We start from the raw sequence: 72,089 nt of genomic DNA on the forward strand, positions 1-72,089 counted from the left end.
ATCTTCTTCCCTTAGAGCCTAGAACACCATCCTTGAAGTTTTGAAGGCATCTTTGGAGGTGGGTGCAACCTGTAAGATCATCTCTTCTCCTTCTTCTTCCTTTCTTTTCCTGGCATGCATTGAAGCATGTAGGACCCACCAATCCATGGTGGAGGTCCTACATAGCTCATAGGATAAAGGCCAAGGGCTTAGATCCTACACAATCCATTCCATGGTGGGCCATTCTCCATGGACCCACCATGATGCTTTCCTTTCATTTCTTGCATCTCATTGGCATCTAGGCCTTTGCATGTACGTAGGGAATGTGTCCCTACCATTTAGTAAGTTTTCTTGATATATCATAGCATGCATGTATCATACGACATAGTAGAAAGTGTGGATTGTGGTGTGGAAGGTCCATTAGTGGCGGGACATTCCACCAATGGCCGATCTCTCTCCTTCTCTCTCTCCCTTTCTCTTTATTTTCTTATGTGTATTTCTGATGATGTGTGGCCCACCGAGGAGGTCAACAACATCTCAAAACCATAACAAGATGGGACGTCCAAGCCCACCATGCATGCATGGGTTGGGTGGCCTCCAAAATGGTTTTTGCATGGAGGATATGGTGAACTCATGGGTCTAGAATTTTGTTAACCTATTAAGGTGGACCTCACACGATGGATCAGGGCAATAAACCCTTTGATTTAATTATATGAGCCAAAATATAGACAACACGTGTTGCTGTCCAGATTCAAGCTCAGTTGGAACATGACTTTTGAGCTGATGTTTAGATCTGCTTGCATATCCTTTTGTTCCAAATTTCTTTGGGGATTTTGTATTGTATAGACTCCACTTTGATGTAGAATGGGGCCCACACTATTTTCCCCCATGCTTGAGGCCCATGAGATGGTCTAAAGAGGGCTAACTGTCCAGAAATTTCTGGACAGTTCAGCAATACTGTATGATAGAAATGAGTATGTTTACCTTATTTTTTGGAGTAAGTGAACTACTCCAGTGGACCCCACTTGCTATCCACATGTGGGACTACCCTTCGCACAAATTTTTCAGGGGTTTGGATGAGCTTAGGCCCACCCCATGCGATGCCAAACATGGGGTCAGAAGGATTTCTACACTAACCAGATTTTTGGATATGTATTGTTGTCCTAATTCTTAAAAATATTTATCATATCTGTAAATTTGTGAAATTAATTCCTAGGGTGGCCCACCCTTACTGGGACCCACCTAACTAGATTTTGTGCCAATTGGGCCACTGGATTTCAGTGTGTAGGGGTTGGACTAGCCCACCTGGCTGGTCGTCCATGGTGGTGACATCCAACAAGGTTGGCCGTCCACCTTGATTGTGGCCCACCATGATGTTGTATTTTATCCACATGTCCATCCACTTTATGACCCACTTGGACGTGGCCCACCTTGGTGTGGAACGTCTAAGGTGGGGCCCACTATGTGATTGGTATAGGGCTGGGCGTCCAGTCCATTGGACCACCCAAGCCCAACTATGGGACGCCCATGGTGGGTTGCTGCTGGACTTTGGTCCAGTAGTGTGGCCCACCTACTTCTTTGTATTGTTGGGTTCACTCCTATGTGGTGGGACCCTCTGACCTTATTGCTGGACCACCTGGACTCGTGTCCTGATCAAATGAACATTTTCTAAGCTCCAACAGGCCCATAAAGCTGGTGGAATAAAAATACAGCAAGATGTTATAAATGTATATGGCTTTTGGGCTGAAGTTTTAAGGAGTAGAGCCCACCATATTGTGAGGACTTTTGAGGGATAAATTCATGCCTTTAATCCCCAAAATTTAGTCTTAATTAATGCACTCTTGAGGCCCACCATAGTTGAGTTATTTGGGTTCATGTATGTAATAAGATTTTTGGACTCTTTAGGCCCAAATGAGCTAGAACTTTCTAGATAGGCCCAGTAGACTCTTGGCTTATATTTCCCATGATATTATGTTGGGCTAGTGGGCTGAATTATATGAGTGGTTAGGCCCTTGGTTGCCCACCAAATCAACTATATCCTTGGGCTAGAATGTAGGCCCAACCTGCTTGGCTAGAACATGATTATTGCCCATGTGGTTGGGGTAATGGGTTGCCCACTAGGCCCACCATAATATATGGATTTGGTAACCCTTATGCCGGGCCCTAACCTCCCTTATAGGCCCCTAATATTGCATGTGGGTTGGGCTATGTATGTCGCCCTTTGGACCTATGTATTGAATAGGCCTTGGCCCATTTATTTGATGCCCAATATGAATGTATGTGGAATGTTATGGTTGTCCATTTCTTATTTATGGTGATGTTTGGGCCTTGATCCGTGATCAATTAGTAATGGGCTACCATCTTGGGACAATAGCGGTTGAATGTCCACATTGGTGGCCCCAAGGTAGGCCCACTTGCTTCTAGCTAGGCCCGTTTCATTTACTTAGGCCCATGTCATTGTCCTTCCTCGGCCTTGTGGGCTACCCCAGACTATCAGGCCCCCACTAGAGGTTGATTCCTTTTGAAAATTTGTCTAAGTATACAAACCTAGTCCCTTTATAGATAGGCGGAGAGTACGACATTGTACATTGCCGCATATGGTTGTGCACTTAGGTAATGGCTTCCCATAGGGATGGAGTTCCCCTTTTGAGCACATAGGATACTTAGAGTTGATGCATGACTGGTATGCGTGATTCATGCATATGGCATTTCATTACATGGTTTATATTCGCCCTTGCTTCATCAGGGTCGTAGCCTCCACAGGAGTATTGTGGATGGCCGTATTGGACACCGGAAATATTTCTTAAGCGTATGGGACATTTAGGATGTCCTTGGGTGAACGCCCCTAAACCTTCATGGTACCAAGAAGACGCCTTAACGCCGAGACGAAGTGAAAAACATGAGCGCCCGAGTGCCTTATACCGTTAGACCACATCTCCCACTGTCGCGAGGTCAGTTAAGATGAGATGTAGCGTTATCCGCCCGAGTGAGTGGGTATGGTTAGGCTGAGTCTGACTAGCTCGTGAGTGGGTCCGCTACCGTCGAGCCTCTTAGTGATTGGTTGTCCACAGGCGGGTAGTGAGGTCTCTTACTATAACACCCTGAAAATTGAGGGTCGTGCATGCGCTCGACTCTCAAGTTCTGGGGTATCACTTATATCCGATTTTACTAATTTATGTTTAATCAGGGTAATGCGCAATATGAAATTACTTGAAACACAAATCGTAATTCACAACTAGTTTACTGAAGTGGGAATGACTAAAGATATACAAGTCCAAAAATATAACCAAGGGTCACATAAGGCGTTGCCCAACAAAATTACAAAAGTAATATGTCCAAAAAGAATGATGTGCTGAGTCCCCTACTCAGCGATTCAAATTAGTCTACTAGGCCGATGGAGAACCGCCCATTAGCTGGAAGTAGGATAGCTTGTCCTCTTCATCAAGACTCATACCGCCAGGCTCCTTGTACTCTGCGTCACCTGCAACTACTAGAGAGTCTGGTTGGTGTTTTAAAACACCGTCTTAGAGTAGGAGTGAGTGATCAACTAAGTGGGTGCTATTAGTCTTAAGTTGTAACAAACATCAATTGTATTATGAATTTAATGAAAGGCAAACATTCATAAACACCTAACTAATCTTGTTAATGCAGGTGCATAATAAATAATATGATGCATGCCCTCGCAACAACACTCCCTCGAACGACTCCATCTAACGATCGCGTATGACCAACCACCCTCATTACGACCTCAACCGCCGAGTCACCAACCTAACTAGTACGACGCGGTCATGATCGTGTTAACTGAATTTTTAATTAAGTCCATTTAAACAGCAGATTGAGGAAACTAGTACACCCCGCGATGTTAATACCCTAAACTGGTTACGAGGCCAAAACCCCTCAACGTATGAGGCCAAAACCCCATGATTCTTGATCTTGTCGGGTTTCCCATCCCTGACTTCAAGCACATGAGGAGTGCTGAGCAGAGGGATCGTTCGCGGTCACTATGGGGAGGCTCGTCACCCCAGCGTAGGCCGACAGCTCGGACACAATGTCTCATTTCACCATGCCTAGCTCTCAAGTTAGTGAATCGGTCTCAATTGATTATCAATGAGCTTCAATGGTTGAAGGGTGTTCTAGGTTCCATACATACGTGAGCAAACAGAGTTAATAAATATAGTTGGTCAGTGAGTAGACTAAACCGCACGAGTTCAGGCGAGTACGTGACAGACGACATCGGGTACAAGCGACCCATGTAGTCCAACTACTGTTGCCCATACGCACCCGTCCAAATCCACAGGTTTAGCCTCAGGATAGTCCTACCAACAGGACCACTGTCTCTCACCTCAGATTCCTGACCAACTCAGGGTTTTGATGGTATTCAATAATTCTTCAACAATTAGGGTTTATCTACTAACAAGGGCGATTTCATGTGTTCATATTTCCAAACATAAATTCAGATTTTTCCACAATGCAAATGCTAACAATATTATGAAATAAAAGTGCATGTGTGTTGTGTGGGTTAGTGATCAAGCCAAGCATTTCATATATCTCATAGTATAAAAATACACAAGGGTTAGTGCATCGAACATGTTATGAGGAAAACATCATACAAGAATTGAACAAGGAATGTACAAGCAATCATCAAACCCATACCCAATCATGTTGAGAAGCATCAAACATTCCATATTGATTTAGGGAGGATCTAAAGTATAAGGTCTTGTCTAGGTTTCTCTAAATTACCCAAATACATCACCCAACAAACAAAATCATTAGATTCATATTAAATTTGGTGCTAGGCCAGCTAAGAATAATAGTCTGCACCTTTTGACGTTTCGCCCAACTCATGACGCTCCTTGGGTTAGAAAATTGAGAAAAATAATTCCTATACTAATTTAGAAGCAATTAGGTAAGATCCATGCAATTTATTTTAGAAAAAACTAGATCGGGAAGTAGGTTTTGTTTCTTACCTTCTAATCGCGAATGAGGCGGAATCGGCGGAGGAAAATGATCGACGTTAGGGCTTGATTGGAGGAGACTAATGAAGGGGAGCACTAAAACCTCCCCCACCCTACTCTCTCTTTTTCTCTTCCTCTCTCGCTTCCTCTTTCTCTCCTTTTCCCTTTCTTTCTTCTAGGGCAAATTCGTATGGGGAGATGGGATAACCAAATGAGGCCCTTTTATAATGTCAGGTTTGGTGTAAATGGCTCCAAGGGCTAGGTTTTTACTATATTAGCCCTCGAAGAGGGTCTTTTTAAGCTCTAGGTGTCACGCCCCAAACCCGGGGATGGACAGCTTCCATGATGCTCCGAATTCGGCACTCGACTTCCATACACCAAGTCCCGAGTTCGGCGCACCACTAGGAAGATTTTTGACTGAATTTTTTTTTAAAATTTATATACATAGTAATACCTGAGCATGAAGATTCATGATCAAACTACCAAGCAACACTCTCCATCATAAGTCCTGCTGGTTATAAGTATAATGCTTTACAAAAGATGCGTAACGTCAACATTGCCAAATCGAAGAATAGATGCAATGCTTCGAGAAAGCTAAGTCTTCTAAGCTACTCCAACCCTGAAAAAAATGGGAAATAGGAGGCTTAGGCAAAAAGCCTAGTGAGTACACACGTGTGTGCAGTGTGTCCTGCAAGCAGGCAAGATAAATATACTACAAGAAAATCATACCACAGCCATAACCATATTACATGCATCCGTAATCACGTTATCATCATCATATTGTCATGCCATAATTATACAATATCGGAAATACCGACAAGTCCATGAGTTATACAATATCAGAGTACGCAATATAAATCAGCATGTAAATGAGGAGTTATAAAGAGCCAAATATCAGATTCAAAGATACAATGCAATATGTGGTGCGAATGAAATGACTATACTGGAGTGAAGACGGGATGGTAGTACGTAGTATCGCAGACTATGGGGTCTATCACAAGGGACTTCTATCCAAAATAGTCCCATACCTAATTTGGATAGTCAGACTCAATGTGGTAAACTCCTGATCTTAGGTTAGTCGCGCGCCCCAACCGAAATCCTGGCCATTGCGAAGGTACACACAATAAATAGCTGCGCACCACCAGCCCGAGTGAATAGTGAGTGAATGAATGAATGAGTATGCAACTCCTGCTCAATAAGTCCACATATCAGTACAGTTCAACCTGGGATCATCACCGGGGTTTAGTACACTCCAAATGACACTGTCTCTCTCCTAGCAGCACAGTCCAAGTGAGCGTAAGAAACCTCACTATCCGCCTGGCCAATAGTCTGCCAATACCTATTCGGCACGTCGATAGCGGACCCATTCACGAGCTGGTCAAACTCAGCCTAGTAATGCCCCCTAACCTCGGGCGGGTAAGGCCACACCCCCTCCCAACCGACCACGACACAGTGGGAGACGCGGCCTCCCGGTATTCGGCACTTGGGCGCTCATGTATCCACTCGGTCTCGACATTGGGGCGTCTCCTGGCCTCGGAGGTTTAGGGATTTTCACCCAGGGACGTCTATGGCCCCCGTATGCTAGAACCAAATATTTTCGATGTCCCATCTGGTCATCCACGATATGCCCGTGGAGGCTACGGCCCTGATGTCGCTAGGGCACACAATGCAAGATGCATGAGTCATACAATACAGTCATGCATCAATCCTGTGCATACCGTGCACTCATGTGAGATAACCTCCGCCTATCAAGGAGTCTCATAACAATCTGTCCAACGACATATGTAATGGTCAACCACATCTCATAACAAACATGTAGATGATGCGTATGGGCATGTATGATAATGCTGTGCTGTCACATACTCATAATCAGTATCAATAACCGGCCTCAACAATCGGCTTCGACAATGTAGACATTTAACCAACATTGTCCCCAAGGAATGACCCACATAAATATCAATACATACATCATGGTGAAATCACACCACATCGGTCCTTAGATACATCGCTTCGGGTCTCACACAAGGGCCGCACATTCATTGCATTGGGCCTCACTCATGGGCCGCATATACACCACATTGGGCCGTATCATATGTGCACTACACATCGCAATGGGCCTTGGCTCATGGGCCATGAATACACCACATCAGGCTTCATGACCCATGAGCTTCAAATACACAATAGGTGGGCCCTACACATGGGCCTCAAATACATCACAATGAGCCTCATCATATGGGCCAGAAATATATCTCAATGGGCCTTGCCCATAGGCCACAAATGCATGGCTACACCAATTATGATAAGTCTCATATTACAACCACTTCACACGTCACGTAGTTAATGACTCATATTTGGTGCTGCATAGTTAAGGGCCAAGAGCCACGTTTCATCGTACCATTTACGGTTTAGCGATCACAGCGTATAAAATTCAGGACCTTAATAGCATTAGCTTGGGCAATATAACTCTACATCACATTCGGTTAGTGTACAACTTAGTTATGTGTGATTCAAGTGGCGGTATCTATATCGATAAGCACAAACCTACGTCATTGAATGGCCATCAATGCCACTTGATTTCATACGGTTAGGTGGCTTTGTACGTATTTCACATTCATACAATTAGATGACTACGTATACTACATGTACTCCACCATTGCCTATGATTAGATGGCTATACATACATCAAATATCCACATGATCAATGGGCCAAACAGGTAATATCACACCCTCACACCACTAGAGTTTATATATTTGTTATAATTAAACATGTTTTTAAGAGTTTAAAACACAAGTATCATGATCCTATTACTTGGGGCCGCACTCTAACCAAAGTGCCAAGTGATTAAGGGATGTCCATAATCAGCCCATTTAAAGGATTAATCATCATTACTTCAAAAATTACAATACCAGTTCATCATACATTCCACACATGGAATTTACAAACTCTTATCGAAGAGGCCCAATGCTTGGCCCAAATAAGGCTATCACTGATGGACCCACATGGCGTTCACTCAAAATGGGCCTTAACATTCTTGGGCTCATATATCAATGGAATTCATAATGGGTCCTATGCAGTAGAGTCTATGGAGATTTCCCATGAGGTTGAGTTGTATGTGACCCACCTACGACTTAGGTCTGCTTTGATTATTTTAGTCCAAGTCCGAAAATGATATGAGGAAGTGGATGGTCTGCATGGATTAAATAGATACACCATGGTGGCCTTAGGTTGGATTTAATAGTTAAGTCCTTATTCTCGCAGCCTTGTATTGTGTGGTCCAATTCAGGTTGGATTGACTGATCTTTGGGACAATGCCCTAAAGGGGACCCGGTACATAGGCTAGATGGGTTGAATATTTAATGCATCATCAGGATGGCCCATAATAAAAAAAATTTTGTGATGAGAGTTCAATTTACATTATTTCATAATGAACGGCTATCTAATCATTGGATGGGCCTGAGTCTTGGTAACATACCGTCAAAGGGGTTGATAAAATAAATAAACGATGAGGATCTTGAATATAAATCATGTCATAACCATGGTGGATTAAGTGGCATAACACCTACATCAAAGTGGGCCATACCACATACAAGTTGAGAGGGTTACCCTCCCTTAAATATTCATAATTATTTGTTGGGCCCGCAGAGGTGTGGTTCATAAATCCAGCCCATCCATTATGTGTGTCCCACTTGGTTGAGGGGTCAGACCAAGTTTCAGATACATCCAAATTTCAGGTGGACCTAACACATGATTTTACATGCTCGAGCTTCGAGTTGTACAGACAGTTAAGGAGATCAAAGTTACATGGGTGCAGAGAGATGTATTTATTGCATATACACAGTTCATCTATTTTTATTTTTTTATTATTTTTATTTCTTTTTTTTTTTTTGAGATCATTTTATAGCACTATCCAAAAATGAATCATATCCGAAGATTATTTGGACCTCACCACAAATAGTAGTGGAGATGATGATTTCACCGTTAAACAATTTACAGGGCCCACCATACCGTTTATTTTCCATCCAATCTGTTCATAAGGTCATAAAGACCTGAATTAAGGGGAAAAACAAATTTCATACTGCTTCAAAATTTTTGACCCAAAAGGGTTCCAATGGTTTACGTTCAATCCCTGCCACTTTTGTAGTGTGGCCCACTTGATAGTTAGATGAGTTAGATCTATCTTATTTTTTTCTTCTCAAGCCTTAAGACAAACTTGCCAAATGGGTGGACGGTTTGGATATAACACATACCTCATGATTAGATTGATCCAAATCTTTTTTTTAATCATTATTTATTATTAATATATATATATATATATATATATATATATATATTTAAAGGTGTGGGCCGCCTGAGTTCTGTGTACGGCTGAAATTTGGAGGTGACCCATTTTTAAATGGGACCCATCAAATTCAGGGTGCTGATGTTCGACATACATCAAGGTGGGGCCTATGGTGGGGCCCACCTCCTTCAGCGTCAGTGGAGACGCTGGCAGCAACAGCGTCACCGCTGTTGTGTTTTTATTTTTATTTTATTTTATTTATTTATTTTTTTATATATGGGGCCCACAACAGGACGATCCAGTCCATCTGTTGTGTGTGTCCCACTTGATGGAGGGGACAGTCCAAGTTTCAGATGCATCCAAATTTCACGTGGGGCCCAGCAAGTGCTTTTATATGTTTTAGCCATGTCTGCACATTATTTTAGACGGTGTGGGCCACCTAAGTTCCTTGTACGGTTGATTTTTGGCGTGACCCCTTCTTAAGAGGGGACCCATCAAATTCACGGTGCTGATGTTCGACATACATCAAACTAGGGCTTGTGGTGGGCCACCTCTTTCCAGCGTCAAAAGAGACGCTGCAGACGCTGTGTTGTTTTGTCTTTTTTTTTGTGTGTTTTTTTTTTTTAAATTTCTCATATATGGGGCCCATAACAAAACGATCTAGTCCGTCTATTGCGTGTGTCCCGCTAAGTTAAGGGGTCACTCCAAGTTTCAAATACATCAAAATTTCAGGTGAGCCCCCCAGAAGGTACTTTTATATGTTTTAGCATGTTTTTACATGAGTTTTGATGGTGTGGCCTACTAGAGAAATGTATTGGCTTCATTTTTTTGGCTCAACGCCTAAAATGATCTGAAAAATTGAATGGACGGCGTGGATTTAATACATACATCATGGGTAGGGCCCATTGTGGACCCACACCTCTTCCCTTCTTTTTCTTTCAAACTGCGGCAGGCGTCCAACGCCTGCCTTTTTTTTTTTGTTGGTGTGTATGCACGTGTGCATGTGTGAGCGTGTGGCTAACCAAATTGCCATACTTGAACAGTTTGGATGGCTACAACATTCTGGTCGGGCCCACTATCAATGGGTCCCACATAAAGCCTATAATAAATTATTTAATTATTATGATTTTTTTTTTTTTCATGCATCCGTACCATTAATCACATCCTTATCATCATATCATCACAAGTATTAATTATTATTATTTATATGTACTCTCTTATGTATCCACACCATTGATCACATCATTATTCTCAAATCATTTCCACTAATAATCATACAAATAATTAAAAAAAAACAAACAAACTAAGAGTGGAGTGGGTGTACTCACCTTGATGAATTATATGGATGGTTGAGATGGATGGAATGGATGAAATTGATGGTTGAGATGGATGGAAAGTATGGGATTGATGGAGTTGATGGCCCACTAAGATCACTCCTCTCTCTCTCTCTCTTATGGAAAAATGGTGAAATGCTAAGGAATGGAGGGGTATTTATAAAGAAATAGATAAAATTTTGGTTAAGTTAAGCTAATGTGATTAATATTAGTTTAGGCTAGGATTATGGTACTTAATTCATGCTTTGCAATTAATGGTGGATTAAAGGAGCACAGGATGACATGGTGTGGTGATGTCATGCATAGTGTATGGCATGGAGAAATGTTAACTTTTATGCTCATGAGAGAGAAGATGTATGGGTACGTGACATCATACACATGGGTAGAGATTCTCTCACCCATGTGTGGCATGTACATGTGTGCTTGACATGTGTTGTGCACATGTGTGGAATGAAATACATGGTGTCATGCGCACAGGATACATTTATTATTCTTCACGGTGTATCTCACTAACGGAGTATCATACCGACACACGGGTGGTACCTCCACGATCGCGGCGATGGGGCGGTCGATATGAGATAAGTTTCAAGGTCTTGGGGTTCCGGTCAGTTGGGTGTGTACTATGAATGATCAATCCATGTCTAGCTAAGGGCTTCAATCATCATAAACATGGAAAATAGTACCGAATGGACCAGGTGTTACACTAGGGCCCCACTACGTGGTGTATATATTGATATACACCATATGATAGTTAGCCTTAATGACGATCTACGTGTGGACATGTTCGGCCCGCCATTTGAATGCGTCGATCGACGGATATGATTAGAAGTCTGTTCAATGGTCACTGATTGAGGATTTCGAGGCTGCGGCTATACGAATATGAGTAGAGAAATATCCTTACTTTACGTGTGAACTCTGGTAGTAAATCGAATGTCTGAAATGTTCAACTTTGTATAAGAGTGGACGACCCAATTCACTTAAGTTTCAGCTTCTTCCTTTAGGTATTTACACTTCTCATGCACTCGTCCTTTGGCTCAAGTTGAGTGGTTCTAGACAGTACCCAGGTCCGACTCCCGCGATGGACGTCAAGTCCAGTAAGACGGACATTATTCTATAGTTTTGGAACTAATGGCCCACCAACGAGCGGTCTAGAGCTTGTTCGGAAAATCGGAGCATTTATAGAATGAATCAGGTATTGAGATTTCTCGTGGGCAATGATTAGGGTTTGGATTAACAATGTTCATAATGTGGCTTATTTATAGCTATTGAAAGTGGAGATTTGGTCATAATTACTCTAAACCATCAGTTGTAGGCTAAAAGAGTAATGGGGTTGATTTGGTCTATTGGTCAAAATCCGGGCCTTATTTGACTCGGCTTCGGTAGATCTTTAATTTAGTCATGATTGTCTTGATTAGTTAGTGATGGGTCGGTTAAATTTGGATCCTATGTGAGTAAATCATAGGGTACAAGTGATCGGGCGGATTCGTTGGCTTCTTACGGTTGATTAATCGGACTTGTGCGGTTCTTTACCGGTACTACCCCTGTATAGACTAACATTGAGTGCTAATGATCATTAAGTGATATTATAAGTTAATTAATAGAAAAATTTTCAAGAATTTTTGGAAATCCAAAATAGTGAAAATCCAGGACGTTACACTTACGCTCGTTTAACTGTGCAAGTCTTGGAGAGCGGCAGTCAGCTAGTAGTGTACTTAACCCCGATGGTTTCCCTATATTAGAACTGTATACGATTTTGTGGACTTGATATGAAGACTGACATGTATTACATTGCATTGGCATTGACTTTATAGGCCTTTTGTACATCGCCTTGGTATGACGCTTAGTACTCATGTATTTCTTTGCATAGCCTTGGTACGACTTATTGCATTAATGGTTGTCATAGCTTAGCCTTGGTATGGCTAGTGGCATTGATAGTGTTTATGGTTCATGCCGAGCTTCTACATTCTCTGATGTTTATTTTCGGCACCGGAATTACACACACTTACACCGCCCTCTAAGCTTTCTATAAGCGTATGCACGATTGATGCGTGCAGGTGATTCTAGGCAGCCGCAGTAGCTGAAGATCTTTCAGAGCGTACTGAGGACCTGTTGGAGTTTCCCTTATCTTGTTTATGTATATTCCCCTTTAAGTCATGTACCTGTATAAAGTTTTAATTCCTAATAGATTCGTGATGTGTTCATATGGTTACTATGTTATGATCCTGGGGATGTTCTTATTGGATTCAGACTTATGTTATAAATCCTCCTTGTGGGATCCCAGGATCGGAACCTAGTGAATGGGTGCCAAGAACCGAGAATGGGGCACCACGGAAGCTATCGGGTTCCTTGTGAGTCTGGTCACCGAGACTAGGGCGTGACAATCATGGTCTGGCCAAACACAGGTTGAGTCGTTGGCTCGGCAGTGACCCTGTAACACGCGATCTCTCCTTTCATTTTCTGTCCTTTTTCTTATTCTTTGCTTCTCCCCTTCTTCTCCTTTCTTTTCTTCCTTGCTCTCTCTTTGATGGAAGGCCCAACAGAATGCTGGACTTAACCCGATTTACAGTAACTTAAGCTGAGTCGACTCGTGCGGTGCCTCACTCGAAATCGCCCATTTCTTGTTAACTTTTAGGGTTTCATTGGGATCTTTCTCGAATTAGAAAGGGAGCTTTTACAGCTACCCTAAGTAGCTTCTGGAATTTTCGAGCATAACTAATCACAAGGTTAGTTACAAGCGCTTATCCTAATCAAGAGTGTTACAAACAACAACTTAAGATCTGGCCCGCATGGTCAAGATCTGATGATATGGATGATCTTTTGATCGTTTGGCCCATCAAAATGATGTATCTGATCAACAAATAAGGCCCACCTCGTGATGATGAGTTCTTCGGTCGATTGGAGGAGAAGGTGAGACCGATCATGGTGAGATCTCATTAGAGGGTTGATCTCAAGATCTGACGCATATGGAGGGTTTGGATGGGTCACAAGGACCTTGTGGGACCCACCATTTTCATTGTTATTAGTGTTTGCTTAATGGGTGCGGGATTAGCATGTGGCGACGTCTCTCCTATTGCGATGGGAACCCTAAAGCTGGCTTGGAGTGTATGGCGAAGATGTGTTGAGGTGGATGGCTGAGATGGAAAGGAAAGAGGGTGCGTGGATTGCCAGCTAAGGGAGAATGCAGAGCTTCTATTTTCGGAAAACGCTACACTCAAGCCTTTGTTTGTGCCCATGTTAGTGCGCACACATGTGTGACACAATGAGTGGAAACAACTAGGGTTTGGTCAAAACTGAGGGACACACACGATGGACGGCTTGGATCATGGAAATGGGTCATGAATGGTGGGCCATATCTCAAAAGACAGACATCGTTTGTTTGTTGGCAGAAAAACAAGAAAGAGAGAAGGAGAATTTCTCCTTCGGGCTCGGGTCAACCTGATTTGACTGTAATTAGCAGTACAGTACACAGCGGGTACATGTACGCTATGTACACGCCCTAAACGTGTGGGGTCCACTATGATGATCTTCTTAGATCTCAACGTTCACTGAGTTTTACTGTGTTTACTGGAACATTGGTCCATTTGTCAAGTAGATCCAAGGCTCAGGTAGGCCGCTTTGCCAGGCTTTTTGGATCTTGATGTTATTTTCTTTCGATCTGACAGTTGGATGACTCTCGACATGATCTTAATGCATCTAAAAGTCCTGTTTTAGTTTGGATGAACCTTCACGGCATATTCATTGATTAGATGACCTAGCAGTGGTAATTTAGTGTCGAATCATCTAATGCTAGTTGTGAACATGATGCACAATGGATCATGTGATTCAAGGTTCTAAACCTAAGATGGCCGGTTATATTATCTATCAATGAGATTGAAATCCTAAAAATAAATTTCTCTAACGGTATGATGATCCATCTTAAAAATCAATGGATGGATGGTCTGCTCCATGGATGAAGGTTGATCTCGAGATGTTTAAGTACGATATCATATGCCTCATTGGCTAAATTTGGATTGTGAGTCGACTAGATAGTGTCGATGTAATCCTACATTAAGATATAAGGGGTCATCCAAGGGTGGATCGTGAGTAATCAACCGTGGTGTAAGTCATAAATTATGTGCGTTTTATCATGTGTTCATGCTAGATTTGACTTAACTGGTAACACCCGAGTACTGAAAAGTACGAGGTGTTATAGCACTGAAACCCTGACACTCATAAACCCAGATTCTCTGTATGACTTAGGCATAAGGGGGTCCTTTGTCTTAGCCAGGGTCTCCTTTAGTGACGACTAGAAATAAGGCATCAACACCCATCATTATATTAAAATTTTGGATTTATACTTAAAAAAATGAAATAAAATTTGCATGGGCCTTATGCTGGCGTGAATTTAGTTGTTCGGGGCTATGCCATCAACCCCAATATACGAAATAACATTTGTGGGCTGTCTCCTATTACTGTAGCGTGGTCCACCTTTGATTTAAATTATCCTAAAAAATTGGCAAAAAGGAGAGACGACAAGGATACACTATACGTTCATAAGATGGGCCCCACTGTGTCGGGTGAGGTGGGCCGCACCTAATCCGGATGGAGTGAATTTCGCATTGACATCGCAGTGGGCCCCACCATGTTGCAAGAAACACGAGTCCCATTTTGGTCGGTTTAATTTGGGTTAACGTGTGCAAGTGTGCAATTTCTGAGCGCATGCGGGCATCATGCGTTGAGTATCACCTAATAAGATAACTCTTCGCAGACCGAGAATCTAGTGGGTGAAACATTCATAGTTCTATAAAATCCAACCCGTCCATCAAGTGCACTGCCTCGTTTTTAACCGTTGGATCCAAAAAAAGTAGGCCACGATGCAATAAACCGTCGGATGTAACGCCTACCATGTTGTTTATACGCCATCCAATCCATTCTTCCGACGTGCCTCACAAGGATGGACGCGGACACGAGATCCGTCCATCATTTTTGCAAGACCAAATAACGACAGTAATCTAAAAAACAGTCACATCCAAAACTCAAGACAGTGGGAATGGAAACATTGGCCGTTGAAACCTTCCAGGAGCTGATCATGATGTTTATATGCCATCCAAACCGTTCATAAGATTATTAATAGTCAATTAAACTATAGGGACAAATATCGTCCTGATACAAAACTTCTTAGGCACACCGCAGAGTTTCCAATGGTAGGAATTCAGTCCTTGCCTTTTCGTTTGATATTGCGCACATGAGTTTTGGATCTCTCTCATTTTTATACTCCTATCTTATTATGGCCTTGAAAAACTGATGGACGGATTGGATTTATCACGGAATTTCTTTGGGCCCCACACAGATTCCAGGCGTCACAGGCAATTCGCTTCTCATTAGCATGATAAAATTATACCCAGCTCGGCCATACCACATGAATTTACAGGACGTCGCTTTGGTGGATCGCTGATTGTGGGGCCCGCATGAATGTATGTTACCTACATCCACGCGGTCCATCCATTTTCACAGCTCATTTAAAGGCATAATACCCAAAAATGAAGTAGATCAAAATCTTAAGTGGACCACACCACAGGAAACAGCGGTGATTGATCATTAAAAACTTCTCGTGGGCCACAAAAATCTTAGATCAAGATGATTTGTGTGGTCCCTTCATCCAGGTCTTTGTGACCTTATCAACAGGTTGGATGGAAAATAAACATTCTGGTGATCCCAAAAAATATTTAAACGGTGGGTATTCAATCACCACTGTTTCCTCTGGTGTGGTCCACCTAAGATTTTGATCTGCTTCATTTATGGCATCATAATGCCCTAAAATAAGCTGTCAAATGTATGGAAGGCGTAGATGTAAGGTACATACATCACGGTGGACCCCACAGTCAGGATCCACTGAAGCCGTGCCTAAATTTAAGAGGTTTTAGGTATAAACTTTTTTGTGTGGCCCACTTCAGGGTTGGATCATACTGATTTTTGAGTTCAACGGCTAAAAAGGGGTGGTGTACGTGATGGACGGCGTGGAATTCATCCAACTTAGTTCGTTTCTCCCCCATTAATGAAAGCAACCGTAAGGTTTTCAGGATAAATACAATACTTTTGCACTACGCACTCCCGGCAAATCCTCTCTCAAATGGCATTTATCTGCAATATGCCTTCTCCAGCATCCAAGCTCTTCTCTCCTTCTCCTGCTTCTCGAAAATCCATGGAAATCCTCTTCCCGAAGCTCCTTCCCTCCAAAACCCCAAACCCCAATCGCACTGTCCGCAGCAGCAGCTCCAGAGCCGTCCGATTCAGCCTCTGCCGGTTCTCATCTTCCGCGACCGCGTCCGTCTCTTTCTCCCCAACCGAGGAAGGCGAAGGCGGCAAATCCCTATCTGCCTCCCTGGGAGAGATCACCCGGCCGGATTTCCCGATCCTCGATCAGGTACGTCTGTAATCTTCGCCCTTCTCTTTCTACGGATTTCGGCGGTCTTGGATTCTACAAGGGAAGATATTTACGCGTGCACCCCAATCTCCCACCCGAATTCGAATTCGCGTTGCGATTCCCGCCCATTGTCCACATTCCACCCGTTCTAAGAAGAAATGAATACCTTGTTTGAATATGTGAGTGAACTGAATTGCAAACGTTCAGTTGAATTGTAATGCGGAATTAAAAGCATGGAAGCTGCAGTGAAGAGGTTTTGCCTTCGGCCTGCTGGATCAGGAAAGGGCCCATTCTTCATGCTGTACTGACACATGGCATGCCGGATGTTTGATCCAGGCTCCCCTTCTAGCGTGTCCTGTCTGCTGGTGGGCCGCAGATGACAATAGATTAATAACACACACCTACGGGAAATTTGAACAGTTAAAACTATGGCGGATTACGATGGCTGGATTATCCATTCAGCTTAATTTTCTATATAGTGCCTGTTGTTGATGTCTTAAACCTGTCAGTAACAGGGGTCTGTCGATGCCATTGACAGACCACTCGATGCTATTGAGAAAATCTAGAAAATCCATGTTGGTTGCTGGAACGTTTTGGTGTTGCTAGTTGATGGCATCGAAGGAGTTCGATGCCATCGACAGATCGTCGATGGGGTGTCGATGCCATCGAAGATGTGCGCAGAATTGCATAAGTGCGTAAGTTGTTTCCTATTCCGGTTGTAACACTATATATAACAAGTGTAATCGGGATTTGGGAGGAGGTGTATTAGGGCTTTCTAATTCGTTCGCAAGGGTTCAAGGGCATAGCTAGGGTTTGAGGAAGGAGATTTGAGGCTTGTTCAAATTGGTAAGACTCTATCTCTTGTAATTCTGCTTTCATAGTGCATTACTCGTCGCTTGTGCCGTGGTTTTATCTTGCAAGGGTTTTTTGCACGAAAAATTCGGATTGTTCTTGTTTGGATTTGGTTGTGCGATTGGTTGTACTTTGCTTGATTCGTCTTTGAATGCTTCTAGGGTTCCCCAACAAGAGGTATTAGAGTTAACGTTGGGAAGCAGATCGAATATGAAAGTAAGGTATCAATGGCATCTAACATGAAGTTTGATGTAGAAAAATATTTCAGTAAAAACAATTTTGAACTATGAAAAGTTAAGATCAATGGTATCCTAGTTCAGCAAGGATTGGACGAAGCTCTCATTGGAAAGTGACTGGAAACCATGTCAAAAGGAGAATGGAACAAGTTAGATAAGAAAACTAATATATTTATCCAGTTGTGTTTAATGGATGGGGTCCTCTATAATATTTTGAGAGAGAAGACTGCATCGGATACATGGGTAAAGTTAGAGAACATCTTTGCGAAGACGTCTCTTGAAAATCGTTTATATATGAAGCTACAGTTGTTCAATTTGAAGATGGCGAAGGGGGCTGACGTTAAGGCCCATATTAGTAACTTCAATAAGCTTGTTTGCAAGCTATTGGATGTGGATGAAATGATGAAAGATGAAGATAAGACATATATATTGCTGAACTCTCTTTCAGCATTGTATGAGTCATTCAAAGACTCTTTGTGCACTGGTAGAATGACTATTAGCGTTGAGACCGTTATCTCAGCCCTTCAGTCGAAGGCGATGAGAAAGGAAAACGGTGACGTGGGTGCTTCTACAGATGCACTAGTTATAAGGGGGAGATATTCTGAGCGGGACAGTGGATCTTCACGATTAAGGTCTAAATCTAAGGGGAAGGGCAAAGGAAAGTTGCAGTGCTGGAATTGTGGCACAACCGAGTATATGAAGAAGGATTGTAAGAATCTTAAGTCAAGAAAGGAGAATTCAGAGAGTTCTTCCAGGAAGGCCAACATTGTGGAATTCAGTGAGGAGACAAATGGTAGTGACGTGTTGACTGCATCAAAATCCGGGTACTTTGACGGAGAATCAATTTTTGATACGGGGGCTTCGTACCAAATGATCCTTTATGGGAGTTGGTTCACCAGATACAATGATTGCAATGGTGGTTAGGTGTTTATGGGCAATGGCATTGCATGTAACGTGGTTAGTGTTGGATGAGTGCGCATCATGATGTTTGATGGCATAGAGTGTATCTTGACCGAAGTAAGACACGTTTCTGAGTTGAGGAAGAGCATGATATCTTTGGGTGCACTCAATGCACTAGGGTGCAAATTCACCGGGTTTGATCTTGTCCTTAATATTTCAAGGGGGCACTCATAGTCATGAAAGCGCATGGGAATGGAAACCTTTACAGGTTGATCGGGAGTACTTCATCTGGTGGAGTTACAACGTCTGTAGCGGATTCCACATTTGTACGTATGTGGTATGTGATCTGGGGCCACATGAGCGAGCGGAGCTTGTTTAATTACAATTTTTAAAAGTATTAATTTTAGTATATGCGAGCATTGTACATATGGTAAACAGTCAAGGTTGTCTTTTAAATTTGAAAAATATGTTTGTAAGGGGATTCTAGATTATGTGCATTTTGATGTGTAGGGGCCGTTGTTCGTGGTTTATGGTGGAGGGTCGTCATGGTTTGCCATGTTCATTGGCGACTATTCTAGAAAAGTGTGGGTTTATTTTATGAAAAGTAAATCTGAAGTTTTCACCAACTTCAAATAGTGAAAAACGATTTAAAAAAACAGTCAGGGCGAAAAGTGAAAGTGTTGAGGATAGATAATGGTGGAGAATTCACTTTTGAGGAATTCAATCGGTATTGTAAGGATGAAGGGATCGTAAGGCACAACATAGTGCGCCACATACCAGAGCAAAATGGTGTGGCTAAGCGGATGAATCGAACTCACTTAGAGAGGGCCCGATGTGTGATCAATAATTATGGGTTGGGCAAGGAAACGTGGACTGAGGTCGTTGACACGGCTTGTTACCTGGTGAATCGGTTCCATTTTACAGCCATTGATTGTAAAATTTCAAAAGAAGTGTGGAGTGGTCAGCAGGTAAACTACTCGGGGCCGTAAGTATTTGTTTGCGATGCTTACTCTCATGTACCGTCAGTTGAGAGAAATAAGCTGGACCAAAGGGCTAAAAAGTACATATTTGTCGGTTACGGTAATGGTATAAATGGGTATAGGCTATATGTCCGTGTCACACGGAAAATCATCCTTAGCTGTGATGTAAAATTTGACGAGGGATTCTTGTTTCGTAAGGATGAGCATAAGGAAGCGAAAAAGTCAGTTGTGGATGTTCAGATAGACAGAAATGAAACATAAGCTGATGCAGAGACACAAACAGAGGTACAGGAGTAGGTGGAACAACCACCCGTGAGAAGGAATCCGCCAATGGATCGTAGGTTACTGGCCAGATACAGGGATGATTCGAATGTTGCATTTGCCTTTATTATGGATGATGGGGATATGTCTACTTTTTAGGATGCTCTTGATGATGTAGATACCAAAAAGTGGAAAGCAGCAATGCATGACGAAATGGACTTCCTGTATAAGAATGAGACGTGGGAGCTGGTAGAGCTTCCCGTCGGCCGAAAAGCGATTGGGTGCAAGTGGGGCTTCAAGAAAAAAATCATAGGTACAAGGCAAGGTTGGTAGCGAATGGATATGCTTAGACAGAAGGTATGAACTTCACTGAGATATTCACGCTGGTAGTAAAGCAAGTATCTATTAGATCTGTATTGGCACTGGTTGCTCAATACAATCTCGAGATAAAACAAATGGATGTGAAGACTGCATTCCTACATGGGGAATTGGAAAGTTAGATTTACATGAAGCAACCAGAAGATTTCGAAATACAAGGGACAAAGAACAATGTTTGTAGGTTAAAAAGGTCGTTGTACGACCTGAAACAGTCGCTTAAGCAGTGATACAAGAAATTTGATTCTTTCAGGATGGGTCAGAAGTTTACCAGTAATGAGTATGATTATTATGTCTATTACAAGACACTGAGTGATGAGAGGTATATTATTTTGAGATTATATGTTAATGACATGTTTATCGCTAGTAATAGCATGTCAGAGATTGACATACTGAAGGCTCAGCTATCAGGGACATTTGAGATAAAAGATCTAGTGGCTGCAAAGATGGTTCTCGGCATTAACATACACAGAGATAAGAAGAGGAGCAGATAATGGTTATCTTAGGCGGAATACCTTGAGAAAGTATTGATGAAGTATGGGATGGACAAGGCAAAGCTGGTCAGCGTTCCCCACGCAGCTCATTTTAAGCTTTCTTCTGAACAGTGTCCTAAAACAGATGAAGAAAAATATGTTATGTCTCGTGTGCCTTATTCGAGCGCAGTTGGTAACTTGATGTATGCCATGCTTTGTACAAGACCGGATATTTTACATGCGGTGGGTGTTGTTAGCAAGATACATGTCTAACCCCGACAAGCAACACTGAGAGGCAGTGAAATGGCTACTTTGATATATTTGAGGTACGCATGACTACGTCTTATCATTTGAAAAATCAGGGGACAAGTTAGTAGGTTACGTGGATTCAGATTATGCGAGTAGTGTGGATAATAGAAGGTCAACTTTCGGTTACTTGTTTGTGCTAGCGGGTGAAGTGATCAATTGGATGTCGAAGCTTTATTCTGTGGTGGCTTTTTCTACGACCGAAGCTGAGTATATGGCACTAACAGAAGCGTTCAAGGAAGGTATTTGGTTGAGAGGAATGATAAATCAGTTGGGGCTTCAACATGAACATGAGGCCGTGCCAGTCAATTGTGATAGCGAAAGCGCGATCGATTTGGCTAAGAATTTTGTTTATCACTTACGTACTAAACATAGTGATGTGCGTCATCATTTTATCCGATATGTGCTTGAAGAAGGAGGCGTGACTTTAGAGAAGATTCACACAAGCATGAATCCGACTAACATGCTTACAAAGGTGGTTCCCACAGATAAGTTCGAGTTCTATACAACTTCTCTGGGCTTAGCGAAGGTGTAAATGGAAGACGGAGTGTGCACAAGAAGTGGTGGTGGAGTTATGATGAAAGGCAGAATTAGAGAAGAGGATTGATAAAGAGCTATGAAGAATGAAGATTGAAGACATGGTGGAGATTGTTGTTGATGTCTTAAATCTGTTAGTAATAGGGGTCTGTTGATGCCATCAACAGACCACTCGATACTATCGAGCAGATGTCGATGCCATCAATAAATACTCGATCCCATCGAAAAAATCCATAAAATTCATGTTGGTTGTTGGAACGTTTTGGTGTTGCTACTCGATGGCATCGACGGAGTTCGATGCCATTGACAGATCCTCGATGGGGTGTCGATGCCATCGAAGGTCCCATCAAATATGTGTGCAAAATTGCGTATGTGTGCAAGTTGTTTCCTATTTCGGTTGTAACACTATATATAACAAGTGTTATCGGGATTTGGGAGGAGGTGTATTAGGGCTTTTTAATTCGTTCGTAAGGGTTCAAGGGCATAGCTAGGGTTTGAGGAAGGAGATTCGAGGCTTGTTCGAATCGGGAAGACTCTATCTCTTGTAATTCTTCTTTTATAGTGCATTAGTCGTTGCTTTGTGTTGTGGTTTTTTTACACAAGGGTTTTTCCACGTAAAATTCGGATTGTTCTTGTTTGGATTTGGTTGTGCGATTGTGTGTACTTTGCTTGATTCGTCTCTGAGTACTTTCGCGGTTCCCCAATAGTGCCATCAATAAATGGGAGCCACTAGTTGGATCGCCTGATTTGCCTCTCCCGCTGCGTGCAGGGGATTGGGTAATGAATGCTCCTTCATGATCCTGCATGATGGATTCGAGTACCTTCCAGCTATGATATTGTTTATAACATGCATTGTCTCTACCGTTTTTTGTTTCTATGATTGAATTTGGTATTTTTGTGTAATATGTAGGAGGTGAATGGCTCAAGGCTGGTCTACTTGGACAATGCTGCGACGTCTCAAAAGCCTTCTGCTGTTTTGAAAGCTTTAAATTACTACTATGAAAACTATAATTCCAATGTCCACCGTGGCATCCATTTCTTGAGGTATTTGAAAAAATAATTGTCATTTTTGTTTACATTTCATTTGATTTGCTTTCATTGAAATCTAATACCTTTTGTCGAGTGCTCTCTCTCTCTCTCTCTCTCTCTCTCTCTCTCTCCCTCCCTCCCTCCCTCCCTCTCCCTCTGGTAATTTAACTATTGTTTACAATATTGAAGTATGCAACTTAACGATTTTGGAGGTCCTCAAGTGTTTATCTCATTCTTCCTCAATTAGTGCATTTAACTATTGATAGCTGTTATTTCTTCACTAAATGAATCTTGTTGTCTATGGAACTTATTATCTGTTCTTTATTTACTTCGATATTGTTACCATTTACTTGTATTTTTTGAATTTAGTGCGAAAGCCACGGATGAATATGAGCATGCGAGGAATAAGGTGGCATCATTTATTAATGCATCAGAATCAAGAGAAATTGTGTTCACAAGAAATGCTACTGAAGCTATAAATATGGTAGCCTATTCTTGGGGCATGTCAAATTTAAAGCATGGGGACGAGGTATGTTTCTCCATCACTTGGCTTGCTTCAGATGCAGATTGGAACGCTTTGGTTTTTACTCCCTTTTAATGCAAAGTGGGCCTACAGTCCTTTGAAATGTTATGTTTCAAGTGGGACATGATCACACCGGCGGGCTGTTCAGTCTATCCGGTGAACGGTGAACCCCATTTGTGCTACACCTCGTCAAGTTCATGGAAAGGCCTATTTTGAATCAATTAGGGTTTTAGAACTGTTTTAGGGTCTTATCTCATTACATAGCTATTTTTAGTCATTGGAGGGATTTAGAAGGCCTTTATAAACTTCCAACTTTTCTATGAAAATGGGGTGGCACAGTTTGTGTTGTGGTAATGCTACAATACACTACAATATTTTTTGTTACATTTAGGGACAGTCAATGGCTGATAGTTACTAGATTTTAGCAGTTGATATTAACTCTAGATTGTTTTTTTTTTTTTTGAAAGATTCTGAATTTATTAAAGGCCAAAGGCCAAAGTAGAAAGGGAAAGGAGACGGAGAAAAGAAAAAAATTAAAAGCTGCCAATATTTTGAAAATCTTGCAATATTATTATGATAATATTGTTTAGCTGATTTCTCTCAATAAAATCATGAGAATTTTCAAATTCTTGGGGATATTTATGACAATGCCCCTAGGTAGCATTGGCAATGGTTTTTCATGTTGGATCGGGTTTGGCCCGAGTATTCCCCATTTGCTAAACAGGACAATAATTATGGGCTTAACCAGACCACCACCTATTATGCCATGGATTGACCTGCCAAACCCAAGTTTCATTAAGCCCAAGCCCGATCCAGCATATCTAATTGTAATTGGTTTGGGTCAATTGCTTTGGCTTGATCTAATTCAGGTTTAAGGAATATGGGATATGCGACTCGAGGTATGCCTGTCCCCACATCGCAGATTGGATTGGGTGGGTTTCAAAGTTCAAACCTTAGTTACATGATCCTTCTAAAAGGGTGTCACTTTCTTTGAATTGTGCTTCAGACTATGTCTTATGCTCCCGCTCGATCTTGCACATGAATCTGTTGTTGCTTTGCTTTGTGCAACTATATTTCAAACTGAGCCCGATTCATTTACTTAATGGGCCACATTTCTAGCCTGAGGCCACCCTTCTACCCATTTAGGTTGGCTTGAATCTGCTTCAAAAGTGGGTTGGGCCAGTTGACCCATGGGTTGACCCAACCCATTACCAACCCTACCCTCAGGCTGCTCATCATAACTTAGGCTGTAAGTTGTATCAGTGTGATGTTCTCTAGATCAGTCAGGTGAATTGCCTCAAATGAAGTAGAAAGGCAAAAACAATGGCTCTATGGGAAGGGTTGCATTCTTTTCAGGAATTTATTGGGGAAAGAGATTCAAAATATATCATAGCTTGGGTGTCTAACTTATTTTGAAGCCTAGAGCTCGTGTCTTTTGTTTTCATGGAGGTTTTTCAGTTGGCTTCTAGGCTAAAAATTCCATTTGCTTGGGTAGCAAGAGAAACTAATGAGATAATGGACACCTTAGTTTAAGGTGTCAGAAGATCAAATCTTTGTCTTGGGGACCCATTTCGTTGATGCACTCCTTTTCCTCATTTCCTGTTTACTTGAAAAAATTGCTTTGCTTCTAATTAAATGAAATTGTGGTTATATGAAGAGGGGAGAAAAAAAAAGCAAGAAAGAAACTAGAGGCATGGATGTGTTTACCAATATTTCAGTACCTTTGATTTGGCGTCAGTTCTTGGAATTGTATGGATCTCTATGATGCAGCTGGCAACCCCACTGGGGATGATTTTGCAACTTGCGACATAGTACATGTGGTGTTTTGGTCAAAAGACTGTTTGCCTTTTGGCTACTTCACCCTTTCTTAGTATATTTACATCTTGACGGTTTAGTTTCTGGATTGACCAAAAAGGCAAAATTAATAAGTTTAGCTGCATTATGTAACACCTTTTGTTAGTTCTGTCAACATCTTGCCAATTGAGTAGAGGGGCATTGTGCATGTTCAACGTTTCATGACGACAACTTTCACTTGGAATATTTAGTTTAAGCATGTATGGAGGTAGGGCTGGCAATGGCGGGGCCTATGGTTGGTTCTGGCCTGGATTTTGAACTAGCTGGGCTGGACCTATTCAAAATGTTAAGTTCGCCTAGCCCATTGCCAGCCCTATATTTCAGTAGGGCAAATCTTACCTTGTGATACAGGCTATATTGGTGCCACTTGCTGGAATGTTTTTAGCTTGGTATATCTTCTCTTGTTCAAAGTTTTCATTTACTGTGCTTACTTTTTCCTTTTAATCTTTTTAACTTTCAGATCTTACTTACAATGGCTGAGCATCACAGTGCTATAGTTCCTTGGCAACTTATAGCTCAAAAGACTGGTGCTGCTCTGAAGTTTGTTAGCTTGACAGAAGAAGAGATTCCAGATGTTGACCAGTTGAAGAGCCTGCTTTCTAAGCGGACAAAACTTGTGGTTGTCCATCATGTCTCAAACACACTTGGTACATGTGATCCTTTTTTCTGGCATGTGTTTTAATTTTTTTACTTCTTATCTCGTACATAAACATCTATGATCTTCTTGATGTTGTTCTTGATAACATATGCTGTCAACCTGTCATTCTCTTGATCTCCGTATGCTATAATACCATGACAAGATTACTGGCTTTGTTGCTGCGAAAAATCTTCTGGGTCATCAACCTTGGAGTTGGTGTTGCTGGAATTGGCGGAATTATACTCACGGGATCACAGCTTACTAGCTTAGAGTTGTTTGCTGACACATGCTACTATCGTTTTGGTTGTTGCTTTCACTCAGTTTCTCCTCGGGCAGTTCAAGGCATATTGGCTTGGCTTGCGAAATATCTTATGGAGGTGTATTTGTGTTCGGCGGAGTAGGTGAACGTACTCGTGAAGGAAATGATCTTTATGTGGAAATGAAGTAGCTTAGTTGTCTGCTTTCTTCCATGTGCTTTGGGATACAGTGAAAGGCGACATCATGAGCTTCATGGTAGAATTCTTTGAAAGGGTCGGTTGTCGGCTGATATAGGAGCATCCTTCATTGCTATTATTCTGAAGGTGTCTGGAGCAGCAAATTATAGACCAGTAAAGCTTGATTGGAGGCCCCCACAAGATTCTTGCAAAAAATTTAGCCACTGGGTTCAGGGTAGTGCTAGGAAGTGTCATATCCAAGAGCCAAATGCGCGTTTGTAGCAGCGGGAGGTGTTCCGTATTCGTCATGATATGGCCGTAAAGGCTGATATGTATATGTAATAGCCGTGATTGTTACACAATATGAGGGTGAAATGGGGCAGTTTATTTTTTGGGACCATATCAGCCATTACGGGATCCATAATGGCCGTTACCGGGCATAACGGCCGTTACTCCCTCAACGGTAAAAAAAAATGACTACTTTTTTTTTTTCCTTTCTTTCTTTATTTTATTTATTTATTTATTTCACTTTTCTTATTCCAAAAACTTTCTTAGATTATTATACAACAGATTTCAACTACTCTTACTATAGTTTTTAGGATTAAAACTGTAGATTGAAGTGATTTGGGCAAATAGAAGCTCCGAAGGTCATTTTTTTTTTTTTTTCAAAAAAGGGGATGGTATGATCTCAAGAGAAATGGTCTAAGAGAAGGGATTAGAAGAGGAAGACACTTAAACTCTTGCTCTATCAAAAGACCATCAACTTGCAAATGCCATACCTAATAAATAGAGGAGTGAAGCAACGGATCTAAAATGACTACCTGTTAGTCGAACCTATAGGCTGTCGGTTCGACTGATAGGAGGCAGGTCTGAAACAGATCGAATCTGGACATAATTTGGTCTTGTTGGTTGGACCGACTCGAACCGACAATCATGTTGGTTCAACTGACAATCCTGTCCAGTGTTGTCCATGGTCGGTTGGACCGATAGCCTCTCAGGTCAAATCGACAGCCCTGCTGAACCTCTATATACCTTGCTGAAAGTGTTCAATTTGATTCCTAAGGCTTGAGATGATCTAAACAAGTGTTTTCCTATTAATGTGGATCATCATACGCTAATGTTTTGGATTTAGGAAGGGTCTAGGGCTAGGAGTACCAAGGCACCTTAATTTACCCGTGTGTTCAGGCCTTGATTGCCGCACGTCTTCGAGTCATTGGATGTTTTCGGCTACCAATAAGGCTCAACCGACTCAATGACACACAAACTCACGTTATTGACAAACATAGGCACTAACAGTCACTACATTTATTATTACCTAATGAAAAAAATGAATAGAAAAGGAATGTGCCACCGACTTGTTCCATCCCGAGTCGATTGGAGCTGAATCAGCCCCACTCACTCAAGTTGGTATCAAACTGGATGGGGTCTGACCAAGTCCGAGTTGACTGGTACAAGTCGCATGAGATTCATCTGAATATTAAAACCATGCCACTGAATTTTATGTACTTGCACATGATTATTTTAAATAAACAAGAATTATTTCCTTATAGTCTCGTTTATGCTGGTACAGAAGTAGTTTGTTTTGATAATTTGTGCTCTTTTTTTATGACTAAACTTATTATCCAACTGTGCTGCTGCCATCCATGCTTCAGTTATGCACTTCATGATCCATGAATGGCTGGTTTGTATTCTTGTGGTCAATTTTAGCGATTGATTCTCTTTTGCATAAGCATATCTGCTTGGCTGTGAAAATTGTAACTAGGAAGATGAGTTAACTGCATGTCTCTAATGGTCTGGAACTGCTTTATTTGTTTATTTATTGTTCATGGCCTGAAGGATGTCACTACACTTATTATTACCTACTGAAAAAAAAATGAACAGAAAAGGAATGTGCCACCAGATCTGATAAGGGCTCCTCCCTTTGCAGGATCTATTCTTCCCATTGATGAGATTGTGCATTGTTCTCATAACATTGGGGCTAAAGTGCTTGTAGATGCTTGTCAAAGTGTTCCGCACATGGTGGTTGATGTGCAGAGTCTGGATGTTGATTTTCTTGTTGCATCATCTCACAAGGTTCGTGATGTTACGTTTTTGCAGCTGATACCCTTGAGATTTCCGTTCCATCTATTCTGTAAATTATGTCCTGAATGGGTAGTATTGGAAAGTTAAGAAATAAACGTGTCTCAGATGTGTGGGCCTACAGGCGTTGGATTCTTGTATGGTAAACGTGATATACTGACTGCAATGCCTCCTTTCTTAGGTGAGCTGCATTCACATCCAAATTGGTGGTGAAGATGGCTTTGTTGTCAATCTGCCTAATGTTGTCCATGTTCTCTTCTAGGTGGTGGCGAAATGATTGCTGATGTATTTTTGGATCATTCTACATATGCAGAACCGCCTTCCAGGTCAGTGACCTCACTTTACTGGTTTCTTCTTCTTCTTTTTGGTTTTTTGAGACACTTTACTGTTTTTTTATTGCTGAAATTTTATTAAGAGAAAAAGGAAAAGACTACAAGAGCACACAAGCATAGAAGATATACTATGCAGATCTGCTCAAAATCCTGAAATAACCTGAGGACCCCACAATGATCCCACCTCTCATTTTCAGGTCCCAATACACCAATATAGAGGCTTTCTCTTGATACCCCCAATTTTACTTTCCCCTCTCTATGGCTTTCTCTTTCTTTACAGCTTTATGACTAAGCCTGTTAGATTGCTTTTCTTTTTTGTGTGTGCATGCCCACACAAGGGTTGCTTCCCCTTGAATTATCCCATACTTTCAGGATATTAAAGATTGTGTATGCGATTTATTACATAGATGTTATGCGGGTGAAAATTCTCAGGGTATGGGAGATTTTCTTCTTCATTGTATTAATTGGGTGAACTCTCATCAGGCTTTTTATATCTTTTCCCCCCATTTTTCTAAATAAAAATTTGTTACCCTTAAAAAAGTGAACTTTTTAAACTATGTATGACTATGTTTTAACTCTGGATGTACAATCTAGTTTCGCATATGGCAGGCATAATGTCAAGAATAACTACTAAGGTCTACTAAACTGAGACTTATTTTGCACGGCATTGACCGGATACATTTGGTTTGCTTTTCCTTTCATGGAAATATATTCCTTTGTTGTGTGTATAAAGTGTTAGATATATCTTTGCTTAAAAAAAGAAGAAGCAAAAAAGTTTTAAGATACATCTTATCTCTAGAAAAGAAGAAGAAGAAGAAAAGTGTCAGATGTATCGTAAATAATTGGAAAGCTCCTTTAGTTGTTAATAAAGGACAAATAGTCAAGTACTGAAAAGCTATTAGAGTATGGAGGTTGAGGTCTTAATGTTATCTGAGAGAATTAAGCAGAAATTTCTTCTTTATGATCCGGGACGGACTGAATGTTTTGGTGTATATTGCATGTTGATTGACTAAAGACTACAGTGCAATTGAAGTTTAAATAGAAGATTGAGGCTAATAGTATAAGAATCAGTGATTTCTCGTTTATGAGGTCAATCTGAATAGTGTTTAATAAAGATCCTATTTCAGGAACTTTTTGCAGAGCATTGCACTGTGATCTCAAACAAAATTACCAAGCTAACGTTGGCATGTCAGTTTTATGCAAGCACTCGAAATGAAATGAGAGAAATGAGCTAAAAAAGAAGAAGTAAAAATGCAATTTTTTTGTTCGAAACTTCAATTTATTATGTTTTGTTAGTCTTATCATGCCGTGATCGTGGGTTTTGTTGCCATGATCAGCTGCTTCTAGATTCTACATTTGCCTTGACCTTTTCAATCCCGAGAAATGAAAAGACGAGGAAACATCAAACCTGCATGGTCTTACTATAATAGAAAAACGCATAATTTTGTATAAGAGGGCCGTTTATCAGCCAAATGACAATGTTCAAAAATTAAAAAAAAAAATTAAAAAAAAATCAGCCAAATGACTGTTGACTATTGAAATGGCAACAATGTCATCTTTAAAAAAAATGGCAACAATGTCTTGTACTAGTGAGGAGCTGGTACCTTTGCTTCTTTGCCTTTTGTTTTGCCTGCCATCATCACGGGCATTGCATGCCCAGTGGTTTGTACAAAAAGGAGAAGTTTCTAGGTGTTTTGACCATGGTCCTCTCTCTCTCTCTCAGATTCTCATTCTATTGCAAGGTTCAAAATATTGATAGTATTGTCGATATTGAGCTTTCAAAATGCCAATATCTATTGGTTGTCCTTCTTCTTCTTAAAGAAAGTATCGTATTAGCAGAATTTTGAACCATGCTGTACAGTCTTGTGTTTAAGTTTTCTCGAAAAGTATGATCTATGAGTTTTCTAATAATTGTTTTTTTGTTATTCCATACTCTATCTGGGTTTCAAAACATCTTAATATTCCTTCTTATTTTTGTGTGTAATTTTAAGGGTGGCAATGGGCCAGGTAGTCTGCCCAACCCGATGAGCCCGACCTGGCATTCAGCTGAGCTTGGACCTATTAGCTTGGCCTATGGGCTAGGCTTGGGCCTTACATGGAGGGCCCAGTCAATTTTCAGGGCAGTCTTGTGCTCAAGTCATTTTAGTGCAGCTCTCCCTTGCCCAACCTCACCCGACCTGACTTTATATGTACATGTTATATCCTACAAATATGCCATTCCAATCCTAGATTAGGCAATCCATCCATCTTAATGTTGATCAAGGGATATATTAGGGCATTCAAGTGGGAAATAGGAAATTTATCAACTTGGCCAGGCCAAGTCAGCTCAGGCCCAACTGTTTTTTTTTTTTTTTTTTGCTCGGGCCAGCTGTGCTGGGCCCATGCCAGGCTAGGGCCTTGGGTCTTAAGTGTTGGTGTCCAGGCTTCGACCTAGCCAAGCCGGCCTAATCTTGGCCGATTGCCAACCCTAGGAATTTTTAATCCAATATTGGCATTTGTCTACTTTCTTATTGGTCAGGTTTGAAGCTGGGACTCCTGCAATTGGGGAAGCCATAGGGCCTTGGGTCTTAAGTGTTGGTGGCCACTGGCCATGCTTCGACCTAGCCAAGCCGGCCCAATCTTGGCCGATTGCCAATCCTAGGCATTTTTAATCCAATATTGGCATTTGTCTACTTTCTTATTGGTCAGGTTTGAAGCTGGGACTCCTGCAATTGGGGAAGCCATAGGGCTGGGGGCAGCAATTGATTATTTGTCACGAATTGGCATGCAAAAGATCCATGAGTATGAGGTGAGAACTATTTCGTTCCTTTTGATGCTTAGCATGCCCCTTTTGTTGATTGATTACTTGGTGGCATTCACAACACACACACACGCACAATGTCCTGACATTTTTTATTTTTAATTTTAAATGTATTTATTTAAGTGTCTTGATTTGTGGACTAGAATGACTTGGTACTTTGTGATTACTTCTTCCTGACTGTAGGAATCCCATGAATCTTTGTGAACTGTAAATGATATACTTATTAAAACATTTAATTCCCATGTACTTATTAAAACATTTAATTCCCATGCCTAGTTTCTTTTTTAAGTATTTAAGCACTTAAAAGATTTCTATGGCCTTACTTTCTTGTGTTTCTCATCATCATTGTAGCCTTGTTCCAGGGTATTTTGGTTGTCTTTGTTGTGCATGTCTATTTGATAAAAAAACAAAAGGATTTGAGACAGTCACTAGTGATGCTTTTCTTATTGGGGATGTGGATAAACAAATGCCCATACATCTACTTGTTTTCAAAATATTTGCCGGTGATATATTCGTCAATCTCGAGGAACCTGAACTTGACCTTGGAGCCCAAAATATATACTGACATGGTCACTCTCCATGATAAGTTCACCAGAGGACCTTAAAGGCCTCAAGTCCTTTAAGGAGAGTGGTGTTCATTTCATTATAACTATCTCATATAGTGCTCTGAAACATTAATATGTTCCTCCTTTTATCTTCTCTTACGGTTCCTATGTCTGGGACTTGCTTTTCTTGGAAATGATCACTTTTATTGAATAAATAACAAAAACACTACAAAAACCACCTGGCAAAAGACCAGAAACACACATCCACAGGGCAAAAAGAGAACAAATGCAACAAAACAAGGGCGGCAAAATGCAAGGACTGCCGCCTCACCCCAAACTCAAGCCCAAAATAAAACAGCCAAAATAAAAGCAAAAAATCCCAAGAAAAATTCAGGAAAACTCGACTCCTAAAAAAAAAAAACCCTTGCACCTCTTCTCATTTGTCTTCCCAATTCCATGCATCTGAAAAATGTTTGAACGCTTTGTAGATAGGAATTTTTGAAAGTGCTCCCCAGCATTTTTAGATCATTTTGGTGGTTTGTGATTGTGCAACTTATTTGCATTTTTGCGTGGGTTTAAGATAACTCATTTGCCTAATGCGCTGTATCATGTCTGGAGGCATGTCCTCATCCTTTTTTTCAGCTTTAGGTTTGCCTTGGAAAGAGTTCTTACTCTCTTTACAATCAAACTTTTCAAGCAGCTCCAGATGAATACCTTGCATGCACCATGCAGCTTGTACAATCCGAAATCCTGGGAATACTGTGAAGATCCTCATGCAAGGATCATATAATTCCTCTAATAGCTGCGTTTCTCATGAAAATAATCTACTTCGAAGATTAGAAAGTTCATTGACATTTTTACGTGAACTATCAACTCTAATTGCAATCAACCATCTTATAAGATTACGTCTTTCTGGAGCTTTTCTCCTTCCCATTTCGATGTTGAGGTCTAGTTTTTGTCCTCTTTTCAAAAGTGTTGCTATTCATAAAAGCTTTTCTCCTTCCCATTTCTTTCCCTTCTTTTTGCAGGTTTCGCTAATAAAATTTTATCAATCTTCAAAATAAATAAATAATTTTTTTTTTATTTTTTATTTTTTATTTTTATTTTTTATTTTTATTGCACTCATCTAGATGTTCGTTTCCGTTTCTCCGCTGCTTTCCACTTTTTCTCATTGTCAAACTGATTCTTGCCTCTTTTTTCTTTCTTTCTTTCTTCTTCTTCTTTCTTTCTTTCTTTCTTTCTTCTTCTTTGTTTGTTTGTTTGTTTGTTTGTTTTTTTTTTCCTACAGATGGAACTGGGCAGTTACCTCTATCACAGCCTCCGCTCCATCCCCAAAGTCCGTGTATATGGCCCTGCACCATCAGATACCGTCCATCGGGCTGCGCTTTGTTCGTTCAATGTTGAAAACATTCACCCGACAGACATTGCAACCTTTCTCGATCAACAGGTGTGACTACAGACAGAATGTTATTTAACATATTTGTTATGCCTCCGGTCTTTATTTTTGGGAAATCTGTAGAACGCAGAGCACCAGTTCCCTGATTTGGTGCGCACTGCAGTCAAATTGGACAAATTGTGTAATGACCACTATTGGGACATGAAGTAGGTCCCACCTGGTGAATGAACCAGCTTTGGGCCAGGGTCAAGTTCACTGTGGCCTCTCTCTCCCTTGTGTGGATGAATGGCCCAGATTGTGTATACTGGCACGTGCTGTGAATCTCTTATTCAAAGTTACTTTATCAAATCTTCATTGTATTCCTTTCTTTCCAAAAGAGGAATGCTGCTAGATTGTGTGAACGTGATGGAGTTCTATGGTTGACATGATGAAGCATTTCTATTGTACATGTGTACTTGTTGGCAGTGGTGTGGGGCATTGATCTGGTGGGTGACCACCAGGATGGGCCATATACTGAAAATCAAGAGGTTTTGACTGTCTGATCAATGGCCTGAAAAGGGAATGATTAACTCAAAACAGAGCAATGATCAGCATCAAAAGATGGAACTAACAACTGGATGGTTAGAGAGGTCCATTCACCCGTGTTTCCTCACCATAGGCCATCCAGGTGGTCGTTCAGCAGATCAACAGTCCCATTCATCATTGACATCTCCACGTGTCTGAAGAAACTAACTGCATAATAGCATCCATCAGAATGCATAAAAATATTCTCACTTTTAGGCTTGTTTGGAGGCATCCGTCACTCCTGCCGACATGTCACTTGTCTAGAACGTCAGGTTCATGTAAACAGTGGGCCCTAACATGAAGATCACCTGGTGCAAGAACCAGCTGATCTGCTCGTCAGGCAAACAACACTGTTGTCATCAACGGGCAGACAATCTGTCTCCATATAAAATATCTGTGCCCACCAAATGGATGGCCCACCAAATGAGTGGGTGGGTATGGTTTTTGAGACAGACCCTCTTTGTGGAGGGGTCCACACTGTTTGCATGGCTAGGATGTCCTTCACAAGCGATGAAGTGATATTCTGGCAACAAAGAAGGTGCAACGGGCTGTAGGTAATCAGTTCTTTTGAATATGCTATTCTTTGGGCCTGCAAATCGAATTGAATTCTTTTTTAGTGGTTCATCCAAACTCTGCATTGTACATTTCTAAACTGTCTATTCCTGATGGCTGCTAACCGTTCTTTCTTTCAGCACGGGGTGGCCATCCGATCAGGCCACCACTGCGCCCAACCTCTCCACCGCTTCTTAGGTGTCAGTTCAAGCGCACGTGCCAGCCTTCACTTCTACAACACCAAAGAAGATGTTGATGTCTTCATTGAAGGCCTCAGAGACACCATCAACTTCTTCACCTCGTTTCAGTAAGTTGCTCTCTTCATCCTGATACGGCCAAGAGGCCATGTATTGCCTGTTCTCTTCGCTATATAAATGCATATTTAGCTCAGTTAAATGTAAGGCATCAATGCTTTTTTTCAGTCGTGCAATCATGATCATGGCCTGCAATGGGCCAACATTAACTCCCTGAACAGATGGTCCCTTGCTATACCTAATATTCCTAGAAGCCACCCACGAATGAGATGATACTCCCTTGCGAGGGCTGTTATTTTGATATTTTGAAAGGGCTATAGATTATTGTGTTAATCACTTTCTTTTGCATTGCTTTTCAGTGGCAAACACGATTAGACTCATGATGGGCCACTTGCAAGAACTCTTACTGTTCTGACAATCCTAGCCACTCTATTGGAGGAATTTTGGTGAAAAAGAATAGTTTGTTCTAAGAAATAGTCAATCAAAGGAACTGTGCAATATTTTTCTTTGCCCTTTTGGGATGCATCCCAGAACGGTCCACCAAACCAATGGTCCCGATCATGGGACACGTGGAGATGTTTTAATGCACCTTAGTGAAATCCTGTAGCTGTCATGGGCTGGCCATTTCAGAGGTAGCTGCAACAGTTGTGTTGTGCCATTTTGTCCTTGTCCTTTTTAGGTAGTTACAGCTTGCATAGGACCACTGCTTACATTTGACAACGGATGATTCCAGTGTCCAGCCCCATTGATTTTTTGCCGATCTCTAGTACATGCTGTGGGGCTATGAAAACGACCGTTTTCTTACATTGAACGGCGTCATCAGTTCTCTCTTGCTCTGAAGATTTGCTAGATATGGTCGGAAGCTGAGAGTGGGACCACCAGTTCGTCTGGGTACGTATAGTGAGACAAAAACGACTGGTTTCTTACATTGAATGGCATCCTCAGTTCTCTCTTGCTCTGAAGATATCATCAACCCCAAGGACTTGCTTGATATAGTTGAAAGCTGAAGGTGGGGTCACCAGTTCGTTTGATTATCAGCGTCGTTTGAACAGGCTGTAGGCATTTTCAGCTTGAGGTTTTGATGGGGTAAGCCAGGCCATAGCTTCTATGATCATTTGGCCAATTCTATCCCGGTAATTAGTCGTGGGACGGATAAACCCTTTGGTTTTTTCATGTGTGTCACCCTTCAACCCAGTGGGATAGGTATTTTGATCCTTTCAATTCTTTCCTGGATTAGCTCGCACCCACTTAACTCTTCTTTGCTTGTAGCCCACCTGGAAGATGTAGTGTTAGGACATGTAGTTTTATGAGCAGCGTGAAAGCAGCTCTGTGGGCCCATTGTGATAAATGTGTGACATCACTCCAGTCATCTACAGTTTTTGAGTGGTTCACAGTCAGAAAAAGTTAGGATGGGTCACTCAATGTTGAACCTTTGTTTCTTTTCCATACATTCATTCACATTTGTGTAACTCGATCAGGTTGTCTGTGGGGCCCACCTTGTTGTATTGTTGTATGTCCACCCGGTTCATCTGTTTTTGCAGCTCAGATTAGGATGTGGCGCCAAAACTGAAGCAGCTCCAAGTCTCAGGTGGACCAGACCATAGGAAACCGTGGTGATTGAATGCCAACCATTAAAAACTTCCTAGGGCCCACTGTAATGTTTGTTTTCTATTCAACCTGTTGATAAGGTCAAATAGTGGTGGATGAAGGGAAATTACAAATATCAGCTTGTTGCCCACAGGAAGTTTTTAATGGTCAATCACCATTGTTTCCTGTGTAGTTCTCCTGAGATTTGTATCTGGCCAACGGCCTAAAACGAGCTGGAAAAATGGATGGACTATGCAACGCATACATATCAAGGAGGGCCCCACGGTCACGGCCTGACCAAACACGGTCAAGTCCCGTCCTGACTTATACCGTACTGTGATAGGGAGGACCTGCCCTATTAAAGCCCAGCTTCGTGACCGTGACATCATTGCCAAACATGATCGTGACCGTAGATTTTTTTTCCTCACCCAGTATCCCCCCTTGTGGTGGACGTGGGCTGTAACCCAAAGGAGGAAAAACCACTGATACTCGCAGGCAGAGTGATGAATGATACTCATTAGAAATCACATGCGTGGCATACAAGTAATTCAAATCAAACCGTCAAAATCATGGATCCCAGTTTGGATGTAATATGAAAAAAAAAATAAAAAATCGATGTATTTGATTATCTGACCATAGTATTGGTGATGAACATTTATTGGACGGTCAAATACGAAAAATATCTGATGGTCTTGTTTCAACAAATAAGTTGTCCCCAAATCATAGGTTTGGATTGCTCAAGCAATCTGATCTTACGACGGACCTAGCGGCTGTGTGCTCCACAGTTAGTCGTTTTAATTTGAATTAAAATCGGCCAGCCCGTGTATAAATCGTCATCTCATGCCAGCGTATTAAAAAAGAACTCTACCTAAAAATCCGTGCGTTCTGGAATCATGCGATCCCTCTGTAGCCGCATGTCCGTGCAAATCAAGCAATATGCCCCAAAAGTCTTCCTTGGAAGATGTTAGTCATATGATCTTCCCCAAAAAATCTTCTAGACTGGAAGATCCTAGCCGTTTGATCTTCGGCCCTCCCTCAGCTGAATGTGGACCGCTGCTATCCTTCTGACAAGATTGACGACTGGAGTCCTCTAGAACCCGTGCTTCGTGCCGTGCGTAAAACATCCAAAGTCTGTGGGGCCCACTATATTGTATATGTAAAATCTACTCCGTCTATCAGATTCTATCCTCGATGGTAGGTCCTAAGGCGAAAATTCAGCTAGTTAGATGAGCCACACCAGATGGGACAATGCGCATTGGATGCCAACCATGTGTTTGTGCTGGGGCTACCATTGTGTTTATCTGTCATCCAACCCATCAATCAGGTATACCCTACCAGGATGATGAGGAGAATAAAAAATTAGCCTCATACCAACTTCCGCTGCGTGGTGAACTTGCTGTTTTGGTAACAATTTTACATTGTTCTTTATACCATATGAGCTTTTTCACCGGGCTTACCTTCTGGATGCACGGTCCAAAAAAGATTTCGCACGTGATGAGCGGAGTGGATTTTAGATTTACAACATGGTGGACCCCACAGCTAGTGGATAACAGGTGGTCGAGTGGATTTTACATGATAGACAGCATGGTGGACCCCACACTTGTGTAAAACAGTTGTTATTTTACGATTCCGCTCCATGGAATGATGGGTTGATTTGTTGGGGGTATGGCAGATATCATGTGGGGCCCAGGGCAATAGTCTGCTGCACAGTGCATGGGCCCACATCTATAAACTCTAGGTATGTTACATACTCTCATGTCCTGAAGCTATTCATATCGACAGAATACCCTCAAACTGTCGTTTTCTTGTGTGTCCCTTTCGTTGGGAGTTAAAAATATCTTCCCTTGGTGCGCCCAGAAGTCATTGAGATCAAACCCCACCAAATCTGTCACGTTGTAATCGATCTAGACCGTGTGTAAGGTAAGGGCCCGAAAGGCCTTTTAAGTGGACGGCTAGAACATGAAATGAGTGGCTTTTCCATGTCCAAGGGCTGCACATGTGGTTTGGATGGTCAGATAATTCATGTAATCGGTGAAGAGGCAACTTGGCTTCTAGATTCACCCCATGTCAGGAATGAAAGTAGGCCTGACTCGGACGAGTCACACCCTGAGTCAGGTGAGTGAAAGACTGAACGAGTGGTTGGATTTGGTGACTGGTGAGTATTAAAATCTTATTGGAGGGCCATATTGGTGTAGGAGTTCAGGCCCAGCGAGAAAACGAGCTGAACTTTGGTCGACATGGATCGGAAGCGGATTGGCTGGTGTACCACTGACGCTCCTCGAGCTCCGAGTTGTACGAACGGTTCAAAGGAGATCAAAGTTACATGGGCCCCACAGTGATGTATTTATTATATCTACGCCGTTATTTTTAGAGATCATTTTAGAGCATTATCCAAAAAATAAATCATATCCAAAGATCATTTGGACCACACCAAAATAGCAGCGGAAATAATGATTTTCACTGTTAAAAAATTCGTAGGGCCCACCATAACGTTTATTTTCCATCCAATCTGTTCATAAGGTCACAAAGACCTGAATGAAGAGGAAAAACAAATTTCATACTGATCCAAAACTTCTGTGACCCCAAAAAGGGTTTCAATGGTATACGTTCAATCCCCACTGCTTTTTGCAGTGTGGTCCAATTGATAGTTAGATCTGTCTTATTTTTCGTCTCAAACCTTAAGACGAGCTGTCTGGATATAACACATACCTCATGATCAGCCCACAGAACTTGCTGACGTCAGCTGGTGTGAGGTACAGTCTTTGGCCACAGCAGCAGACAGCATTTAAAAAGAAGAGATACGGAGGCAGATTATGTTGCGAGCCCATGCGACAAAAAAAGGTCTGTTGGGCCCACCGTGACGTGTGGATGACATCCACTCCGTCCATCATTTGCCTCAGGTAGTGGTGGGCCATGGATTTCCAAAAATCAGTCCGATCCAAAACTCAAGTGGGCCACGGTATGGCAGTAGGGAGGGGAATGCCCCTTCATTGATCTTCCTGGGGCCCACCATGATGTTTATATACCATCCATCTCGTTCGTAATGTGGGTCCCTCCAGGATGAACGGATGAGGTAAACATCTGCCTGATCCTTAACTATGGAGGACCTTAAAAAGGTTTCAATGGTAGTCGAACCAATCGCCCGAGTTGTGGCCCACCTGATGATTTGGTTGGCTTGATTTTTAAGATGGGCCAACATAGGGATGGGAAGCACCTTTTAAACAAGTTGGATGTGAAACGGAAGCTACTTGGGCCCCACGACTGCCCTTTGATACCGTTGCTTGCGGTGGTATACCAATGATTCGCACCTTTTATATCTTTAGAGAGGCAGACTCCTGAAATGGTGGTGACTCATTTCCTGACGTGGCATTGATGTATATCTTCCTACGGCCCATCGTAATGTTTATTAGCCATCCAACCTATTGATAAGGTCACACAGACCTGGATGATGGGAAAACACAAATATCAGCTCGATCCAAAATTTTTGTGGCCCACAAGAACTTTCTAATGGTGGGAATTCAGTCATCACTGTTTCTTGTGGTGTGGTCCTCTTGAGCTTTGAATACGCTTCATTTTCTGGCACATGATCTAAAATGATCTGACAAAACGTATGGACGGCGTGGATGTACAACAAATACATTAAGGTGGACCCCTCTCTCACGGCCTCACTAAATCCGCTTGTGCAAAAATTGAGTATCCAAACGAAATTTCTTATCTGGCAGGCTGGGCCCCTGAAGTGCGGCTCCCTTTTGGCAGTCACCACATTCATGCTATCTTATAGCCAATCGATGGCGGAATAGCAGGTGAGGCCCACTATTCATGTGGTCCCATTTACACTATCCATCTTATCTTTTTCGATCATGATCTGAACTTCTCCCTTCTGTCGCAAGTAAAGATCCAATATGTGCTGCTACCCAGTGGGGCCCACATCCTGAGATGGTCCAATATTTTGAGAGTATATTTGTCGTTGCTAACATAAATGGACTCGGATTGGGGAAAGTGACCCCTCCACTTCCCAAGTCGGCTATGGAAAAGTTCTGTGAGCCCGGCATGATGTATGTGTTTCATCCACGCCGTTCATATTTTTTCCAAGATTATTTTAGAGTTTGAGCTCAAAAATGAGGCAGATACAAAGCTCAAGTAGACCACACCACAGAAAAGAGTGGGGATTGAACAGCTATAATTGAGAACTTCTTGGGAGCCGCAATGTTTTGTTTGCCATCCAACCTGTTCATATAAGTCACATAAACCTGGATGAAGAGAAAACACAAATATCACCCTTGAGAAGTTCTCGACTGTAGAAGTTAAATTCCCACTGTTTCTTGTGGTGTGGTCCATTTGAGATCTGTCTCTGACTCATTTTTGCCACATGCCCTAATTTGAGCTCGAAAAATGGATGGACAGCGTGGATAAAACACACACATCATGGTGGGGCCACATAGCTTTTCCATCATTGACTTGGGTAGTGGAGGGGTCACTACCCAATCCGAGTCGAACATATACATGCCATTGTTCAATAATCACGATTCTGTTATCATCCTAACCTTAAATTTTATTTTTTTTCCTGAACGTGGGCCCATTTAATCAAATTTCCTTTCATTGTTCTGCATTCATCAAAGACTCTGTTGGTCTGATTCATCAATATATATATATATATATATATATATATTTATGAACGTGGGCCCATTTAATCAAATTTCCTTTCATTGTTCTGCATTCATCAAAGACTCTGTTGGTCTGATTCATCAATTCAGCCTAAGTTTCTTAGGGTGGCGTGTAGCACAGAGTCCACGAGATGAACGGTTTAGATCTCTTTCCTGCTAGGCATGTGGGTCCCACTTGGTGGCGACACGTGTTGTTTCTGAGTTGCGACAGAAGGGGGAAAAAACAAGCCGTCCCTTCCAGGTGCGGTGTCGTGAAAACACCACCTTCTTGTGGTTTTTCTTCAATACGTCGCGCAGGGCACCAACACATTTAATTTCTCTAACGCAGGGAAATCAAATTAACGTGCGTGAAATCCACGCCGTACATAAGTTAAATCATCTGATGTTTGGACGTTGTTCAAAAACTCAGTATGATTCAACACTAAGGTGGGCCACATCGAACATTCTTTCTTGTAACGTCTAATTTCACTTGGTATGGCCCATCCGAGTTTCATAATACTGTGAATTTTCCAAGGCTCTTTCACCCCGAGCAGGCACACCGTATGAATGGGGTGAATGGAATATAAATACCATGGTGGTCCCTAAGAAAAACTAATGGTCAGCATTTATTGCAACTTTTCCTACAGTGTGGCCTACCTTAGTTTCAGATTAATATTATTTTCGTAGTACAGGGTGAAAAACAGATTACGTAACTGATGGACGGGTTGGATCTCATGAAAATTCTACCCACATGGCTCTTGTTTTGAGAAAGTACCATTAACCATAGCCCTTCGTTTTTTCAAAGGAGAAAAACATTGATAGACCGGCAGATTACGATGATCTAACACATGCATCTAACTATTATTCAAGTCAGAGTTATGTAACTCAATCCTAACCGTTCAAAGCATGAACCCAACTGAGATTTGTAAAATCGGATTGGTTGGATGATGTCTACCCACGATTTGAACGGTTTAGATTGAGTTAATGTCTGTGTGGAAAAGCCAGTGGGAGGTCGACCATGGGAACTTCTCACGAGGTCGAGCCCTGTGGACCCCACCGTGATATATGTCAGACATCACTCCATGCATTTGGTGGATTCCTCTATGCTATGGATTGTCTCAAAAAATAACCTTATCCAAAACTCAGGTGAGAGCCTAACCATCTAAAACACGTGAATTTATGCCTAAAGCATCCAAAAGCAATTGGTGGGGCCCACTTGAGTTTTGGAGTTATCAGAAATTTGGTGCGAGGATATCTGAACCGCATCTTAGTGGGCCTTATAACTATTCAGGAATGTTTCAATGGGTGGGGCCCACAGATATCAATCTCATGGAAAGCTCCAGGTATGGTCCACTACCAGATAACTACCTCTCATTTGAGTGCACAATCTCATCCGTCCAATAGGTTGGCACCACCATGAGGATTCCCTAATTAAAAAATTCAGCCAAATCCACTCATTGAGTGGACGGTACTTGTATCTTGATATTTATCAATGGCTAGACATTGTTTTCAATGGTATGGTCCACCTAATGAGTAGATGGGGATGATTTTTGAATTCATTGATCATCACAGTAAGATCAAACTATTTAAAGGTTTGGATGTTGCGTTAAGTTAAAATCTGGAGGTTTTCCACTGGATGGACCGTAACTTGAGGTCCAACCGGTTGTAATTGAGACCACCTGTATATGAAAGAAATGCTCACATACACTAGTTGTACGCCCATGTAGTTGGCGTGCACGGCTTCCATCCGTCGCCGTCGCTTTTATTTGTAGCTAATGTGGGGCCCACGAAATCCAGCATGTCAGATGGGTAAAAATCTTCCGACAGTGGTCCCCGGTCTGGAAGCATTTTCCACCGTCCGTTTTGGGTCAAGTTCGTTTTAGTCTATCCTTAGAAGCGAGTCCCTTTCGCAGACCTGTAGGTTCCCTACTCGACAGCACTGTAACACATATCGCGATATTTTTACGAAATATCATATAACGATATTTAAAAACCGAGACTATATTCGAGTCAACTCGGTGAGTCAAGACCTAGTCACACTCATAAGGTCAAAATAAGTCCACCCATGTTTTAACAGGTCAGATTCATGGCCTAGATGTAGGATCTGTTTGGGCTAGGTTTTCGTCGAGCAAAGACATTCTGATAGTGGTCCCTACATGATGGATGTGTTATCTGTACAATGAAATATATGAATTGTCAATGTATTAATAATGTAAATTTTTATTTATAATCTTAAATGTATACTTTGTTGGAAAGGCATTCTGGATACTTCAATACTGTTAAGAGGAGATTTTGATTTCTATTTGTAATTTTAAATGTGTACCTTATTGGAAAGACATTCTTGATACTGCAATATTATTAAGAGGAGATTTTGATTTTTAATTATAATTTTAAACGCATATCTTATTAGAAAGATATTTTCGATATTGCAATATTGTTAAAAGGATATTTTGATTTTTCACACCTTATACAATTATGAAAACCTCCCATTAAAATTATTATTATTTTTGTTTATATAAACGAGGATACCAAGACATATATATAAAATTGAAATAACTTGTAGATTTTTATATCTAGGGGTGCACAACGAATCGGTGGAACCATGGAATCGGACCGGAACCGATCTAACAGTACGGTTTGGTTCAGTTCTAAACTGCACCGGTTTTGATTCCGGTTTCAAAAATCCAAGAACCATTGGATGCGGTTCGGTTCCAGTTTAGGGGCTTGTAGAACCGATCCGAACCATTGATTTGAACCGTGGACCTGAACTTGTGATTAAAAAAAAAAAAAAAAAAACCCCATATGTGAGAGATGAGGTTATGTTTTTGGAAATGGGCCTGGATGAAGGGCCTTTGGTCTGTCTCGTTTAAAGGACTGATAGAGTGAGGTTTTAGCCATTTTACAAGTGCAAACAAAGACAATAAGTAGGCCTAGTAAAGGAGAGTGAGATCAAGTAAAAATGGATAATGGGCTGGATTTTTAGGACTTGTCTTTAGGCTAAATGGGCTTGCATGAATATATGTCTATTTTGCAAAGTTTTTGGGTTGGATTTTACAAAGCCAGGAACCGTGGAACTGATCCGGAACCAAACCAGTTTTCACGGTCCGGTTCCGGTTTGGTTCTAGGGTGCTAATAGTCTGGTTCCGGTTCTGAAAATCTTAAAACCGTTAGGAACTGTTCGGTTCCGATTTCACCCCAGAATCGGACCGAACTGGCCTGTGTGCACTCCTATTTATATCCATCTTAATAACTATGTACATATATTATTGTTTAAGCGTCCCATCCCAGACCCATATTTAATGACCATAAATGTAGTAGAGTCCACTAAATCACTTAATCTGAATAATATACATTCAAATAAAAATTGGTAATTATGTGGCCCACCTACTAGGAGTTTATGTGGCCCACCTAATAAGAGTTTTATAGGACAGTCCAAATCTCCTACCATATGTGTATATCGCTAGCATCCGTATTTTGAAACCCCCTATATTCACACATGCTACAAAACTCAGCAATAGTGATTTTATAATGATCGTTACATAATGGATGGCCACAAGTGTGCATTAGTAGGATGAATGTCATGAAATTCAAGTTCAATGTATCTAGATGTAGCAATAGTATTCCCTACAGTGGCCTTCTTTCCTTTTTGGTTTTGCTTGTTCGGTGAATGCATGAGAAATGATTACGCTGATGACGCAGGTGAACCATCACATCTCTTTAGGCCGAGTAGGCTAGGGTCCGTGTTGGGTCCCACCATGCAAGTCCATTTAAGTATAACTCAAATAAGACCCATTTAAGAAGTCTGAGTCCAAGTCAAGTCTGGTCAAGTTTATTTTAGGTGGTCTAGAACATGGCTAAAATACGCTGTGACTCGGATAGACTCATCTAACCATGGTTCAAGTTGTGACTCGCTAGAGTTAGAGCATCTAACTGAAATGGATAGTACTGAAACGGAGTCAACTCAGACAAGTCATGTTGGACTCATCTCTGAAAACCATGGTCATGGTCCATTTCACTAATCAACTTCAAACCGTCGAGTTTTGGGTCAGACCCAATAACCCATTTGGTCCACCCATTGCCCACATGGATTTAAGACTAGGATGAGTTAGATGTGAAAAATCCAAGTTGACTCAGACACGGTCTAACCCAGGCGATTCAGTGCTGACTCCGCCTAGGGATGTGGATTGCATCTAGGGGTGTACACGAACCGTTCTAGCTCGGTTAGCTCACTTGACTCTACTTGAAAAAGCTTGATTCAACACGGTTCAAGGTTGAGTTTGAGTCGAGCCGAGCTGATTTTTTGAGCTCAAAAATGAGTTCGAGCCGAGCTCGAGCTGGCCCCAACTCAACTCGACTTGGATCGAACCCAATTCGAATCAAATCAGTTTGGTGACTCAGTTACTTTGATATTAATGTTGCTCACCAAGTGTTTGATGAAATGACTCAATGAAGTGTGGCAGGTGGCAAGGAAGGTATGCACATGAAACAAATACTTTTTTTTTTCTTGATTTTTATATTGCTTAGAAGGCGTTTTATAAAATACCTATAAAACCACTGCTACTATTTTGTATACAGTAAGATTTTAAAGGTGCAGTCCATGTGTTTATAAAAATACTACACAGGTGAACTCAACTCGAACTAGCCTAAGTTGCTAACTGAACCCAGCCGAGCTGGGGCAGGTAGTGGCTGAGAGCTGAGGCCAGCTCGACTCGGTGTACACCCCTAATTGTGTCCTACCCCCACTGGTCTCCCACTGGGAATGGGCAGGAGCTTTGAGTGGCCACCGTGATGTATAGGTCTTATCCACACCGTTCATTCATTTTTTCGTATATGATATTTGTGTTTTCTCTTCATAGCGGTCTATGAAACTTGATGAATAGGTTGTATGGCAAATAAACCTCAAGGTGGGCCCTAGAAAAGTTTCAACGGTGAGATTCAATATTACAGCTGCTTCCTGTGGTGTGGTCCATTCGAGACTTGGATCTGCCTCATTTTTGGTCTTATACCCTAAAATGATATGAAAAAATGGATGGACCGTGTGGATAAGATCAATACATCACGGTGGCGACTCAAAGCTCCCGTCCGTTCTCAGCTGGAGAAGGGCGGGGTAGGACGCAATCAGCGTCCTCGGCCAAGTCCCAACTCTAGTCAGGATGAAACGAGACGTTGAGTTATGTTCCGAACTCAACCCAAATACGGGTACGTCAGTATCCTGCATGCATGGCTGCAAGTAACACACATGGTACATCCGATCTGATAGACGGCTTGGATTTCCAACCAGATGCAGAGGATCAACTGACCTTCTTGCGTAGAACGAACTTTTCGGATCATCTAAACGGTACGTTATTCATAACGGGTCATCACAACGGGTGATTAAATGAACGGTTGCGATTATATCCAGTTAGATATTACGATATAGAGAAATGGCCAACTTGCCCCCATGTGATAAATGGCCAAAACCGCTAAGATACGTGAATTCAGGGAACAAAATCAGTTTCTATTTTGGGGGTCATTTTCGTCATTTAATGAGATAACGGACAAAGCAGTCGGTTACAGGTAACCAAGTCGTCGCACTCATCGTCACCATTGAAAATGTACATAGACAAGCCAAGACCGGATTCACTATAAATGTAACCGTCCATTCAGTAGGGCCACCTAATAGAAATAAAAAATTATGTTTTTTTCTTAAAAATATAAAATATAGTAGTATGATATGATATTTTGTTTTTTTTTTTTTTTTAAATATAATAAAAGATCTAACCTCCTTTGTGTTTTTTGTGTTGTTTTTAGTCCATCATTTTATTAAAAGACAAACTATTATAATGAATTTGCAAACTTAGAATACAAATAATTAAAATATAAATCATCTAAATTTTGGACGGATTAAATATAAAATGAATCAAAAGTTAATCATATTTGACATAATTTTTTATTCCAAAATATAAAATATAATAGGATAGCTTGCTATTTTGAATTTTTTTTATTATAATAAAACATCAATCCTTCTTTGCCTTCTTTGTATTGTTTTCAGTTCATGATTTTATTAAAAGCTATGCTATTACAATGAAATTACATAGTTGAAGTAATTAAAATATTAATTGTCGAAGTTGGGGGTGCCAGACAAAATGGAGAAAGGACCAAAAATTAATTTTATTTGATTATCTATTTATTGAATTTGTGAAAGTTTTTTTTTGGATGATTCAAAAGTGAAAAAATATCCAGTGGTGTGTTCAACTACGATGATTTTGTTACTTTTTGTTTAAATAATAGTGATTTTCACAATTTACTTAGTTTAATTTGAAATATTTCCGCCCTCACCAAACTTTTTGGATGCCTATGTATCATTTTGAATGCCGGCTAATTATTTTATTACCATTCTTAATTTGGCATATAAATTTTATAAACTAGCACTAGTACCGTTTTACAACTCTTAATTATTTTATTAGGACTCTTAATTTTGTATAAAAACACTATGCAGTCCTTACACAACAGCACTCGGAACCATGACATTTTATAACTTTAGTGGGCCATGTGTTTATGTCAAAATAGGTGGGTGACAGGTTCAACCTAGATGGTTCACTATTTTAATATATGGAACATGCATAAATCATCATCATTTTTATCATCTTAGCTTTATCCCAATTAACGGAGGATTGTTACAAGAATCTCATTATATCATTCCACTCTATTAATGGCTAAGCCATGATCAGACTATAAATCATCAACTCTTTTCTTACTATTTTAATTTACATCCCTTTAGAGGGTTTCTTTGTTCTTTCAGAACTTTTAACTTTTAACTTCTCTTACTAACCAACATTTCTTTTTAAATCTCTGTCGTCGCACATTACTAGACCATACAAGTTTACTTTGGTTTATCTTAATGCTCATTGGTGCTAGTCCTAACTTCTCTTTAATGCGTTTGTTTAAAATTTCTCTAATTACAACTTGTTGTTCTCATCATCCTAATATGTGCTCTTAGCTCTTATAAGGCATGGTTGGTCTTATAGCCATCCTATAAAATTTCCCTTTCAATTTGAGTAGTGCACAATAAACATATAAAACTCTATAGGTATATCTGCATTTCTTCCACCTAATTTGAATTTTATAGGCAACATCTTATTAAATATTCTCTACACTTACAAAATATTGTCCTACAATTTCGAAAGTGGTCATTCGGAAAAAAAATAATAATATTGTCAACGTTTTAACTAGTTTCTACTATTACTAAAATTAACACTCCACATACTCTGCTTTTAGTCTTATTAATTTTAAATCCTTTAAATTCGCTTTGTGATTACATCATTTCTTATCTTGTCAATTAAAACTATATCAAATGTAAATAACATACACATTAGGATCTTTTCTTGCAAATACCTTGCTAACTCTAGTCAATCACAAATACAAATAAGTAAAGGTTCAATGCTAAAGTCGCATGTAGTAATTGAGAACGCAATTGTCTCTCTATTGGTGCTCCTTGCATGTATTATTGCTTCCTCATACATATTCTCTATTCTCTTAATATATTTTCTTGAAACACTTCTATTTTTCGACACTCATTTGGTTAAGTCTCTAGAGACCTTAACATATACTTTCTCTAAATCAATAAAGACCATGCAGAGATCTTTAATCTTTTTCCTATATCTCTCTATCACTTATAAGCAGGCAAATAGCTTCTTCTTATTTTAATTTTTTTTCCTTTTTCTTTTTTAATTACTCAAGCACCCACACCACATGAGCACTCGAACCTTAGTCTTAATGTTGAAACAAAGGCCTATCAGCCACAAAGCGACGGAGTTGAACCCTAAGTAGGAAAATAGCTTCAAAGAAGACTTCTTAAGCTTGAAACCAAACATATTTTCTAATAAATTCGTAGCATGCTTTAATCTTTGTTTAATCATTCTTTTGTAACATGAATTGTATAGATAATGGGAATATTGGGTATACCCATGCCTGCCTCATCCATATATCTTAATCACTCATTTATCTACACCCATATCCGGCCATGTCAAGCCAGGTTGGATACCGATGGGGTGATCCCCGGCGGAAGATCGACATTCACACAACTACTAATGAGATAGGGTAGAACTGTTAAATCCATCTCTTCATCTCACACCAATGAAAGAATGATGTATCAATCGAGACCATCCATATGATTTTCTACGCATTGAAGTAAAACTTATAAACATTGGACAAATCTAATCACACAATGGTTGGTTATGATTAAAAAGACCTGTTTGAAGTTCCAAAGTAACGTATTCATACTTATTAAAAAAAGCTCAATGACCTTCAACAAAAGAGTAATTACATTGATAACTGATAATGGTGGAGTAGACATCAGACAAACGTCCTAATTGTTTGTATTAAAGACATTCATATGTAAGATTCAGTGTTTAAATGAGGTAAGAAATTTCATAATGGGTTTAGTTTTAAAAGGAAATAAATTAAATTGCATGCAATCCAAGCCGTCCATTCGGTGCATTACCCGTTATTTAGCATTGGTAAAAATCAGGCTAATTCAATACTCAGGCAGACCACATTAATGTATACCTATAAAGCTTTAAATTAAGGTGGCATGGCCCACCTAGGTTTTGACCATGATGTTTATATGCCATCCAAACGGTTCATAGGGTTATTAATACTTAGATAAACCGTAGGCACAAATATTATCCTGATACAAACTTATGTGGGCCCACAAAGTTTCCAATGGACGGTGTTCAAATCCTTGCTGTTTCGTGTGGTATAGCCCGCATGAGTTTTTGATCTACCTGATTTTTAGAAGCCAATCATATTGTAATCTTGTAAAACTGATGGACGGAGTGGATTTGTCATGGACATATCAGTGGGCCCCACATAGATCTGTTCCGGGGGCATAGGCAATCAGCTAGGTTCTGGAATATTGTAATTTTTAGGTAATTCTTTTTATCTCGACGAGGCAAATTGGATGAATGGACTGGATGGCATAGAAAAGCCACGGTGGACCCTACAAGAAAACTAACGGTGGGCGTCCCATCACTTTTCCTCAGGTGTGCGCTACTGAGCCCCGGATGATAATGATTGTTAGGTTCTAAGATGAACCAACGCAGCGTACGTGATGAACGGGGTGGATCTCAGTAAATTTCCAGCTACGTGGCTCTCGATGCACGGCTCTTTTTAAAGATAGGCCATCCATGATATTTACCACTAGATGGACGGATCAGATTTATTTACTACCCTGCCGCGTGTCTTGAGGAAACGTAGCTCTATCATATTCAGATCCTCCCGGTTCTACCGATATCAATCTCACCTCGTGCCATTGAATTTTGCTCAGAATGCATCCAGTCGTCGTACAGTGCGATACAGCCGTTGAACGGTTCCTCTTCAACATCGTAAACCGTTCATATGATGAGACTCTCCGGTACCCATCGATTTTCTGGGGATTAAACGAAAAGGGGTCAACTGATCAACGGATAGAAATATTCCAATCAAAGATATTTATATAACTGATATACCCATCAATCGGGAGGTCCATCATATGAACGGCTTGGATCACTGAGAGATGACCAAGATCCAAAAACAAGACCCTAATCACATGCGTACGCCATTATCAAATGGGGCCCACTAGATGGACGGTTCCAATAGAAGCATCACCCCACCACGTTAACTTGAGAGATGTGATGTATCACATTCCAAGTTCCGCGGCGTCGTACCATAAATGGTCTCAAAGCCGCCGGACCCACCTCAATAATTCATGGCCCCCACCACTAGTAGCCACCAGACGAGTAGACAACGCTCGAATCAGCTGCTCAGTCACTGTCCACCAAGCGTGAGAGTTGCCTCCCATTCCTGCCACGCGTACGCAATTGCCGTCGTTTACGCCCATGGCCAAATATATATATATATATATATATATATATATACAGAGAGAGAGAGAAATTGCGACTACGGCAGACTGTAAAGTTGATACAGGGGCACTAGAAACTTACTCAGGGTGTGTTTGGCCGGGCGCTGGATGTGGGGTTAGGTGGGATTAGGAGGGATGGGATCGGCATGATGAGCCAAACAGATCCGGTGAACTTTGTCCCGGGATATGAGCAATCCCATGGATCTTAAGACAATCCACTGACATCACCATCATTACCTTAAAATTGATCCTATCCCTTGGTTGGATGGATTGGAAGGTAAAATCCCAAGATATGCAGGGCGTGCCAAACAGACCCAGGGAACTTGTCCGGATATAAGCAATGGATTGGAAGGTAAAATCTCAGGATATGCCGGGCGTGCCAAACAGACCCAGCGAACTTGTCCGGGATATAAGCAATCCCATGGATCTTAAGACAATCCACTGACACCACCACACCACCATCATTACCTTAAAATTGATCCCATCCCACCAAATCCCATGGGATCGGTCCGGCCAAACATGCCCTTAGATATTGCATACGTGGCATAGATTAACCATTCTGAGTTTCGAACTCGGATTTGGTAGGGACATCAACAGTACCCACATGGGTACTGGTTGGAGCGGGAGAAGTTCCGTGGGCCCACCATGACGTATACGTTAAATCCCCTCCGTCCATCCATTTTGCAAGCTCATATTAGGGTATGAGCTAAAAATGGAGGCAGATCCAAATCTCAGGTGGACCACAGCGTAGGAATTGGTGGTGATTGAACGCCCACCGTTGAAAAGTTCATAGGGCCCACTGTGGTATTTTTTTGCCATCTAACCCGATGATTAGCTCACTCAGGCCTGGATCAAGGCAAAACACGAATATAAGCCTGATTCGAAACTTTTTTGGGCTCACTTTTTAACGGTGGGCGTTTAATCACCACTATTTCATGTGGTGTGGTCCATCTGAGATTTGGATCTGCCTCGTTATATGTCTCATCACATAAAATGAGATGAAAAAATGAATGTACGGAATGGATAAAACACATGCATCATCGTGGGGCCCACCGAGCAATAACCAATAACCAGTAGTGACCTCGTTACCGAATCCCAGTCGCTGGTTTTGGGTGAATGACTTTCAGAAAGCGGGTGGTTGAGTGTACGTCACGTGAGAGCGCTTGACTATCGAGCGTCCTACGCTGCCAGAGTATCTATTAGAAATGCTCCAGTGATCTCAGAGCACTCTAAGATATAGTGTGCTGCATTTGCAATGGGACCGTTGGGCTATTTGATACATTGATCTGGACCGTTCACTAGGTCCAATGCACATTTCAAAGGCAGCCATACGATCATCGTACCAATCAGACAAATATGAATGGTTAAGATCAATTCACAAAAATAGGTCATTTCAACCATTTTATCCCTCTGTTTGGTTAGATTGCATATGATTCCAAGGGGGGTGTTTGTTTACTTATTTCTAGCTGGAAATAAAAGTAAATAAGCTATCATTATTTTTCATAAGAAATGCAACGCAGCCGCCATGCCAAGTAAGCTTTGATTTGACTTGATACTAATATCGAAAAATATTTTAAAATTTTGCAGGCCCACCATGATATATGTCTGATCCAAGCCGTTTATTCATTGTAACAGCTCGTTTTAAGACATAAACTGAAAACCAAGACAAATCCAAAGTGCAAGTATACCACAACATAAGAAATAAGGGAATTAAATACACCATTGAAAATTTCTTGTGGCCATACAAGCTTTGTATTAGGCAGATATTTGTGTTTTTCCTTCATTTATGTCCATATGATCACATGAACAGGTTGAATCACATATACAAATCAGTGTGAGACCTACGTATGGCTTCACGTTCCCTTTATTTGCTGCAATGTGGTTTTGATTGAGCTTATAATTTATCTATATTTTTTAACACAAGTGCTAAAATGATTTTATAAAATAAATAAACTGCGTGGATCAATCATAGACATCATGGTGAGATCTAAATATCTCACTCCGTCATTCTCACCTTTTTCTTCAAAAAAGTAAATTTCGAAAATCAAAGCGTAAATACCTTTCATATTTAACCTCTTTCAAACAAGAGAAATAGGTTATTATTATTTATTTACCACCATTTATAATAATAAATAGGAAAACAAACCGGCCCTAAAAAGCACTTTTTCTAAGCAATCCTAGCCATCTCATCCATGGCTTTGCGGAAAGGATGGCCTTAGAAAATAAGTCCAAAACAAGAATGGATTAGACCATTTGATCAGTGCGATTTTCACGTTGCTGCCTTAGAAACGTGTTCCGAACTTGATGGACGGTTCATATCAATCGACTGAACTGATACAATAAGAATAGAAGAATTTTCAACGTTACTCGGCACCGAAAATCAGAAACGGATTATTATAAAAATTTTTTTCGGTGCAATGATGAGAAAAATACATTACAAATAGCTTTTACTTTTCCACGGGCAAACGTAGAAATTCAAGCAACTCTCTCTCTCTCTCTCCTCTTCAACTCCCACTGAAAAAAAAAAAAAACAAACAAAAATCTCATACAAGCTTACAAAATTGCCATAACCCCACCTAGTATAATAAATAAAATAATATTTTTTTAAGAAAATATATTTGGATAATGACCAATCTACCCCTGAGATATATGCACTTTGGTTCTTTCGGAAGGGCGAGAATAAGGGTGTTTTCGTCATTTTAATGAAGTTGGTTTTAGAATTGGACGATTTCGAGGGAGGAGAAGTCGGCCGCGTCAAACATGCTGAACTCTTCGTCCTTTTCCCGAAAGTACCACTTAGGCCACTTAACGTCCGTGACCGTTAACGGCGATTCGACGTCAAATCCGAAAGCGTCGACGTCACTGTAGCCGAAGCAGTCTAACGGCGGCAGATCGCCGTACGGGAGGACCGAGGTCGGGGAAGAGACCTTGGGGAAGTCCGTTGCTACGGAAACCGTCTCCGTCTTAACGGAGGGAGGGAAGTTCGTAACGGCGTCAGGGCCCTTCAGCATAACGGCGGCGTTGTCGTAGACGGTCGCCGCTTCCTCTGCCGTGTCGAACGTTCCGAGCCAGACTCGCTTCCTCCGATTCGGGTCGCGTATCTCGGCCGCCCACCTCCCCCACGGCCGGCGCCGTACTCCTCGGAATCTCGTCCGGCGGTGCTCGTCAGATCCCGTCGGCACCGTACGCAGCCGACGCCGCCTCTGCGCATCCCGGCGCACGTTAGCTGAGGCGGCGTCCTGGATATCAATCTGCTGCACGTGCTTCTTCACGCGCCGCACGACCTCTCCCTCTCCCTCGTCGCTCGACGAATCGGTGGCGTCCATGTCAGTGAAGAAGATCCGTACAACCTTTTGCCGAATGCTCCCTCCTTCGCCGGCAGAACTTCTTTTTCCGGCGATTTTCCTGCCGGAAACTGACTTTCTCGTCTTCAACACGTGCTCGGAGAACTTCACGGGCATGCCTTCGGAGATCTCGAGGAGACAGCTCCGGCATCTACCAACCGTCGGATTCATGAGATCAGACGGCCAGAAAATGATTTCTTAAATCATGCATCAAAACCACGAGCAGAACAAAAAAAACAGAGATTTTCTCCGAGAAATCTAATAAATGAATTTTCCTTCTATAAGAATATATTTCCAGAAATAAATACGCGAAAAATCGAGGATTTCTGCAGAAACAGAGCTTTAAAAGAAGTTCCCTTTAATGGAATGTATTTCAGCAGCTCCGATCTATGAAAAGACACAAGAAAGGAGCAGTTTCTAAAAAACAGAGGTTTTTCCCGCAATCAATCTGTAAAAGGAATTTCCTTTTACAGAATAGTTTGTAAAAGCTCTTGATCTTTTATAAAAACGGCAAAAAATACGAGAAAATTAGGGATTTTTAAAGCGAAATCACGAGATGAAAATATCTGAGCTCGTTCTCTGTTAACTGATGGATTTTCTCCCTCGGCTGCCAGTCGCTGATTTCCAGTGATTTTTCGGAGCTTCGAGAGGACGGATTCGATGCTCCAGTGGAGCCGCTATTACCGAGAAGATTGAGAAACAGAGAATTCCGTAGAAGATACAGAAGCTTTTGCTAGAGAGGTATCTTATCTTTTCCTTCCCCCCTTTCGAGAGAGAGAGAGAGAGAGAGAGAGAGAGAGAATCTGGGTTTAAAGAAGCTTCGACTCCGTTGAGAGCAGAGACTGAGAGAGAGGGGAAAGGAAGCAGAATGAGCAGTCGAGTGATGGGTACTATTTATAGTGCACTGCCCGGAAGCGGACTGGCTGGTGTACCACACATCACCAATCTGGCTGATGTGTTGACGTCACCAAGTTATGTGGATCCCATTATGAGATATGTGTCATATCCAAACGGTCCTTCCATTTTGAAATCTCGTCATAAGTCGTGAGACGAAAAATAAGACAGATCCGAAGACTAAGTGGACCACACTTTAAAAATTAGTGTGGATTAAACATCTACCATTGAAACCCTTTTGGGGTAACAAAAGTTTTGTATTAATATGATATTGGTTTTTCCTATTCATCCATCCATATGGCTTCGTGAACACATGGGATTGAAAATAAACGTTATCGTGGCCCCTACGAATGTTTTAACGGTGAGAATTATTGTCCCACTGTAATTTGTGGTGTGGTCCATTTGAACTTTGGATATAATTCTTTTTTAGATTGATGGTCTAAAATAATCTCTTAAAATGGATGAACAGAGTGGATATAATAAATACATCATTGTGGAGCCCATGTAACATTGATCTCCTTTGAACCGTTCGTACAACTTGGTGCTGGAAGAGTGTCAACGCTAGTCTTCGCAGGACACGTACCCTGACCAGCCAGGTCGGTGGTGTGTGGTAGACTAGCCAAACCGCTTCTACACGGCCCTCGTTCGTATCAGCAACCGGAAACTGGAGTTTCCAGCTGGCTCGTGCTGACGTGTTAATTGAGTGGTTTTTGGAGCGGGAGCTACTAAAAATAATTGTATTCTAGAAACTGGTGCATGCTGGTGCACGGGGCACCTAAGGACCACCGAATTTAAATGGGAGGCAAGATACAATGTTCACCACCATTAGTAGTCTTTAAACGTAGAATACGTATGGGGATATCCACACCGTCTAAGTCGTGGACCACATTGTGGATGGATCAGAGATAAAAAATGAGATTGGTGAAGTGATTCTAAACCTTCGATTGATGACAATCAAATGGACGGTTAGGAATGGAAATAATAATGGTCCAGATTCAACGTAAGAAATGAGGTGGTTCTTGAATCCTGTCCATCTGAGTTTTATTTCTATCAGGACAGATTTGAACGGTATGGATTGCTCAAACAACTATTCTTAAATGGTGGTAACTCGTGGTTGATTGGGTGGTGTTGTTCACTTCCATCGTATCACTGGACTCATAGGAAATTTGAGATATTATGCCCGTACAATCCCGTTGGGGAGCCCCACCAAATGAAGGAAACGGATTGGCTACGGTGCTCTATGGGCCCCGCCATGATGTACGTGTTTCATCCATGCGGTCCATCTATTTTTCCAAATAATTTTATGGTATAAAACCAAAAATGAGATATATCCCAATCTCAACTGAACCACAGTATTGGAAACAGTGTTGAATGAGTGTGGACCATTTAAAAACCTTTTGGGGCCATAAAAGTTTTGGATCAAGCTGATTTTGGTTTTTCCCTTCATCTGGTCCTGTATGACCTAACCAACGATTGGATGTCAAATAAACAGTACAGTGGGCCTTAGGAGGATTTTAATGGTGGATATCCAATCACCATTGTTTTCCTTTGGTGTGGTCCACCTGCCACGTATGTCCCTCTCATTTTTGGTATAAAACTCTATAATAATCTGTAAAAATGGATAATCGGAATGGATGAAACACATACATTATAGAGGGGCTCATAGAGCACCAACCACCACCACGGGGCTGGTGGCAGGGGGAGTAGCCAATCCGTTTCCCCAAATGAATGGCTCATAAAGCGGATTGGCTGGTGAATCACGCACCACTTACCTGGCTGGTGTGTAGGGCGCGGATTAGGTACTACCCCTGCCTGTTCGGAGCACGGGACAGGCAGAGGCTTCGAGGCCACTGAGGGGCTACCATGATATATGAAATTTATCCACACCGTCCCTCCTTTTTTCATATCATTTTAAATTATTAATATCCAAGGCTTAAATGGACCACGCTGTGGAGATTAAATTACCACCGCTGAAAATTTCTTGGGGGCTACGGAAGTTTTCAATCAAGATGATATTTATTTTTTCAATTCTCCCATGTTTATAATACCATATCAATAGGTTATCCATAGCTCAACTGGTAGATTGAGTGGAGATACCTCATTTCAACACTTGAGGTCTTGGTATGATCCCTAGCAGTGGTGGCTAACATGGAGTGTGTGCACTGACATGGGTGTGTACTAACAAGCTAACCCAAAAAAAAAAAAAAAAAGGTTAGATGGCAAATAAAAAACACAGTGCACCATAAAAAGATTTCAATGGTGGGCATCCTTTGCAACGCTGATTCATGTGATGTGGTCCATTTGAGAATTGGATATACCTTATTTTCTGTCCAATACTCTAAAACGATGATATAATTCATACATCATGGTGGACCCTTAATGGCCCTTAGAGTCTCCAGTTGTCCTGAGCTCGGAATAGGTAGGGGTAGTACCTAATCTGCGCCCGTGTGTGTACATGTCATGCGAAGACCACTGGTGACTCTCCTCAAGCTCCTGACTGTACGAACTGTTCAACAGAAATCAAAGTTACATGGCCCCACGATGATTTACTTATTATATCCACATCGATCATCCATATGGAGATACCGTTTTAGAGCATGATACTAAAAATGAGTCATATCCAAAAGCCAAGCGACGACACTATAAATATTGGGGGATAATGATTCCCATCCTTAAAATAATTGTAAGACTAATCACACCATTAACATTTCAATGTTGCGACCAAGGAACGATTATAAGTACCGGTTTGATCCTGATTAGAGGCCCTAACTTTGAAGTTTGGCCCCAACCCTGATCACGATTGTCAGTTAAGCTCGATATGATGGATTTTAAAGGTCAGCCTCGACTGTCAACCAAGACCTCCTCATATGCCGACCACTGGGAGATGTCTCCTTCGTGTATGACAAGGATTAACTCCCCAGAATCTTCGCCGAGAATCACAGTACGATAAGCATCATACAACTAGTATATAATGCTTCGAAAATCGACACCTGAGTATATATATTCCGATTCCGAGTTCTCGAGTGTTAACTAAATGAAAATGCACATGTGAACTCATTTAGATTCACATTAATTTCATACACGAGTAATCAGAGTAGCATAATTCAAATTAGCGGATCCAAAACGAGGTAAAGATAGCAACAATCAATAAATACAGGGCTAAGAGTAAAAATATAATTTCAATGGTGGTGATTATCCAAAATGTGTATTATACAAACCACAATGAACATACAACAAAATCAACATACGGTGCAAATCCAATCGGGAACTCTAACATATACAAGCACAAAATTAAATAAGTGCAAGGTCTTTCAATTTCACTCGACACTCCCAACATCACGATGAAGGTATAAGCCAATCTAAGCCTACCCGCTAGAGGCATCGATAGAATCTCCATCAATAACAAAGCCCGGTTGGTGTTTTAAAATATTATCCCAAGTGGGGAATAAGTAACTAATTTAGTGGTTCCATTAGTTCTAAGTTATACATATTATCGAATAAATCAATGCAGTTAATGATAAATAAGAAATCAAGAATTTTCTAAATACTATTATTAAATGTACGAATGAAATTATATAATGATGCATATACCTTACAATTCAACACTACCTCATAAGTGACTTCAAAGCCTATTTTGCAAATGCCAACACTTCCTCAAAAGCGACTCCAATGCCAAATCGCAATCTATCATACAGTATTCATAATTAGTTAATTGATTATTAATTCTAATTCATACAATATATTTACGAAGCTAGGATACCGACGTTATATTATGAGTCCTTATCCAGATCTCGTTGCGGCACGTATGGGCTCCTCACCAATGTCCCTTGATCCAAATTTAGGTATCACCCGTTTATGTTACAAATTAACTATTCTAAAAGTATAGTATTATACTCAAAGGTGTGAGGATCAACCCGGTATGGGTCGTCACCCAAACATTAAGTATAATTGCTTAGTTCTGAGGTGCGAGTTTGTCACATAAAACCAAATCACTGCAAAGGAAATAACTTGTCATCCAATTTCATTCACGCCCAGATAGTTCGAACGGTACTCTTGCACAGAACCAAATACGTGCATTTAATGCTATAGCCAAAGAGGTGCCTCAGCATATGCCTCCATCCATGTGGCCACCAAGGGTTTGTCAGCAAACTCCAGTATCCGCCTACCATTCACCTAGAGACGAAGAGGCATCGCTCCACACACGCCCTCTCGTACGACCCATCATTATGATTACTGAATCATCATCGATTTACGCACTTGCCACCTTTTTCTGTTCCACCATAATGATGGACAACTGTGTTTGAGCTGACCTTCCCCCGCATGTGTCCTCATGATCGGGCGTTAATCCAAATCCATTTACTTCTTTAGCTTTTGGAGAGTGCTCGGAAGTAGGGGGCAAGTGTTATGGGTAAAACTAGACTGACCAAATAATGAGAATCTGATGAAAACAGGAAGGCAAACAACTTAAATGAGAGATCGAGTAAGTACTTGGCCTCGACTACCGAGCACGACCTCTGCAACTAACCATAAGCGATGGCCTCAGTCGCTTAGCTAGCATTTTACCGTCACGACCAATAAACAACTATAAGTACCAACCTGACTCTGATTAAAGGCCCTAACCTTGAAGCTCGGTCCCGACTATGATTGTCAATTAAGCTTAGTCTGCAAAACTTCAAAGGTCAACCTCGCCTATCAATCACAAACTCCTCGAATGCTGACCACCGGAAGATGTTTTCTTTGTGGAAGAAAAGGATTACCTCTGTAGGATCTTCGCTGAGGATCATGCTAAGATAAGCGTCATACGCCCAGGGAAAGATCTCTTGTGTGATACTAAAAACATGGCTGACTCGTTACCATGCACGGAAAAGGTATCGGAAGTTTATAAATAAGAACCCTATCTATAATAGAAGGTATACACTGTTAACTTAATTTTATTAGATCTAGAGTGTGTTTATTCTAACTTGGGCATCCAAAGGCCCGCTATCATAGGACCCATTGTCACTTTGCATGTACGACAGTTTACTAGGGACAACCAGATCTCATCTCAGCATCATCAGTAACCAATTCAATCCTACTAGATAAAATGGTCAGTATCTTCTCCAGGGAGACTATGTCCTCCTATCCATCCTGATAGGACATACTTCTTCAACGATTCCGATCACTTGTCTACTTATCCCAATTGCAAAAGTAAACTTCGAATTGGTGGTCCGTTTTTGGGCACAGACGCTCCCGAAGCATATGCGCTTATTTCGGATGTTGCGAGGGAAACAGGGGTAGCCTGAAATGAAGACGCCCGTTCTTCTGCAGCTAAGGTAGAAGAAGCTCATTCATTCTACAAATTTAAGTGTGGGCCCCACCGTCATGTATGCTGACATCCGCACCGTCCATAAGGTGTGTCCCTTCGATTTCACCCCTCATGTAAAAAATCAGGCTGACTCAACACGCAAAGGTTGGTCACACTGTAGAGAACTGTTGGGATGGAAACATCCACGGTTAAAATTTTCCAGATCATCTGTTGGTCCCACTGACAATCCAATCCATTCACAACAGGAATACCTCACAGATGAGTTGATACTAAAATAAAAAGAGGCATTCCAGAGCATAGGTGGAACCCACCATGTGATTTTAAAGGTATGGAAATGATTGGCGTGGCCCACTTGAGTTCTGGATCGCAGTATTTTTTTGGGTGCTAATGATATTATGGAAGTAAAAACATGATGGACGGTGTGGATTTTAATCAAAATTCATGGTGGGGCCCACGAGAAATTTTAGAATAAGCTTATTCTGCATTAGTTGCGGAGAAACCGGCGTCGTGGGCGAAAGGGCTATATAGGTCATCGGCATGATGATAGTTTCAAGATTATGACGAAACTGCCCCTCTATGTGGCAAAAGTGGCAGATAATAGCAATTGAAAATTTAAACGTTAGGACGAAACTACCCCTCCAAGTGGCAGAAATAGCAGGAACAAGTGAATTCTAGTAGTTTCCTAATTCCACGCGCGTGTAGGGATCTATGCCTAGCCACACGCAGTAAATCGTGCTAATATGTAAATATATCAGAGATCGGTTCTTTACATCAGGGAAGATAAAAATTTTCTGATCTTTATCCGGAAAATTAGACATTTTTTCGACTTCGATGGGCCACACTATGAAAAACAAACGGACATGATGGAAGATTTTTCGATGGTCTGTTTATATTTTATATGGTGGTCCACCTGAGTAGCAAAACTACCTGATTTTTGAAGTCGAAATCTGAATGCAACCAGATGAAAAGATAACATCTCGAATACGTTTTAAACACTAATATTCCAGCGTGCGGATTAGCAGGGATCCACACGCGCGTGCAATATGGCAACTTTCAAAAGTCGCTGCTTGCTCTGTCCGTGCACGGGTCCACGTGGCATGTTGTTGGAAGACCAGCACAGTCCATCAGGTGGACGACATCATAGCTGGGCCGCCATCCAAAATCACGCCTATTGGAGATCTTTATCCAAAAACCACGCCATACCTCTACGGCACAAGTGGTAGGATGATGTCTCAATCGGGTCCATCCATCTCGAGACGACCAATCAGAGGGCTAGGATTACCTGATCCAAGGTAGGGGTAACCACAGCGTCCTATACATATGACCGTTGATGGTTCTGATCATCTGATTGCTGGCTCCTAAATAGACGGTTGAAGTGAATCTGTCTATCTGCTGCACCACGGGAAAATTAGGAGGGGACTCCAACCATAGGTTTGCTTGTGGGGCCAACCATGGCGTGTATATTCCATCCGGCCCGTTCATCAGATGGTCCTCACGAGGATGAAAGGACAGTCCAAAAATGTTCCCGATCTAGAAATCATTTAGGTCACACCAAATGAATTTAGGAGTTTTATCTGCCATTTTAGAATGTTAATCTTGGTGTGGCCCACCTGTAATTTATATCGCCTGGTAATTTATTTTTACCGTGAAAAACAGTAATTGAACCTGATGGACGGTTTGGATGTCACTCTTTACAACACTTCTGGTGCAGCAGAGCTCGGGAGTTGTATGCAGGTGTTCTGAAGGATTTCGAAATGCTTTCTTTCATCCCAACCGTCCGAAAGGAAGGCTAGTGATCACCTACGGTGGAAAAGTGGTTTATCTGAAAGCATAGACGATCCTGTGGTAGAGCCATCTTTTCCCATAATTCATGTAAGGTGATGTATCAATCAGAGCGGTTCGTCCAATGATAACTATCAAGGATGGCCTATTTTAGACAATCATGTCCATCAATTTGTTTAGCTTTCACAGCACTGAATTTTGACCATTGATCAGATGGATAGGGTCATCTGATGGATGTATGTTTTGAAGAATTTTACATCCATAGTACGGAGAATTAGATGGACGGTCCGGAAAGTTAAAAAATAGTGGAGACTCCTCAACCGTACACTTGGCATAGTTATGCAGCAATCTACACCGCCCAAATTGTTAACCTAACTGTGGATGGACCACAAATGAAAAAAAAAAAAAGCTGAGAAAATAATATTTACTGTTTAAATTTCTCTTCAAATTTGGACTAATCGCTATTTAATTTCAACCATCAATTTGACAGTTAAGATTGCTTTATCAGCCTAATTTAGAGACATGCCGGCCTAGAATGTAATAAACAGGACATGGATGGTCGTATATCAACTCCACATGTGGAGCATGGAATTGAAATACTATATTTGTAACCATAGATTTGAAATCCCGAATCATCCGTTTTGTATTTCATATGATTTTTTAAAATTCTTGAGAGCCAAGAATTCGTAACTTTTGAAATTTTAAAATATTAGTATGAACCAAAAATTATATGGCTTAACAAATGTTTCAATAGTGGACGTTTAATCCTCATTGTTTCCCATCTTGTGGATCACGAATATTTTATCTGCCTCATTTTCTGTCTCATGTCTTAAAATGATATATCAAAACAGTTGGACCGTGTAGATTTCCCAAAACATCACGATGGTCCATGCCAAACGACTCCTTATTTGAAGGGCATGGGCATGAAATAGGAAATTGGCATAATTTTCTCATTATGGAATTTTCCAGGAGTCATTAACATCTGTCATTACTATGTGAGTTGGTAAATGACCGAAATGCCCATTGCATTGTCATCCATTAACAGCCACAAAGCAGTTTCTTCTTTTGCATCGTTTGATAAATGATACCGTAAAATACTGCCCTCGAGTGCATGCAAGTCACTTCAGCTTTAGGGATATTTTCGTAATTTTTCCAGGAAGGCAATAACACTGGTAATGACACCCCCCGTACGAAGTGGAATGATTTGGACGGTGTGATTTCACTGTGGACATGTTAGGTATTCTTGGTAATTAACTGAATATTCCAAGGGTAAAATCGTCATTATTACTGCCGTAAGGGAAGAAATGCGCCCTATGTGGGATTTTATTTCAATAAAAGCATGCGTTAGTAGTGAAAATTGAACTCCTAGGGGTACTTCGGCATGGCTGGATCTGAAATCCTAGCCATCAAAATAAACTGGAAAGAACAGATCGACGCCATTTTGGAAGCTCAATTCAAATTAACGGTGTAGATGGCCACTTTTGGGATAGGTCCATTGAAATTTTTTTATCACCACAAAGCCAGCGGTTGATATCGTAAGGGGCATTTAAGGAAATTTGTTTCTGCAAGAAGAACCCCCACTTGGGAGAGGTTTTTGGAAGTGAGTGAGGCCCGTAATCAAGTTTTCTAGACAGATGTTGGTTTGCTAATTCCACACACGTGTGAGCAGGTACGACCACACGCGGGCTACGTGCCACAATATGACACGTGTGTAAGATCTGACCTTTCCACCTGCTGAGATACATTTTCTAGATCCTCTTGTACAGGAATGAAGCCATTTCACACATTTGGTGGGCCACATCAAATCAACACAAATGCATGGCTAGAAAAGAAATGTTTTAACCATCATTTACTTTGTACGTTGTGGCCCACCTAAAGAGCTGAACTGTCTGATATTGATGCAAAAAATCTGATTCTGTGGGACTATCAGATATTAGCACGTGTGTACACGTCCGGACGTGTATGGCTCTACACGAGTGTGCAATTAGCGAACCTTAGTTGTGGCCATTGCAAAACGAACTCATATGAGAGGGGAACTCTGTGGGGCCCACCGTGATGGATGTGTCGCATACACTGTCTGTTCATCCGATTTGCCCCCACTATTTTTGGGCACGAGACAGATCGAAAATTTAAGTTGACTACATGAAATGAAACAGTGGAGATTGAATGCCCATCACTAATAACTTGTGGGGGCCACATAGGTTTTGATTAAGCTGTTATTTATGTTTGTCCTGTGGGGCCCATCTTGATGCATGTGTTATATTAATTTTTATCATTCATCCATTTTGCCAGATCATTTTAGGTTCTTAGGCAGATTCAAATTTTAAGTGGACCACACGACAAGAAATATTTCCTGTGACGGGCCGTTAAAAGCTTTTGGGACCACACAAATATGATGTAAAACTTTTGCAACCTGTGAGAAGATTTTAATAGTTAATAAAGATTGTTTCCCACAGTGTGGTCCACTTGAAATTTGAATCTACCAAAGTTTCCCTAAAATAATATGGCAGTATCAATGTACAGTACATACAAGACATATACATTATGGTGGGATCCAGGGATTTATGGAATTCAGATATACAAGGTAACCTGAGTTTATGTGGCCCGCCATAATGCATGTGCTTTATCTACGCCGTTCATCAATTTAATTAGTTCATTTTACATAAGTAAGTTAGATTTAAAGCTAAGATGATCCACACCAAAAAAAAAAAAAACATGACATATGATAATGATTGCTATTAAAATTATTCTAAGGCATAACGTGATATTTAGTTACCCTCAATAATATATATGTGTGAAGTGCAAAGTGAGCCAAGTAGTGCTACTACAGTTATATTGCCTGTTGCTGACAAAATCTGGATGACTCTCCGCTCGGACTACTTAACTTTGAACCACTTTAACGCCCTGAACCTGCACAACCACATTGAGTAAAGGAGACCTTGGGTTAGACAGGGGACCCTCCAATGCCTAAGTGAGGTCAAGGGAAGCTGGGTCTAAATTCGTTTGTAGAGGGAGAGTGCGAGAGATTGCGTACCTATTTCCTTATTATGAGATACTATTTATACCCTCCCATCCGGAAAGCGCATGTCCGCATAACTCGGCGCATTTCAGGGCACTTACCGCCTCTCGCAGGAGACTTGGCTGCCCAACCGTCGTGTGTTCATGCGGATGTGGGTGGTTGAATAACCGTATCTAATCATGCAGTAGTGGGGCAGCTTGAGATCCCACGAGTAGATCCCGGTCTGAGCGGTCTGAGCTTCACACCGACTACCTCGGCTTCGGATTACTCCGAACCGATAGACTCAGAGTAAAGGGGAAACTAGGGCCAAGTCGGGAGTCTTTCCCACTGGTTGTTTTCGTAATTTTAGACTTACTCTTGCGTCTCCGGTCGGATCTGAATGGTATCGGACCTCGGAGTTGAGTAGACACGGATCTTCCCATAACACTGCCAATGCCCATGCCCGACCACACGTGTTCCACTGCACTGAGCATCTTAATCTCCAAGACTCCAAATAATAATACAACGTATGCTTTGAAGTATAAAACTTATATTCTCATTTTCAATATGGGATTAAAAAAATCGTACTTTTCTTGTAAAAAATTTTAACATTGTTCTGACCGCGAAATGAAATTATGAATATTCAATTTTCTACTGTAACCAAATTTCAACAAAAATACAAATATCAATTTAATCCAGAACTTTTGAAGCTCCTAAAAATTTCAGTGAAAAACATTCAATCGCCACTATTCCTTGTGGTGTGGTCCACTTAAATTCTAAGTACCATCGGATAAGTAAAAAAAAAAAAGGATGGAGGGCTCGGATGAAACACATTGATCTTTGTTTCCGAACAGAGTTACCAAAGTCTCAGTCAAATCCGCCTCTTGCGGATCACTGTCTGTGGGCCCAATTGTAAGAAGGCAAGTGTACATCCACGTGCCGAGGATCTAGTGAAACTGTCTCGGAATGCGAGCTCTTGCGACCAGGCCCTTATCTCCTACACGTGGAAGGCATCTAGTGGTTGGCATTCAAGTATCTCGAAAAGCAACGGCGCAGGTTTCGCGTACACTTTTTGTAGACTTCTAGACGAGTAGGGGTGTAGAGCAAAAGAAGGTTAGTCAACAGTCACACCACCGTCGCGTGAGAACAGTAACGGCACATGTTTTCCGACTTTTTTCTTCCTCATTTCTACTCCTGTCGTCTTCGTGCACGTGCTGTCTTGTCCCTGCCGACTTTTCATCCGTGCCTCTGTGCACACGTGTCAGCATGCCATACGAGGTGCACTATTCCTACCCCCTTCTATTGTAGCAGCACCGGAGAATTAAGATGGTCCACTCATCAGGCGGGCCATGGGAGTATAAAATAGAATGCTTAATTGAGGGTGACCAGAATCAAAGTATGGGTGTGTCTCATATGAAGATGATACTCGCCTAATTTTTTGTATGGAGTAGATTAGTGATTGGGCCCACCTGATGAACGGTCCGGATCTTGCACGGTTATGCCATCATATCATCTATTAGCCAGTTGGGTATAGATGCGCGCGACTTGGTTTGGCATTGTGTGGATCATAGTCAAAGACATTTCCACCGTATATATGGCATATCACAGCCGATTGATTGGAGGGGCTGACCTTAAATAGAGAATGGCTGGCCTGGATTGGGTTATGTACTCCACTGTGGATAGAGCATGGCCCAAAAATCACATTGGTCCGATGATCCTAACCGTCAAATCGGTGTAAAAGAAAGTCAAAATTCTATGGGCAAAACGGATGGTTAAGATAGTCTGTTCGGTGTGTTTTCCTGGCTATGCTTTATCCACAATTGGGCCCCTATTTCAACGGTCCAGGTTGGCTTACACATACAAGACAAGTTGAAACGATGTACTGAATTATTCTCTCTTGAAGCACTCGGCCTAGTCATGCATACTACTTGAGCTGTACACGAGTTGAATTGAGGCTTGTTTCAGCTAGGCCACTAGCTTACCCAAGTTCAAACTCGGCTCAACCCGGCCCTTGATCTTGACTAGCGAGATCAACTTAGTTCGGTCAGCTCAGGCAAAATGTAGCTTAGGCCAAATCAAGCTGAATTTGAGCCTCTGCGACATTTCCTCAAACATATATAATACACATTTAATTTCTCACATCATGTAAAATAACACCAGTTGTTTACAGGTATTTCATTGGATACTTAATAGGTAGTGTTAAAATCAAAATCTGAGAGTAGTTTTATCATATAAAGTTTTATTTTTTTTTCCGTTTAGTGATTTGTTTCCTATCTATATCTTCTTGGCCATCGGCAAATCATGTGGAGAATATATACACCCGAAACAACACTTCGTTGAGTCATTTCCTAGAACACTTGGTAAGCAATGTCAATATCAAGATAATCAGGTCACCACACTGATTTGATCCGAGTTCAATTCAAGCCAAGGTTTGATATGAGTCGATTAAAGCTTGGACAAGCTCAAAAATTTTTTGAGCACCAAAAATCAGCTCAATTCAGATCGAGCTCAATTTGAAACCGTGTCAAATTAAGCTCTTTCAAGTCGAGTCAAGTGAGTTAACCGGTTTAACTCGGTTCATGTACAGCTCAACGTACTACTAATTTGCCTAACGTCAAATCAACATGACAAGACAATCCTCACCATCCAATTGGAGGTAACTTCCCCAAAGTAGGCTATTGCTTCTATTTCTTTTTAACCATCCATTTTCAGAGAGCTGATCAAAAGGTAAAGATCGCTCCATCAGTGTAATTTTAGGCCAATGGCCAGCCTGCGGTGGAGCCAACCAATCAAATGGTCCAAATCATCTGACATCACAGGGACTTGCCCAACCACATTAGAACACGAAGAACCACAATTTTTTAGAGCCATCCTAGGCCGTACACGTGCAAATTTGCTGTAGGATGTCGTCCATCTATCTAGCTGTCCGCAGCATAGGATGACTTATGGACGGTGAGCATTAAAAGAAAATCATCCTAAGGATTTTCTCCAGCGGCTTCAGTCCAACCAGGTCGGTGGTATCCCTGACCGTGGGGCCCATTGTGATGTATGTGCTTTACCTTATATCCACACCGTCCATAAGTTTTGAAAACTCGTTTTAGGGCATGATCCAAAAAATGAAGTAGATCCAAATCTTAAGTGTACCATAATACAGGAAACATTGGTAATGAACATTAAAAACTTCTTGTGAGCTACAAAAGTTATGGATCAATCTAATATTCCAGGTCTTTCTTATCTTATCAACAAGTTGGATGGCAAATTAACATTCCAGTGGTCCCCATGAAATTTTTAATGGTGGAGATTTAATCACTTGTGTTTCTTGTAGTATGGTCCACCTAAGATTTAGATCCACTTCATTTTTTGGATCATGCCTTAAAATGAGCTTACAAACTGGATGACGGTGTGGATGTAAGGCACATACAGAACCATAGTGGGCTCCACCTACCTCCATGGATCCAGGGATCGACTCTAACTGCAACAACTGAAAAAGTGATGAAATTAGAGTTTACGATTAATACCAATAATATGAGAGAGATTTGTACATAGGATTTGATGAATGCATGGTTTTTATCTATTTCTTATGGATTCAATGACTATTTTTTAGTACAAGACGATAATTACATGTCATTTAGTTTTTAAAAATCAAACTTGTTAGACAATTCTATCCATAGCTTTTTTTCAATTTATCACACAAAATATTTGACAATGAACTACTAATGCTTTTTACATCACTTTAGGGCCTACCATCAAATGATAAGATTCTCTAATAGGTACTTATCGCCAGTGGATGGATGGGCTTGACTGAGACATCACCCTACCACATGTATTAGAGATATGGTTCTACTAAATATGGGTTTGGGCTTGAGTGAGACATCACCCTACCACATGTATTAGAGATATGGTTCTACTAAATATGGGTTTTTTCGGCTCCACAACATAACTCCCAAAATAATAAAGGCTATTCAATTATTTGAAGCATTTGACCTAAGAAAATTAAATCTACATAAGGATTTTTTTGTTCCAATTCAAATTTTTTATCAACTAATTTATTTTTGAGGGGTTGGATAATTATATTGTCATATACTTATTTTCTTATTGATAATTTTTGTAATTACAAATATTTTCCTCTTAAAGGTTTAGACAATTATCTATAGGTTACTTTTTATCGACCCTTGATGGTCTCGGTTAATGATCTCTTGTGATGAATGTTTTATCGATTGCTAGCATTACCATATTTTGAATTTAATTGCAACATGTGTTATTAGTTGTTTATTGATGCTCACATGTTTAATAAAATGCCTAAGTGATTGAATGTATTATTCTATTAATGCTGACATGCTTGATGGAATGCCTAGGTAGATGTGTGATTTTATCGATGCTCACATGTTTGATGAAGTGCCTAAGTAGATGTGTAGTTCTACCGATGCCCACATGTTTGATAAAATGTCTAAGTATGTGTGTTGTTCTATTGATGCTTACATATTTGACGAAGTGCCTAAGTGGCTGCATTGTTAAATCTATGCTAATTGGTTGTGTTCTAAGATATGACCAGTGTAAGACCCCTATCCTAGTTCGTACCGTTCCATTAGCTTCCGCGGTCCTCCGGTCAAATTCCGGCAACCTTCACACCATATCCAACGATTGCATGCGATCCTAAGCCGAGTCCCGCTTGCCAAAGTCGGCTCGAACTGAAACCTATATCTTGGCGACCGTGCCGACACCGCGGTTCCAGCGCCACGACTCGCGCATCGACCCGATACTCAGGCTAGGAGATGTGGACCTGCGTTCATTCCAAAGAAATACCACGCGTTGCGAATTTCGAGAGAATTTCTATAAAATGTCCCATCAATCAATCAATCACTCATGTCAAGTACAAGTCAAGTCACACCTTACCCAAGTACAACAATCCATCCCTCTTTCTCCTCAAAGTCAACTCTCTCTCTCTTCACCCATTCCTCTTTTCCCAAAATTTCAACCCAACCCATACCTCCCATCACCTCTCCTTACATCACCCATCACTCCATCACCTCTTATCTCCCATCATCTCTCTCTCTCTCTCTCATTTCTCAAAATCTCCCAAGCAACATCCCACGTCCAAGCTTCCTCTCTCCCAAACATCAAGTGTGGCCCACCCTCTCATCTCTCATCCACACTATCAATCTCCCATCAACCTCCATCAAAAGGCAAGCTAAGGAGCATTGGAGTCTAAGGGACTAAGAAAAAGGAAGAAAAGGTGGGTGATTTACCGTTATTTTTGATTTTAGGGCTCACTTGTTGGTGGGACCCATTTGGATGTATGTGATTTAATCAAGAGGGGCCCATAATGGCGGGGTCCCTTTATCTCACCGTATATTTCTCTCTCTCTATTTCTTTGTGATTGTGTGGATCCCACCAATATGTGTTATATCTACCCCTCCAACTACATCAGACGGTGTGGCCCATCCTATTGTAGGTGATGATCCACACCATCCACTGTTTGGATGGACCCAATACATCCTCTTTTATATATATATATATATATATTATATTTTATACAATAATATATGATATATATAATATATGTATTGTATATATATAATATAAAATATATATTATATGTATATATATGTATACATATAGGTGGGCCACGTCCAAGTGGGACCCACCACAATGCTTGTGTTGTATGTGGACCATCCAGCGTCCAGGACGTGGAGTGGTAAACAGAGAAGTGTGAACCGACGCTGGTACATTCGCCAGCTTTAAAATATATATATATATATATATATATATATATATATATATATATATATAAAATAATATATTTTTTTCTTGGGCACTCATGTAGGCCCCACCTAGATGTATGTATAAGATCCAAGCCATCCATCCTCTTTCTCAGATCATTTTAGGCGTTGAACCGAAAAATGAGGTTGATCTGGTTTTCTAGCGGGCCATGGTATCAGAAACAGTGTTCCTACCTTCGATTTACTCCCTGATACTCCTGTATATTAAAAACAGCTCAATATGGGACTCTATGGGTTTGTATCGAGCCACATGGACCAATGGCTGGAGTGGATCTTGCTAATGTGGGCCCCATCTACTAAAAATCACAGAAAAACATTTAAAAAAAATAATACACAGCAACATCTGCTGCCGTCAGAAGTACCGCAGGCGCTGCCTGTGGCACTGGCGAACAAGGCAGGCCTCACGGCCCCTGCCGTGGGCCCCACCTTGATGCGTTTCGGCCATCAACACCATGCATTTGATGGGTCCCCTTTGTCTATGGGAAGTCTCCAAAAATCAACCGTACACAGAACTCAGGTGGGCCATACCATCTAAAATCATGTGAAGACATGTCTAAAACATATAAAATCGCTTGGTGGGGCCTACCTGAGTTTTAGATGTTGCTGAAATTTGGTCTGGACCGTCAGTCCAGTGGGACACACATAATGGGTGGGCTGGATCTGTGGACCACATCACGGTGGGCCCCAGGTTTGGGTGGCCACGTCAACAGTTTGAATGACAAATGAACATTACAGTGGGCCCTGGTCCACGCGACCTTATAAACGGATTGGATGATAGATAAATATCACGGTGGGCCCAAGGTCCACGTGACCTCATGAACAGGTTGTATGGTAAACAAGCATCACTGTGGACCCTACCCCCCCTGGTCCACATGACCTTATGGACAGTTAGATGGCAAATAAATAGTACAGTGGACCCCAGTCCACGTGACCTTATCAATAGATTAGGTGAGAAATAAACATCACTGTGGCCCCCAAGTCTGAGTGACCTTATCAATGGGCTGGA

The 72,089-nt window shown here is 41.2% G+C and overlaps 2 protein-coding genes across 2 annotated transcripts; one reads left to right on the forward strand and one right to left on the reverse strand.

Annotated features, from left to right (window-relative positions):
* Positions 1–16,633: 16,633 nt before the first annotated feature.
* LOC131253648 (cysteine desulfurase 1, chloroplastic) lies at positions 16,634–35,387 on the forward strand. Its single transcript, XM_058254736.1, has 11 exons — positions 16,634–16,951; positions 22,782–22,915; positions 23,270–23,429; positions 25,738–25,924; positions 28,276–28,421; positions 28,536–28,608; positions 28,690–28,753; positions 31,448–31,547; positions 33,393–33,551; positions 34,757–34,923; positions 35,230–35,387. The coding sequence occupies exons 1-11, from the start codon at positions 16,658–16,660 to the stop codon at positions 35,243–35,245; spliced, it is 1,500 nt and encodes a 499-aa protein (XP_058110719.1). The 5' UTR covers positions 16,634–16,657; the 3' UTR covers positions 35,246–35,387.
* Positions 35,388–53,326: 17,939 nt separating this feature from the next.
* Positions 53,327–55,179, reverse strand: LOC131253649 (pathogenesis-related genes transcriptional activator PTI6-like). The gene has a single exon (XM_058254737.1). It carries the CDS (start codon positions 54,493–54,495, stop codon positions 53,695–53,697), a length of 801 nt encoding a protein of 266 aa, XP_058110720.1. The 5' UTR covers positions 54,496–55,179; the 3' UTR covers positions 53,327–53,694.
* Positions 55,180–72,089: the final 16,910 nt, after the last annotated feature.

Source organism: Magnolia sinica, chromosome 8 (genome assembly GCF_029962835.1).
Source record: "Magnolia sinica isolate HGM2019 chromosome 8, MsV1, whole genome shotgun sequence".
Lineage (NCBI taxonomy): Eukaryota > Viridiplantae > Streptophyta > Magnoliopsida > Magnoliales > Magnoliaceae > Magnolia > Magnolia sinica.

Coding starts and splice junctions, on each gene's coding strand:
- LOC131253648 (XM_058254736.1), top strand. CDS start 16,658: ATGGCATTTATCTGCAATATGCCTTCTCCAGCATCCAAGCTCTTCTCT. Junction 25,925..28,275: donor TCATGTCTCAAACACACTTG/GTACATGTGATC, acceptor CTCCCTTTGCAG/GATCTATTCTTCCCATTGAT. Junction 28,422..28,535: donor TTGTTGCATCATCTCACAAG/GTTCGTGATGTT, acceptor AACGTGTCTCAG/ATGTGTGGGCCTACAGGCGT.
- LOC131253649 (XM_058254737.1), bottom strand. CDS start 54,495: ATGAATCCGACGGTTGGTAGATGCCGGAGCTGTCTCCTCGAGATCTCC.